This window comes from Anser brachyrhynchus, assembly GCF_964034855.1.
Source record: "Anser brachyrhynchus genome assembly, chromosome: 2".
Taxonomy (NCBI): Eukaryota; Metazoa; Chordata; class Aves; order Anseriformes; family Anatidae; genus Anser; species Anser brachyrhynchus.
The window spans coordinates 34,364,376-34,434,821 of record NC_137695.1 but is presented as its reverse complement, the minus strand read 5'-3'; the positions used below and the strand labels follow the sequence as shown (position 1 = coordinate 34,434,821).

At 41.4% G+C, this 70,446-nt stretch overlaps 4 protein-coding genes across 6 annotated transcripts; 2 read left to right on the top strand and 2 right to left on the bottom strand.

The window, feature by feature from the left end:
* Positions 1 to 11,966: 11,966 nt before the first annotated feature.
* Positions 11,967 to 23,575, bottom strand: LOC308190874 (uncharacterized protein). The gene is made up of 6 exons (XM_080582668.1): positions 23,437 to 23,575; positions 22,443 to 22,513; positions 19,902 to 19,937; positions 18,733 to 18,876; positions 17,952 to 18,035; positions 11,967 to 17,359 (listed from the first exon to the last, which is right to left on the bottom strand). The coding sequence occupies exons 2-6, from the start codon at positions 22,479 to 22,481 to the stop codon at positions 17,339 to 17,341; spliced, it is 324 nt and encodes a 107-aa protein (XP_080438794.1). The 5' UTR covers positions 22,482 to 22,513; positions 23,437 to 23,575; the 3' UTR covers positions 11,967 to 17,338.
* On the top strand, positions 23,522 to 28,290 carry TOMM7 (translocase of outer mitochondrial membrane 7). Its single transcript, XM_080582669.1, has 3 exons — positions 23,522 to 23,703; positions 26,844 to 26,892; positions 28,069 to 28,290. The coding sequence occupies exons 1-3, from the start codon at positions 23,601 to 23,603 to the stop codon at positions 28,082 to 28,084; spliced, it is 168 nt and encodes a 55-aa protein (XP_080438795.1). The 5' UTR covers positions 23,522 to 23,600; the 3' UTR covers positions 28,085 to 28,290.
* Positions 28,291 to 28,437: 147 nt separating this feature from the next.
* Positions 28,438 to 41,471, bottom strand: IL6 (interleukin 6; the record flags this gene model as incomplete). Its single annotated transcript, XM_080582666.1, has 4 exons — positions 28,438 to 38,413; positions 40,685 to 40,831; positions 41,006 to 41,119; positions 41,220 to 41,471. The coding sequence occupies 4 exons, from the start codon at positions 41,469 to 41,471 to the stop codon at positions 38,222 to 38,224; spliced, it is 705 nt and encodes a 234-aa protein (XP_080438792.1). The 3' UTR covers positions 28,438 to 38,221.
* LOC308190873 (uncharacterized protein) lies at positions 41,333 to 65,520 on the top strand. Of its 3 annotated transcripts, none has more exons than XR_013947548.1 (6): positions 41,481 to 41,610; positions 43,988 to 44,294; positions 45,459 to 45,559; positions 46,155 to 46,286; positions 52,013 to 52,171; positions 52,259 to 65,520. XR_013947548.1 is itself a non-coding variant. In XM_080582667.1 (6 exons), the coding sequence occupies exons 1-4, from the start codon at positions 43,207 to 43,209 to the stop codon at positions 46,201 to 46,203; spliced, it is 498 nt and encodes a 165-aa protein (XP_080438793.1). In that variant the 5' UTR covers positions 43,109 to 43,206; the 3' UTR covers positions 46,204 to 46,286; positions 52,013 to 52,171; positions 52,259 to 65,520. The 3 variants fall into 3 exon arrangements, 1 of the variants encoding a protein (XP_080438793.1); XM_080582667.1 differs by lacking the exon at positions 41,481 to 41,610 and adding an exon at positions 43,109 to 43,247; XR_013947547.1 differs by lacking the exons at positions 41,481 to 41,610; positions 43,988 to 44,294 and adding an exon at positions 41,333 to 41,472.
* The last annotated feature ends 4,926 nt before the right edge of the window (positions 65,521 to 70,446 follow it).

The window sequence follows — 70,446 nt, the reverse complement described above, 5'->3', positions numbered from 1 at the left end:
AAATTCACTGCATTACTTTATATGTACGGAATACCTATTTTACACACAGCAAGGCTTCGTGTCAGACAAGAAGCTGGAAAGCACTGAATCTCAGGTGAACGTAAGCAGGTGAGTTGTAGACTGGTTGGTGGCAGAGGCAGATAACTCCTGTCACTAATGTACTACTACCTGGGCACCTTGCAATCCCAGACAGGAGCACAGACTGGGAGAAGAACTCACTGAGAGCAGCCCTGCGGTGAAGGACTTGGGGGTTCTGGTGGACGAAAGGCTCGACGTGAGCCAGCAATGCGTGCTTGCAGCCCAGAAGGCCGACTGCGTCCTGGGCCGCGTCAACAGAGGAGCGGCCAGCAGGGCGAGGGAGGGGATTGTGCCCCACTGGAGCTGTTAGAGCGAGTCCAGAGGAGGGCCACAGAGGGCTGGAGCACCTCTCCTGCGAAGACAGGTTGAGGGAACTGGGCTTGTTTAGCTTGGAGAGGAGAAGGCTCTGGGGAGACCTCATTGGCCTTCCAGTACCTAAAGGGGACAAATAAAAAGGATGGAGAAGGACTCTTTACTTGGGTAGATAATGACAGTACAAGAGGGGAATGGCCTTAAACTAAATGAGGAGAGATTCAGACTAGGCTTTAGGAGAAACTTATTCACTCAGAGGGTGGTGAAGCACTGGCACAGGTTGCCCAGAGAAGCTGTGGATGCCCCATCCCTGGAGGTGTTCAAGGCCAGGCTGGATGGTCCTCTGCTCCAGAGCAGTCTTCCTGTTGCTGATGATAAATCCATAAAAACGTTTCTTGTCTACCTCCCATTGCAGATTCAGCTTCATTTGGGATTTGGCTTTCCTAACCTTATCTGTGCATGCTTGGGTAGCGTCTCTGTAGAACTGTTTGGTCTGCTGCTTCTGCTGCTTGTACACTCATTTTTTATGTCTAAAGTGAATCATAATCTCCTGGTTGGTGCATGCAGGCCTCCTGCTGGCTTTGCCTGATTGCCTGTGTGCTGGGGTGGGCCATTTCTGAGCCTGGAGGAGGTGGCCCTTGAGCAGCATCTAGCTGTCCTGCGTCCCTTTTCTCTCCAGGGTGGTCTCCCATGGGCATCTCCCAAGCAGATTTCCCAGACAAGACAAGGTCTGTTCTCCTGGAGGTGTGGGGTTGTGATCCCACATTTTGTTCAAGGCTCCTTTCCCTTCCTCTTACAAACGTAGTCGCTGGTGCAGCACTGCAGAGAAACCTGCGTGAACGGAAGAGCTTTTAGAGATGGCAGCAGTGGGAGAGCTTAAGTTCTGGTAACACTGAAAGTTTTTGTCATTTTTTAAAAAATCTCAAATCTTGAACTCCTTAATTCAAACGAGCAAAACTCAATTTCTCCTCATGTAATCGGGTAGAAAATGAAATCTCAGATTCCTAACAGTTTACTTGACCAAACTAAAGATTTTAGTTTCTGCGGGGTAAAAGTTAGAGCTGATGCAGTGGCTGTGTAAGATTTGCTATTTCGGTGACAGTGGGTAAAAGGGAATGTTTAAAATAGGCCGTTATGTGGTTTCAAGTAGGAATACTGATGGATCAGTGGAAAAAAAAAAAAAGAAAAAAATTGAATTTGAATCTTCTCTTCACAAAATGTGGTAGGGAGTACAAAAGAAGGTAACGGCACCCCAAAATACAGCCCTTAGGGGACAATGAGGATACCTTAAAGCCTATTTGTGGGACAGTTCGGCGTGAGAGAGATCTTTGAAGGTAACACAAGAATTTAGTTACAGAAATGACATTTATTTCTACAGACTTTACAACTAGTTGCTTGCCTTTAGTTTGTGATAACTATTTTTCATGTTTTATGTTAACCTAGCTCTGTATGAAAGGGGACTTCAATACTCATGTTTTCTCACAGCCAGCTGCTGCCAGGTAATAAATATGCCTGCTAATGCAGTATGACTCTAGAAATCTTTGTGAAACAAGCCTTTACATTGCAGGGCGCTCGCTTCATTAACTTGATTTCGAAAATGAGGGCATGTTTAATTGCCTGTTACTCTAAATTTCATGGGACAATACTGAAATTTAATGGCGTGGAAAGACTTGTGGAAGTTAGACTGAGTCATGCAGCCCTTCTGACAAGCTACCTAGTTGTTATTGTCGTTGATGCAGACTAATACTAGCAGTCCTCTATCTATGGTTTCTCGGTCTGGGTTATGGTGCTGGATTTTTCTAGTGTGAGAGAGTAGACTTCTGAGGAAGTGAGAAGGAATGCCAGTGTTTACCTCTGCAATGCACAAGATAAATGAAGGAGCGTCTGGTTTTGGCACAAGAAGGCCTCAACATGGCTGGGATTTGCTGACATTTCTGCAATACTACTAGTGAACCAAAACAAAGAACAAAGATTCAGTGTTTTTTCTGAAAAGATGCTTCACTCAGGCTTGCAAAGTGAATATCATCTTTTATTCTTATCGAAGTAGGAACAGAACTGTGATTCTTTAAAAACATGCACATAAGAACATGCATACGCAGACATGTTATGCATGCACATGTACATATATACACACATATGTATGGTTTCCTTCAGCTTCCCGTCAGAGGCACCATCGAATGGATCCAGCACATTAAGAGAGGGATATCCTCTCCGACACCTGGAGAGTGCACATCCCATCTCTTTCTTGCTTTTTATCCTGTGCAACTGATACAATACTGCCTTGTTACTGCTCCCTATTGAACAGTCTGTGCATCTCCCTTCTTGCTGCACAGAGCCAAAATACTCTCAAATAAGCTTTTAAATCAAATGTTTTAGCATAGTTCTGAATAATGTCAGCAGCTGTCCTATTTTTACTAAAGTCCTTACTAGCAGGCAGAAGTCTAGGAAGAATAGACCTGATTTAGTAGTTCTGCTAGCTGGGAGGTAAAGATCTGCTTGGAATAATGAGGACAGGTACTGGGAGCTACAATTCTACTGAATCTGTTTGGATTATCCGAGTAATTGTGAAATAGCTGCATTTCTAAATGTCTAGAGCAGGGAAGGAGGAAAGAACTGGACCATGGGTCTCTTTACGTCATTCTTTCTTCTGCTGTTTTTTTTTTTTTCAGAATCCCACTTAAAAATACACAATAGTAGTTTTAGTTGCTTTGGGATTTAATGGTAGAACAGCAGCAAGGTTATTAAAGCATCTCTATCACTGAATGATAGCTATTCAGTTTTTGCTGAATCCTCTGACAAATCTGAGCCTTGTTTCTTAGCTATTCAGGCTGGGAAGGAGTGTCTCAACTGCCTTGCAGACCGCGTCACATTCATTACTTTAAATTTCTTCAATTACCCATGAAATATTGCTTTTTCCTGCTACTAGTGTAGGAAGCCTCACTGCAAAAGCATTGTCCCTGACACTGGCATGAACCTGAACATGTTTCAGGCATTCACATCTTCCCCAGCTCAGTGAATGGGAGATTTTCACCACTTCTTCAGGCCTCCCAATGGATTTCAGACGTGTTACGATGCCAGCAGCTGGGTACTGAAGCACTTGTGTGGTGGCAAGTTCCCTGTGTGGCTGCAGGAGTGGGAGAAGCATTGAGCCCAAGCAGCGTTTCAGCTGCCAGTCTCCTGAGACACTGCGGTCCGGACTCTAAATGGATTAGTCCACTGCTTTGGAATCGTTCCCCAAAATCAAATGTGCATAGAGACAAATAACTCGAAGAATAAGTTACTGGGCAATGGAGTTGTCCCTGATCCCACACTGTATCAGCCACCTTATCCCCAAAGCCTGGCATGCGTGATACATACAGCAGCATGACACATGCACTATGTTCTCGGTGAGTGACAGAGTGTTTTTGTGCCTTAGGAGCAGCATTGGATTAAAAGCTCTGTGATGCCTATGAGCACAAAGAGTTTTGACGCATTCTGGTAACGGTGAGATGAGTAACTTCTCAAATATGCCAACAAAATTAGTTACTAGGTAGATCCAAGGCAGTTGATGCCATAATTTAATTTCAGGCAGAAAAGCAGCGCCTTAGGTGGAAGAATCTTTATTCTATTTTGAGATATTGAACAGCTTTAATATGCCTTGACATTCAGCACCACATTCATAATCCCTGTAATTACTCCTTCCTACTCTAATAAGAGCCAGCGCGGTACGGCACAAGTGCTGAGGGACGGTTTTGTTCCACGGCTGAAAGCAGGAACACGTTGTATAAAGCACGCTCTGTGCTCAACTGTGGGAAAAGAGGTGAATGGGAGAGCGAAACAGAAGCCTTCAGAGCAGCTCACAACGCCTGCTGCTCTTCCTCCCTGTCTGTCTCTGCAGGCAGTTCTGAGTGAGTGAAGAAGCCGGGCAAAATGAGAGAGACATAAAGGTGAGGGCTTGCCGGTGAGAGCTTTTGGAGGACAACTCTTCTCCCGTGACTCCCACGCAGCTCCAGGGGCAGGTAACATCCCAAGAGCCAGGGCTCGAGGTGTGTTTGCCCTTCCCGCCCCGCTGCCTGCAGCCTGGGCCTCGCTGCCTCCTTCCAGGAGAGGACCCTGAGCGCAGGCACGTGCCCCAGGAACAGGGCGTTACTTCTGAAACAACCTCACCTGGGAAACGAGGGGCCTTTGTGGGCAGCACTGGGGGCTGCCTCAGCTCTGTGTGTCTAAGCATTGATGGCTTTCTTGTCGTACTTTCCTGTTAAGAAGAACAGGACTGGTACCCGAAGACAACATGTCAGGAGCCTCTGGTCTGCTTCTGTCAGAGGGTTAAAGAAGAAGAGGAGAGAAAATGAGTGGGTGTGAAGGATTTTCTGCTTTCTTAAAGGAGGTGGCCACTAGACTGGCTGCTGCAATGCCCCTTAAGCCGTAAGGAATACCAGAATTAAGGGATCTTGGAGAATGTACTAGCCATCGGCTGGATGTCTGAGGGAGTTTTTGGAAGAGGCCCTGCAAAGACCACAGCCTGGTCAGACAAGAAGTGGAGCCAACAAAGATGGAGGGCTGGAAGCTGTGAAGACATGTCAAGATTTGCAGATATCAAGCAAAGAGGTGAACGAGGAGCTTGTGGTTCATGAGGTACACAGGAACAGCAGGGCTGCTGGGATGGAAAAGCAGAGCTGTCCAGTGTGGTAGTGGGGTAAGAGACCCATCCACCCGGAGCACGAGTGAGACACAGATCTGACTTTACAAAAGATCCCAATGTAAAAAAATGCCCACTGTCTCACTGGTTTGGTTTGGCCAGCATAATGAGACTTAGAAATTTTTTATTATATTTTTTTTTTTTCAGTCATGCAAGAAGTCTGCATAGCAAGACTGAGAGCACTCATGCAGCAGTTTGTGGAGCTTATTGCTATAGAAATAACTCACTGCAATAGCTGTTGTGCATGGAGCATGGGCATGGAGAGACCACAGTACTGATAAAAGGCACAGGGAAGGGTGGTGGAATGGTGGCAGATTAAGAAAAAATGGGAAACGGCTGTACGGCCTTTGGGCAAAACTCTCTCGGTTGGGGTAGTGTCACAGGTCTGCCTGTGGGGACACGTTTATAATCTTGGTGGAGGAATATTACCAGAAACTATCCTTAGGAGGGACTGAAATTTCTTGATTAGAAGAAAAATTATATCAATAATGTAGTTCCTTATCACTTCTGGAAGCTATAACCAACAGACTTATTAAACAAAATAAAGAATAGGGTATACTTTTTCAGACTTTGAGCATTTTTGTTGAATAGTGTAGGGATTAGATTCCTGAAACTGGGAAAAGTTAATTAGCCTCAACTGGGAATGGTGCTGGTGAGACCAAACCACTGGTATGTAAACCACTTTGTTCAGCTGGGGTTGTGGTACTTCTAGGCAATGTTTCATTGTACCACTGTACAGAGAAGTAGGAGATAGTTACAGATAAGAACCTGTTTTGGTTTTAGATAAAGAAGAAAAAATAGACCTGATTTGGAGGAGTTTTTATTTGCAAAGGGCAAATTTTGAGAAATGAAGGTGGCTGGACAGTGAAGCTTATTGGCGTGAGATAAGGTAAAACAAAGAAAGAAAGAAACAAAAACATTCAAATAAAATTTAGTCAAAGGACAGAATATCCAGCATTTGCTCCTTAGAAAGGGGAGAAATCTTGTATGGAAAGCTGGCATTGGAGATATAATTAATTCCCTTTAAAAGTTTAGTTGTGCACCTGTTAGGGACTGAATGGAGGGGAAGCAGAAGGAAGCATACAGGTTAGCAGGATCAGAAAGTCCTGGGGATGGACTGAATTACTATAAGACAAACTGGTTCAATGTTTGCAAAGGAAATTACAGTACATGTAAAGTTTCTTTAATTATAAAAAGAGAAAGGGAAAAAAGAGAAGAGCAGGGCAGGAGCAGGGGCTGAGACCATCAAACATAAGAAAATGTTTTGAAGAAGATTGACATTGCCACCACATGGTCGCTCAGTACAGGGACATAGCGACGCACGTTCAAAGGCTAAAGCAAACCCTGCGGTACGGTTATGTTCCTACAGCTAGTGTCACAACTGCTTCTCTGGATTAACAGTGAAAGGTCAGGCAGTCCCGGGCAGTGCGTGGCCTCAGCTGGGCACCGTTCCCTGCCACAGGGACCAGAGCCACATCCAAGGGTTAATCCAGCTGCCACGTTGTGCGATCTGCTTGTGGGGGACTCCTCAGGCCGAGAAGAACAGCAGCTCGCTCGGTGAGTCATGAGGTCAGTGGCTAATCTCCTTTAGGCTTTTAATTATCACAGCAGATTCAATTTCCCTGAGGCTTCAACCAAACATAACAGAAGCCTTTGCACTGTTGTGCTGTGCTGTGCAGGAGTGCTTGCATTAAAATCTGTTTGTTTTTTTTTTTTTTTCTTTTTCTTTTTCTTCAGCCTGCCTTGCCCAGGCACACAATGTGCAGTGAGGCAGGCTTGGGCTCAGCTGAAGCCACTGCCCAGGTCTCTCTAGCAGTTGGAGGGAAGATGCCTCATAAAAACCCAATTTGACTATATTTGTACAAATTTCTCAATACCTACACGCACAGTCAGCAAGTTATGAGCTAGCATAGACTCCCCTAGCCTTGCTGCTCCCCTCTTTTAACCTCTGCACCATTCTGACATACAAATCAAACATCAGATAAAACACTGAGCATCTATGAAAGCAGGCTTTCATAAGGAAAACAGAAGAAAGTCAAAACAGAGGTGCAAGGTGCTCAGCCAGACATCTTCCTATGGACTGACATGCAGGTAATGCCCTCAGAACCAGCAGGATGGAAAATACCGACTCTCCAACAGCAAACATGGAGCACTCGTGTCACTTTTCACCTGCCACTCTTCCTCTCAGCAGGGATGTGCAAATTCCCTCAGCTGAACTCATCCCAGTTTATAGTTATTGGGGAAATTTTCTTTTTCAGTAGAATTATATAGAAGGTGGTTGACTTACCTGAAAAAACCTGCATGGAAGTACATGAAATGAATGGTAGAAGGGAAATGCTGGTTAGCTACTTCATAAAACTGGTAAGTTGTACCTTTTTATAAGCTACTACATTGCACAAATGAGACGATAGTTTTGCTGTCATACCTGACCAGTGTTAATGACAGCAATTATAATGCTCGTGGAGAAGGAAGTCTGCAGAAATTGTATTTCGTGTATAGTGCTCAGCTGCCTGTCAGCCGAAAGGAAGGTCACCTAATTGAACGTAACACAGCCTGTCCTCTTCCTGGTGCCCATCAGCGGTTAATTATCGCGTGCGGATGCATGGCTGTACGTCACACGCTCTTGTGTTACAGGGCTGTCACGCTACCGACCGCAGCACTGCTGGCTCTGGGAGCTGCGTGTCCCGGTGCTGGCTGCACCACTGATCCCTTGCTGCTTTCAGCTTTACACAAATATAATCTTCGTTGCAAGAGCGGGATTAAAATGAGGCCAAGTATCCTACCAGAATCCGACAGGCAGCTCCATCCTTGCTAGCTCCAGGGCCTAACAATTTATATCCCTGGCACGAAAGGTGGTACAGCATGGCAGAGAGGTAGGCCTAATGCTGCTGACTGGCTGGCTGCAAAAGGGAGGCACTTCCCAGCAGGGGTCCCTTGACGTCTTCTGGTCTGCTTCAGGTGATTCAGTATTGGGCAGCACACAAAAATGTGACATTTTGTGGTGACAGGAAGGCAGTTAATAGTCCAGTTTATTAGACCGTGTATGCTGTAGTCAGCGTGTTTAATCAGCTTTGTTCCCTACTAACAAGAATAAAAGCTGGCGAGTAAACAGAGACATTTTGTTGAAAAGGGTAGTAGAGACTTTACAGCATTTTGTTGCCGGAAGGCGAGAAAATGTCCAGCTGCCTTGAACTGGAGTAGAAAGCACAGCATTTACACATTTATCCACCTGTATCTGGAGAACAGGGAGTTAGCCAGCTGTTTTCACCAGCTTACACAAAGGACTCAAAAGCATGGATGGAAAAAGAAAGGACAATTAATGGTTTGCCCATCTACAGAAACCACATTCTCCTCACGATAGCCGCAGTCAGAAATGTTGGCTCCAGAAGGACAGCACAGAATTAAGCTGATTTCAACCTCACTGAACGTGCTGCAACATAACGAGATGCGGTTTTCCCCTCTTACCTTAGCTGAATCAGTGCAGCACTGTTCAGAAATAGATTTACTTTCTTCTGTCACTATTTACACTATTTAAGAGGAGGCTCTGGTATTCTTTAGCAATATTTCCGCTCACCTGAAAGGAAGGTGGATGTTCTGTCTTCCACCAGCAGACATCTTGACTTCTGCATTCAGTACGCGTGGCCTTGTGGATGCCCAGGAGAGCAGGCTGTCATCCTTCATCCTGAGTGTGTGCTCACTGCATCTCCCTTTGGAAAAGTTTACCTGTCCTGCTGTGGGTACGTTTTTATAAACATGCATCTCTTGCAGGCAGGTTATCAGTTAAAAATGGTGGCTTACAGATTTGTTTTTCCTAGGCCAGCACTAAGACACCTTCTGGAACAAGAGCCTCCAACATGTGAGCTCCGTGCCTTCTGCAGCAGCAAGGGGAGCGTGGATCCAATACTTTGCTCTGCTTGGTCCCACACTTCTGGAGGTGTGGATCCACTGCTGAGGCATCTCTGGAGCTCTCCTTTCTGTCATAAGGTACCTGCTCAAAAGGTATGTTACTGAGTTACACCCTCTAAGGCATAGGAGCACTCTAACTTGGCTGCTGTTGGCCTCCAGGTACATCTCCTCGCTCTGGCCCCCATAGGAAGCCACAAGCAGAAAAGCAGGTGCCTGCTGGGAGCCATTCTGGGGTGCTCTGCTCCAAAAGGCTGAGCTGAATGTCACTTCTCAGAAGAGTTTGCATTTCTGAAAGCACAGAAATCTATCCACGAGCTGGTATCTACTAAAACACCAGACGGTTCGGGGCAGCGTGCCCAGGAATGTTGGTATTTGTGCTGAAAATGTAAGTATTCATACATCCCACTACCTGCTTTTGTCTTTGTTTAGTTACGGCATGCATTTGTTTTGTCAGGCTGAAGCAAAAATACCATGTTGCCTTTTCCATTTTACTTGGGGATCAAAATGATATTTTGTAAGGCACGTATCTGCCTTGCACTTACGAAGACGAGCTCTTCCTGGGAGCTGCTCCTGTGTTCACGGTGGCAGCCTCCACGTAGCTGCTTCTAGACTTACTTGGAAACTGCAGTGACAGACAACAAAGAAATAAGGATGCTTTTTTTCGGTGCCCATATCTATGTTTCTGGGTAGGCAGCTGTAATTGCTCTCAGAGTCTTGCTTATAAAAGTCATATTTGAAGCACTTTGTGCAAGGCACGATTACCATTTGCAATGCCTGTGAAGGAGGGACGTGGAATATCCCCAGTGAGCAGGGAAAAACCAAAAGCACCACGTGGCAGTATTAACACCACCGAAAGCTTACACAGGAGTCACGGTGTTATGGTTTGAGGTCAAAGGAATTTATTTCTTCCTGTCGTACAATGGGCTGCACATTGGCAGATAATGTGGAGTCTTTTAGCTGTGTTTATCAAAATTTTTGCTTTCCCTCTGAGTTAATAGACCCTGGGTTGCCCTAAGGTGGGCGAGAACAAGCTGGCTGCGGTATAAACCTTCCTCGGGAAGAAGGAGCTGATTCCCCTAATTAAAGGTATTGTGTAGCTTCAGCGTCAAGACATTGAGTCAATAATTGCAGTTTCTTCTTACTGGCCTGGCCAGGAAAAAGTGCCTTGCTGCTGAGCAGTGCTGTTTTTCGTAATGCTTTGTACTTTGCTTGCTGGACCTAATTGTGACCTTGCGATCCAAGAAACACTTGTCGTCTGTACAGGGCTGGCTGGGAGCACAAACTTCTCTTCCACAGAAATGGCAGCATTTTGAAAGGCTTTGTTCCTAACTGGGACTTTCGCATGAAGAAATTATGTCAGAAACACTAGCGTGTTTCTTTCTCATCGTCCCTGCGTATGTTCCATATAAAATATGTAAAAGGAAAGAAAAATTATTGTAATTAACAACATTGCAATTAAGCCTGCTTAATTCTGAAACAAGCGTGACCTACAAAAAACAAGGAAAAGCATTGAGATTTCCCTGAAAAATGTTGAAATCATGGATTTGCCTGATGAAGGGATTGATTTTGAGAAAGGACATTTTTTGATGGAAAGTGGGTTCCTGAAATGTATTTCAATTAATGTCATTTGTATTACTCACTTCTCACTGCTGAACTGAACATCCTGGATTTTAACATACGGCAGCGTGCTGTGTATTCTAGTTCTTGCATTTAAAGTGACTGCAGCAGCGCTAAATGTGTTTGCTAGAGCAGACCCTTAGCAGAACCCAGATGTAGTTCATCTACTAAATGACTGTTCCAGAGGAGGTGACATTTCTCGTGCCACTTGTCTGTGGTACCTCCTGGCTGATCTTGCCAGCTCCCAAACAAGTTTGTGAGTGTAACTGAATTCTGGTCCTCGTGATCATAGATCTGACTGTGATGGCTTTTGTTGTTATCAGTGCTTCACATAAGCTTAAAACCAGGACTGTTAGAGGCCCATGAGCTTCCCTCAGATTTATCTCCTGTGGCTTGCGTGGCCAAACACGCAGGAGGCAGAGTGGCGCCTTCCCTCTATGGCTGGAGTAAAGCCCCAAACCCTTCCTCTTCCTCTTGGAGATTTGACAGTTTTAAGCTTCATTCGCAAGTGGAGCCTGGGTCAGCCACTCTTTGCATCACACCCTGATGCACGCAGGTTCATGGGGCTTTCCAGGATGATGTGGTTGTCAGCTCTTCTTTTTTTTTTTTTTTAATGTCAGCTTGTAAATAGAGTTGTTACACAACTGGATGAGGGCTTGTTTATATTCTGGCAGCTGCCCATGCACCTCCTCCCTCCAACCTATTGTTACTGCCATGTTGCGTGCTACAGATGCTCCAGTCTTGCAGAACTGAGACTGAGCACATGTGGCATGGCTGGATTGAGTTCCTGGTGCTTGGCTGCTTTCACAGCTTAATTAAACTTCAACAATTTAATTTTGGGGTTCTGTAATTTAATAGTGTTCGAATTAAGACTCTTCATCCTTGAAGATGACTTCTCCCCCCGCCCCCAACTTCTTACTGTTTATCAGCTGGCTGATGTGGTTCCTAGCTAACTAGGCTTTTTCCCCGTAGTGCTCACCTTTTGACTTGAGATAAAGTGTGTGCCAAATAGATACCAAGGCAGAAGCTTTGCAAGCCTTCTAACATCAATTGTAAGAGAACAAATACAGAGTGAAATTCTGTTCTCGATCTCTGTAAATCTTGAGGTACTCCAGAGAAGACAGTTTTGAGATTGCTCTAGATTTAGAATATTTTACTCGGGTAGAAAATCCAGTTTGTGATGGGAATTGTAAAGTATTTGAGTGTTGTGCTGGCTTAACACCAATGTGTAGCTAAGCACCACCACGCTGCTCTCTCACTCCCCTTCTTCAAAAGGACAGGGGAAGAAAAGACGATGGAAAATAAAAGCTCACAGGTTGAGATAAGGACAGCTTCCAATTACACCAATTACATCACAGGCAAAACAGACTCAGTATAAGGGTGATTAATATAATTTATTTCCTATTGATAACAGACTAGAGCAGCGCGAACTAAAAACAAACTAAAACCACCTTCCCCCCCCCCCCATCCACCCTACTCTATGTCCTCCCCCCGAAGCAATGCAGGGGAACGAAGAATGGGGGCTGCGGTCAGTCCCTGACTCTTCGTCTTCTCCACTCCCTCACGGTCACTCTCTGCTCCTGCTCCACGTGGGGTCCCTCCCAAGGGATGCTGTCCTTTCCGAACTCTTATCATGGGGTAGCTCCTGGACTCCTTGCAGAGGCCACCCCAGCAGCCCACACACTACCAAAACCTTGCCATGCAAACCCAGTGCAGGGCTTAGCCCCGGTCTCTGAAAGCCTTCACCTTTCTCAGGCCTCTGGTTAATATTGCCAGGCATCAATCTCCAAGTAGCCTCAATTCCTACTAGCATCTGCCCTCTTCTCCTTGACTTGCTGTGAGGCAGGCTGTTATGCTGTGATCATGTTACTGGCCTGGCAAAAATTGCAAGCGTAAGACTGTCGATAAGCATCTGGAAAGACCAGCTCATGGCTAGCCCTGGGGACAGCAGAAGCCAACTGGCTGGTGAGCTACCAGAAATCTTTCTGCTTTCTGCAGAAGCCCAATCTAAATTTCAAGTAATAAATAAATAATTGTGTCAGAGCAAACACGTAAGCTCTTTTTGTGATAACTAAGTTCAAATACAGATAGCTCCCAGGTAACATCTAATGTTTAGTCCTCTCAGAGGAAGACTTTTGCAGTACTTACTAGAAGGATGTCAAGGCTTACTGGCATTTCGGCGACCAGTTCAAGAGTAGAAACTACTAAGAAAAACAAACACAAAAAAAGTGGTGTGAACAACATTCAGACTCATTTCTGCACGTGGATATGTTTCTGGCTTGGAGCCAACTGGGGAAGAAAAGAAATTCCTATACATAGAATCCCAGAAGGTATAACAGGAGTTGCAGCAGACTGTTGGATGCTGAAGGATGTCAAGAATGAGCTTTGTGATTAGGAATTCCAGCTAATTTAAGCAGAGCCTGCTCACAGGTAGTAGACTCCACAAAGTTCTAAACAAGGAATAAATTGGTGATTCTCAGCTGCTTGTGACAGTGAGTATAAACATACGCATTTATCAAAAGAGGGAAGGACACTTGAGCACTCATTCAAGGGCAATGGCAACCCGACAGTAATAGGCTTTACTGTCAAGTGATGTGGAAGTATTTTTTCACTGTCGTTACTCCCATATTTGAAAGCACATTGCCAACGTAGCTGATTTTGATCAAATATGAGTGTATTAGCATTATGCTTGGTATACTTAAACTTATAATCTTTTTTGATCTTGTTTATCCAAACAATTTTTTGTTTATCCAAAACTAAGAGTACTTTGCCAATAAAATACCATTTTATTTTTGTCCATAAGCACTCAATAATGTTGTGTTCTTTTTTCATACAGAATATATCTATCCATGTTTTTCCATGGAGAGGAATATAGCAAAAACGTTTGGTCAATCTGCCTACAGCAATAGCCACTGCTCTATGACAGTTATTCAGCATTATCTGCAGCTCCCTTTGTAATCAAGATGGGCCTGCTCAGCAGAACAAACACAAGTGTACTTAACAATGACATTTTATGTTTCTGAGTTAGTAATATCTTAACTACTCTTAAATCATGAGCTTTTTGAACACTTTATATATTACAAATAAAAGGGACAGCTGAGTACAAACAAACTGGAAGATACACCACCGAAGACTCATTTAAGAAGTTAGATGGAAGCTACATGGAAGAGGAGCTGAAAACCTGTGAAGCTTACCAGTAGGAAAAACTTGCCATGCCCTCAAAAGCACAAGCGTATTTACCATTAATAACTATTAAGGGTTTTAACTGAAAGATGTAATCAGTCACACAAGTAACAATAACAAGGTAAAATTCTCCTTCAGCTTAGTGTATTGAACAGATAGAGCTGGTGCGGTGGAACTATCCTCTCATTTTTCTCTATCTTCAGGGCATTTTCAGCATTAATTTTCCTATATGCCTTATTTCACATAATTGCTTCAACAACACTTTTTTTTGTACATTATTTTTATGTTTATAGCTTACAAGCTGTCTGACAAAAAAACTTTAATTTCAGAGTACAGAATGGGTTTATCTCTGGTTGTAATCTGAAGGAAATTTTACCAAGAAGAGTTTCTGTTTTTCTTATGGAGCAAAAGGTAAACAAAGCCAACTACAAGCTGGGAAGACGGACTTAGATTTATCTGGGGACAGATGGATACTGTCCTTCCCATGAACCCACATCTTTGCTCTCCAACCGCTCATTGTGCTACTTCCTCCATTTTATTCCTCCATTCTGCACTGAAGATGAAGAGAATATTAGTGCTGTTGCAAGAGACTGAGAGGTGACATTAAGCAAAAGAGCTAAAGCCTTTGCACACTGAAATACAGTACATCTAAAAGATATTGGAAGACATTGGTACTACACTGGAATTAAGATTTAATTTTAGACTTAAACTATGGTATATTACATGTATCCTTGCCCAGATTATTGTATTTACCCTGAGACTATGAAACATTATTTTTTTTTGGAAATTTACAAGTACCAATTTAAAATTAGGGATGCGTTAAAGAATAAAGAAATCTGACAGTGGGAAACACATTTCTTAAAGCAACAGTTTTAGTTAATTGAACCATTAGCTTTCTTGCTTTTTCTTGAGCTAGCAGGTACTGGTTTGCTGCAAAATTAGTCTGTAAATAAACACCTACAACTAGCGGTCATTTTGAGAAGAGAAGTTTTCTTCTCAGATAGCTTGTAAGCCATAAACAGAAAAATCATTTACATATAGAAAAGTGTTGATGCTTACCTTGTGTAGAAGAGAAAATTAATTTCTTCCCTTTTGAATTGCATCTTCAGGCCTCTGTGAGCCTTGGAAAGTTATGAATATTTGGAGATGTCAACTCTTCATGAGGTACACAAAATACAGAGAGAAATTATCAACCTGAAATTCACTGCCTGAATGTACAGTAATAAGTTTTCGGATAATTGCCACATTGTACTTTAAATCACTGCCAGCCATTTCTGACTCCTATTTTAACAAGATTTGTCTGGAAATAAACCAAAAATGAGTAACACTGTAATGGGTTATGCAGTTTTTGAGTTCAAACTCTAAATGCCCACTCATTTACATTCTACCTTATGATTTTGAACGTGGTCCTTTTCATTGGAGTCATAAACCAATGACTAATTCACACCATCAACACGATGGCCACTGCAAACTGGCAATAAGAAAAATAAGAAAAATGCATTGTGCAATGTGCTCATTCATTCTACAAATGGAGTTTTTAATATGCAGCACCAAATGTTCTCTGGTATATCTTACACAAGTCTTAGGCATGGGAAGCTTCATAACAGTATGCCTCCAGTCTTTTCTAGAAACAGAACAATTTACGCTAAGGCTTACGCATAAAAAAATGCAGAGCATTTTAATACTTAAAAAATCTTTTACAATGGGTAATGACCTCATAAGACAGCATATAAAGAAAGTAGAATACATATATTTAATCAAATAAAAATAGCAACTATATTTAGCTATTCAACTTAGTGCCTTAATGAAGGAGAACACTTAATGATGAGTCACAAATCCCATGAATGTTACTGACCACAGGTACAGTAAACAGGATGGTTTTGGTGAGTTAATAGGAAGCCTAATGTTTTGCTCATAATTTGAAACCCTCATAATTAAAGATGAAAGGAACGGAGGAACAATTGGTTAGCATCTTAACCCTTTACCTGTATGCAAATTGACTTTTTAACCATACATTTCCTAGTACTCAGACTGGAATGGCTTTTAAGGTCTACATAGAAAGGCTTTTCATTCCTTGGAGAGAGTACAATCTAATTTAAAAAATGACAAATATACAAAAATATGCAGATTACTTGTTTTAATAACATACAGTTTTTAGTGCAGATCTTCAGCCATCTGATCTGACCTCTACCCAGCCTCTTGAGGAGAAAGAGCTTATACTCTGCCTATCAGGTTACCTGTCCATTTCATTACTGTAAGTTCCTCAGCAATTTGGGCTGCAAGCAGTCATTTCCATGTTTGTAACTGTTAGACATACCATAGTTTATTTATGCCAAAGATATACCTGAGCACTGGACTAGATCTCAGAAATCTGGATTTTGTTCTTGTCTCTGCAGGTCACCTAGACCGATAATTTGCAAAGCTACCTCTCTATTCGTCAGTTTTTTCATCTATAAAGCGGGGATAATGATATTCACTCATTTTTAAAAAATGTTTTAAGATATACGTGATTAATTATTAAGCAGCATGGATTCTCCCCTGTGAATAGAACACAGCTGCTAATAAACTGACTCATCCACTTTCATATTATCATCTTTATTTAAACATTCACTGTTCTTTCTGCAACACAGCAAAACATTCATTTTGTCAAACAGCAATTGTAAAGAAGCTTTTATCCAGTGGAAGAGTAATTAGAATAGTAGAGAAATTCCATCAGCTTTGAGCTCGAGGGACTATCTGTTATTTTAAGTTCAAGTAATTGAAGTAGCAAGAATAGTTTCCAATTCAAGCCTGCCCTCCCCTGGTGTTAATGAAACACTGCTAATAAATTTTAGATCAATGTTGTCTTAACGTAACAAAGAAGGGGAACTAAACTGAGAGAGAAGCTGATACAATGTATTAATTGAGACCTTTAGTCAGCTTCTCTTCTTTCTTTTTTTATAGTAGCTAAATAATTTGTAAATATCTTTTTGAAGTCCCCTCTAGGCTCACTGGCTGATTCCTGTCCTTCACATTTTCAAAAGTCCGCCAACACAACATTCATACCAGAGTTGTCAGAACTAATATTCACATGGGAAGTAACATTCTGCACATGCCTTTAAAGGGATTATTAGAAAAACTACAGAAAAATATTTTGCTACGATACAGTTAACAATTCTAATATACTGAGCTATATGTATCAGTCAAGTACTAGCATCCCAGGAGACCAGTATCAGTCTAGTCTAGTACCCTGTCACTAAAAGCAGTCCTTCCTCCCAATGTCTGAAAAGAAAGAAAAACTTTTAGTACTGTGTTTATTTCAGAGAGAACTTTCCATCACAAATCTCACAGGCAATTAACTCATTGCTTGACTCAGGAGGACTGTATTTAAAGCACAAAGGTAATTGGAGAAAAACAAACAAAAACTATCTCAGTTATACTTACAGCGATTCATCTACTATGACTTCAACCCCAAGGTGACATTTGTGTCTGGAATACAAAACCTGTGCCACTGTGCGTTGGAAGATGAGGTGCCTCTGGTTCATTTATCTTGTCATCTTCACACTTCATTACACTTAACAGCATTTAATCTCTTGTGGCTGCTACCTAAACCCAAAATGGAGTAGTACAATGCAGTTTCTTTAGATGTACACTTAATGTACACTTGAAAAAAAGAATGAAAGTATTATAGAAATGTAATTTTATTTGGGCCTTTCAAATGTTTGAAAATCAGGGTCAGATTGTGTCAGGTATGTCTAACAGACTTTATAATGCAGAACATAAGGAACTCTCAAGAGTTCCTTGAATATCCTCTGCATATGATAAAATTCTTGCTGAAATGTCTGTCATTCAAAATAAAAACTTTAGGAGTTCATATAACATTTTATAGGAAACAGTGAAAGGCGACAGTGAAAGACACTTACAGATACATGACTTAGGCTGTCAATACAGACAGAAGATGCTGGACAATAGTTTAAAATCAGTAAAATCTAAAAACATCCATCTGGGTTAAATATGGCATATAATCATGCTAAAATAGACTTTTTTTTTTTTTTTTAAGTATTAAAGTCAAAAGGGACAGCTCTTTAAGAGATTAAGTTTTAATGGTGAAAACCTCATTAACCATGAGGTGCTCTTCACTTAATCCTGACAGCAATAATATGACTTGAAAAGGAAGAAAAGAACTTTCCAGGATCACCTTTGGGTATGTATGAGAGGCCTTAATTACTCCTTTACTGGTTCTAATCTTCCCTGTGCTGAAGATCTCAATTTGGAGTGAAATCTGAACTATCAAAACATGAAAAATACAGTCAGACATAAATGCTGATACTTTTGTTAATACTGGTTCAAATTCAAGTTCTGAAACTTGATGTTCCTTCTGGAACATCACCATTCCAGAAGGAAGCTCATGCAGTGGATTCCAATGAAGCTTGGCAAGAAGAGATGTGAACTGCTCTTCACATCACAATTAGGCCATGCTGAATATGGAATGTGCCAAAAAGTTTTTCCCTAAGTTTCTGAAGTGAATTTACCCAGAGTGAACAATCAAGGCAGATAAACTGAATGCAGATATTAATTTCCTAATTTGTTCAACATTTAGATATGCTGGGAGAGAATTAGTACATACTTGACACATTTTCTTTGTTGACTGGGTAATCTTATTCAAACTCTAGAAACACACAGGTTTTTACCATACCTATTATGCTCTGAATTCTTCTGCAATTGCATCCTCTCATTGCATTACATGAGTTGTTAGAAACTATTATAATGACAACACTAAAACCTAGAATATCTTTGAACTAAGAATTAAAGCTATGCTTATAAAATTCAAATTTATTTATGTTTATATTTTCATTTTAACAAACATTGTTCTTGTTTTGTATCAAAGGAAAAAGGATACATACAGGTATAAACAGTAACTGGAAAATACTGTTTTTTTTTTAACAATGACTCAAATTAGAAAAACAAAACAAACTCACATTCTGGCAGAAAATCCACACAGAACTGTTCCAAATCCATCTGGAATGTTTCAACTCCAAGGTGCTTCTTTTTGCTTTACTATTTGTTTTCTCTTTGCTTATAAAAGGGAGATAATTGTTGTTATATACATTTCTTTGTAGAATCTAAACGAAAAAGCACCACTCTAAATCAGTGAAGTTAATGCTGTGCATTGATTGGTTATGATTTTCAAATATTTCATTGTCAGAAAAAGTTATTTCAGCAGCATATTTGCTCTTTTGTAGGTGGTTGTTAAGGACATACAATTACGACAACTCTCTGAAGAAAGGAAGTTATACATGAATTTTAATTAAAATTTTGTTTTTCAAATGCTCAAATTCCACATTCTGTACCAAAGAGAAATATTTCATTTTCATATGCAATGCTGTCAACTGATAGCAAAGACTTACATTCTCAGTTGTTTTGGTGTTACCTAACATTAATACAATGTACTCAGATACTAAGATCAGAATTGGTATAAAAACAAGTATAATAAGAGCAAAGACTGTTTTGGAAATCCAAATATAACCACTGTTTTCCTCATCATGTTTCATAGCAAAAACCTGCCTAAACCAAGCATCTTTTAAATCCTGTAAAATCTTTAGGGGCATGTGCTGTTACAATAACATATTCTTCAGCATCAAAAATCTAGTTGTAATTTGTGGACAAGTGAAAATTATACATTCCAGTATCTTTAGATGAAAACCTTTCTGAAATTGAGATCTTTACTGCTCTTTTTTTTTTTTTTAAAAAAAAAAGTTAAAGAAAAAAGCTTTATTAAAAAACCAAGAACGAGTGAACATAGATATTAGTTTTGGCCTCAGAAAATCCTTTCATCCATCAGACTTCTGCATATCACTGTAAGTATGCAAACACTCAGATGATTGTTTTCATCCCTGGCCAAGTACTACAATCATAAAAACATCCATACAACTCCTACATTTTTAGGATAACTCCTTATAGTAAAAAGTAGCAGTATCTTTAATGTAACCACTGATTTTCATTATTAAATGAAGATAGGGAGAATGGGAAGGTCAGGTTCAAATGAAAGTACTGTGGAGCACATAATATTCAATTTTTAAGCACAACAGTACTTTTTCTCAAGGAACTCTGAAAACATTTGATGAGGTTTTGTTGAATGCTGTCTCACCTCAGACTGCTGTTTCTCCGTCACTGGCCTCAGGAGCTGTAATGAAAAATAACGTAATTATTGCTTTGCACCCAACTCCGTCTTTTTTTTTTTTTAACAAATCAATAGTACATTAATTATATTAAATATATTTAAAAAATACACTTTCCCTTTTGTTTCTACCACTGTAGATTCACTTAAAGTGATCACCCTTTACTAATTTTCTAGATATGCGTCTGACAATATATATATATATTTTTAGAAATATCCAATATTACACAGTGTCTAGAGTACAGCCAATGAGTATCACACAGAAATTCATATGAAAGAGACTGTAATCTGGACAGAAAAATGTTGTGTGTCATTGCTCTGCATTCCAAGTACGTTTTGAAAACATGCTAAATGCAAAAACCCAAATACATTAAACCCCAAGTAATCTTGCTCTTACAACAATCAAGAGAAAAAGAGACATTTTAGAGTTCTGACATTTTCCAAATGGCATAATCACACAGCCTTAGGGTGTTTTTTCATTTGTTTATTTTTGTGTGTGTGTTTTTTTATTTTTATTTTTATTTTGACTGTAGTGCTTTCCATTCCTATTTGTTTCTGTGAAATGTGATCTCCACAAACTGACAAGCAGCATTTCCAAGAGCAGTGGTACTGCAGAGTAGCTGGGATTTATTAAACTAAATGAATGGGAATACTAAAATGGAACGGAAAAAAAAGACTATCATTACTAGGGCACTATAGAAAGTTTAATCATAATAATTAAGTAAAACATAAAGCCTAGGAATTATATACTACCCTTTTTCACTGACATCATAAAGATGCACCCCGGACTGGAAATCTGTTAAATATGTCTTATGTTCTTTTATTGTTTGTTTATAATGATTTACAGTATAAAATATCTACCATAGTATCTTCAAAATATAAGTTACTCCTAAACAGAACCAAACTTTAACTTTGTTTTCCAGCAGATTAATTTAATCCAGTTTCTTCACAGTAAATGGAAGAGGAAATCTCAAAAGGAAGAGTGGTAATTGCATAATGGAGGTACACAGGGATTTCCCTTGTAGAGCTTACAGTAATTTGTCTCAAGACCTTAACAGGTTACTTCATTTTGTCTCATTCTCCAGCCTGCTGTATTGCATACACTATTGCATGGGTTTGTGCTGTATTGAGATAAAACTTCAGAGGTCTGGAATTCTCTGACCTGAAATGTACCCCTTGTACCAGGCAACAAAAATGGCTAAAGCCATCAGAGTGCCATTATTTCCCTGAACCAGAGACTGAAGCTTAAATGATTCAGACTTGTCCACAAGAATCTCTGTTGTCTCTCTCACCTATTAAAAATGGAAGCATGTGGTCAGTTCACAGTGGTATTTCTTTGCTATGAAAACACAGCACGTACAGAATTACTGCTAATCAAATTAAAACACACAAACAAAAAAACCAGTACGGATTCGCGTTCTTGTGCTAGTTAAAAACCCTGCAACTTTATTTCAGATTTTACAGTTGTTGCTGGTCACATGAACTACATGACAAAAGAAATTCAAAGGGTTTTTCTGTAATGAAAAGCTTTCAATACAGATAGTATTACTACTTTTGTCACTCAACAATTATGGCTGTTGTTTCTCTGATTTCCTGGGCACACCATTTCAAGTGCTTTTGTCTTGATTATCAGACAAAAGAAAATAAATAATTCAAGTAAAACCAATACCCTTCACAGAAGCATTACCACAACCCCAACAACACCCCAAACTCCCTCAGCCTGTCCTCAGAGGAGAGGTGCTCCAGCCCTCTGATCATCTTTGTATGAGGATGTTAGATATGTTAAAAGTAATTGTTGGATATGTTGGACATCTTAGAAGTAATTCGTTGACAGGGCTGCATGCAGAATTACTTAAAATGAATCCCTTCTGTTCATTCCCTTGGAAGCCCAAAAATCTATCATTACATGCTACTGAGCAGGCACAGGTGAATGGAAATGACACCAAAAGGAGAAATTATGTGTTATTCTGTGTGAATAACTTAATATGCTGAGTCCTGTGTGCAGTTTTGCAAAACTGCGTGCAGTTTTGGGCACCACAATGTAAGAAGGACATAAAACTATTAGAGAGCTTCCAAAGAAGGGCTACAAACATGGTGAGGGGTCTAGAGGGTGAGACGTATGAGCAGCAGCTGACGTCACTGGGTTTGTTCAGCCCAGAGAAAAAGAGATTGAGGGGAGGCCTCATGGCGGCCTGCAGCTTCAGGGATAAGCTATTTGGCTGATAAAGAAGCCACTCATGAACTGAGCTTTACCTACTACATCATTAGATACATCAGCCACATGACTAGAATTACTGGTGTCACCCATCACGTGTTTAATGCATATGAAAGCACAGCACACATGCATGGGTTTTCATGAGGACAGGCTGTTTGTGCATTCTATACCATGACGGATAGCATGTTTGTCACCACATCACCACAATACTCCCATATAACCCACATCTTGACTTTGAGTAGACATTTGGAAAAGCAAACTGTGGATCACTCATGCAGCTTGCTACCTGTCCATACCTGGGAAACAAGGAGCGAGCTACAAATTCGTATCTTCATTGTCTCTGAAGGGCAGAATATGCATCCATGCACTAGAAGAAAAAATGTGGAAAAGCTATTTGTGTAAATGACATTTGTTATAGTCCTGGAATTTTTCTTTGCATATAAAAGCACTGTCCTTTACTTGTTCCTAATGTGACAAGTAGGCTACAGAGCTAGAAGTTATTGCCTAGGTAAACTAATACTGTAAACCATGATTATAAACAAAACTGAATGGACTCCTGGTCTACCACAAGCAGCAATTTCTTTGGTGAATTTTTTTTCCCCCCAAGTTTCTATATGCAATTAAATCCCCTCCAAACTACGGCAGGAGTTTGACCCAGTTAGCAGACGATACAGACTGCCAGTGTTAATACTGCTGCCACTTCAGTGATATTAGGAACACGCAGGCCTGGATGTGGCATTACAGCAACATGCAGCAGACTACCTGGGCAGGAATGAAAACAGTACGGCCGTGACAAAACTTGCTGGCACCGACATCAGGCGGTAAGATGTCCCATAAGCGGTGGTGTCACACTGACAGCAGCTTGGGGGTTAAGGCACTGCAAAGAAGTCTCGCAGAGACCAGATGCACTCATTTAGAAGTTCAAAAAGTGCCTTAATGCTTACCCAGGCTCTGAGTGCGCAGGGAGAACAAGCCATAAGCTGTGTATTGGCGCTTTTTAAGAATTAGGTCTGAAACCGCAACACTTCCCCCCGATTACTCTCGCCCAACTTGCCGCTCCCAGCACCCACGTCTCACGGGATCACGCCGTCGGTTACCGCAGCCGGGAGGAGCAGCTCCCGCTTCTCTCCGAGCCGCTCGTCTCGGCACTCCGCCTTCACCTTTCCCTTACCAGAAGCCCCTTCCCAGCCCCCACAGGAGCGGCGCGCGAGGCCTGAGCACAAACCTGAGAGCTGCGGGAATTAATTAATTAAATAAATAAATAAATAAATAAATAAACAAACGACCTACAGCTTTCCTCACCCCCTTGTCGACCAGATGGACCCCCCAGGGCAGGCCGGGGCGGGCTGAGCCTCCCCCTTCCCGGCCTCCCCGTCGGAGACCCGCCCCGTCGGCGCCGAGTGACGATCGCGGCCCGGCTCCTCCTCCTCCTCCCTCTTCCCCCCGCCGCCGGCATGCCGAAGCTGAGCAAGGAGGCCAAGCAGCGGCTGCAGCAGCTCTTCAAGGGCGGCCAGTTCGCCATCCGCTGGGGCTTCATCCCCGTCGTGCTCTACCTAGGTCAGTGGCGGCGGGGGCGACGGCCTCCCGCGGGCCTCCGCCGCCCGGCGACCGAGCGGGGCCTCCCTTGGGCGGCCCCCGCCTCGGGGCTCGGGGGGTGCGGGCAGGGGGCTCGGGGCCCCCCTGGCTGAGGCAGGGTGTGCGGCCGGGCGGAGGTGGCGGCCTCCCCGGGCCGCTTGGCTCAGCCCCCGAGCGGCGGCCGGGCTTCGGGGTGCGTTTGCGCAGGGCCCGGCAGCCGGCCCCGCGGTGGTGCCGCTGGGTCGGGGCGGTGTGCCGCCGATGGGGGCGGCTGAAGGGCAGGGCCTGCTTAACAGTGTGTGTGCGATGGGCCTGGCGCCTCTGTTCGCTGCTCTCATGCCAAAGGGTCCCGGGGAAGCCACCAGGCACGGCTCGCGTGGCGGCCTCCTGCCCGAAATCTGTCGGGCCTTCTGGGAGAGGCAGCCGAAACTGGCAGACATCTTCACCTTGAGCGCTAACACGGCAGCGAGCGGGGGCTCTAAGTGCTTGCAGACAGAGCCGAATGGGTCTTTTAATTGAGGGGAATTAATATTACATATAAACATATATAAAATATAAACCCAACTTAAAGGGCTGAGGCACTTAGTACGTAATCACTTACACACGTGCATTAGTGGCTAGAAGTGAAAGGGGTCACTTCGAACACGACGGGTAAAACCATATGACAGCATCAGATTAAAGTTTAATTACATTTTCATTCTTAGTTTATCGATTATTTCAGAATTGGTTATTTTGGGGTGGGATTTCAGCAGTGCTTCGCGACCTACTTTTGTTCCTGCTGAGGTTTTCTGTTGGTTTCACTTTTACGCCAGTATCTGAGAAAATCACTCTTTGCTCTGAGGAACGCATATAACTCGAAGCACTTTATTTAAAGCCACCTTACTGTGTTTGCAGCTGTACCGATACCATAGAGTGGAAGCTATGGAAGGGACCTTAAAGATCACCTAGTTCCAACCCCTGCCATGGGCAGGGCTGTCGGGGTGCTTGGTATATTTCTGTTACGTAACCCTAAGAAACAAAATTGTAGAAGTTTAATTTCTTACCTCCAAGCGATAAGTACGCTGTTCCACATCTATGTTGTCTTCTTCCAAGTTTGCCTGCTGTAATTAATAAAAGGATATAAAGTGTAAGCAGGTGCCACCCTTGTCTGCCACAGACATTTTTAGGTGGCAGCCACTCAAATTCTGTCGAATTGGAAGAACCTCTTTTGTATAGCAGTTACACAGGCAAGGGGCTACACAGTGCTTGGTGCCACTGATTCAAGGTAAACTTTGGTATTGACCCATGTATATGAAACGCGTGCTAAACCAAACATAGGCAATGAAATTTTCAGCTATTTGTTTTAATTTTCTCTGGAAGACCTAGGTCAGGATGGGATGTTAGAATAGGTACAAGGGATTCTGATATGTGCAATTCCAGGTCATTGGTCAGGTTACTTTTTTGTTGTTTGTTTGTTTTTTAATGTTTGTTTTGAAGCGTCTGCCCCTCTTAGGTGAATTAGACCAGTACGGTTTTGTTGAATTGGCTTGCTTATTTAAAAGTACTAGGGGAAAAAAAAAAACAAAACAAACAAAAAGAAAAAACCAGAAACATTAGCTAAATCTGTTTCACACACATAGTTTGACTGCTAATATGATTTCATGAATTTTAAATCACTTCTGCTGCAAAGTATGGCAGTGAAAGAAAATAGGTCAGAATGTTTAATAGCCTCAACTCAGACAAGGTTATCTTCAAAGGGCTGACCCAGTGTCCATGAAGTTAATCTAAGTTTTTCCATTAACCTTCATGGCCTGTGTTTCAGGAAAGTTGTCATTGATTTTATAGTCTGTAAATATGTTTTTTCCATATAACGTCAATTTCTATACAGTAAACATAGTAAGCATGTTGTTGAACAACGCGTGTCTTTCCTGATCCTGTTTCAGGACTTAATTTACAGTCCAGGAGTTAAAGCTATTTAGTAAACTGAACCTTGAATTGCTTCTCTAGTGTACACTTGCTTTAGTGAATCAGTATTTGAGTCATTAGCTGGGGATGAACTCTCTGTAAATAACCATGCCCTTCCCCCAAAATGGTTTTAAGTTTAATTGGTTTAAGATTTAGCATTCTCTAATCCTCATTTAAATGAACTGTTATTGCAATATTGCTGTAAGTTCAGGTGCTGTCACAGGACATCGCCTCAAGCCCTTATACCAGTTACAGGTGTCACTGTTGATGCTGTCTGACCAGGTTGCTTTCATAACAACACTTAAAATCTGCATGTGTGGGTTGTTACGGTCATGTTACCACCCAGCCACTCACTCACTCACCCCAGGTGGGGTGCGGGAGAGAATCAGAAAGGTAAAAGTGTGAGAACTCATGGGTTAAGGTAGAAGCAAACCAAGGAATCCATTTGCTGCTTCCCATCGGCAGGCAGGCATTCAGCTGCTCCCAGGAAAGCAGGGCCCATCACACGTAATGGTTTCTTGGGAAGACAAACGCCATCACTCTGAACATCCCCCCCTTCCTCCTCCTTTCCCCCAGCTGTTATTGCTGAGCCATGTGGTGTGGGATGTCCCTCTGGCCAGCCTGGGCCAGCTGTCCTGGCTGTGTCCCATCGCAGCTCCTGCTGCACGCCCAGCCTGCTCGCTGGCAGGGCCCTGTGAGAAGTTAAACAGTCCTTGGCTCTGCGCGAGCACTGCTCTGCAGCAACTAACACATTGGTGTTATCACCGCTAGTTTCATCAGAAATCCAAAACACAGCATCATACAAGCCTCTATGAAAAAAAAAAAACACCTCCATCCCAGCCAAAGCCATGACAGGGTATATATGTATGCATGCACATGTGCCTTGATATTTGGGGTAAATCATTTCCACCATCTCACATAGCTAGCTGACCCTGAATTTTAAGTCAGATAGAGATACAGGTAATAATAAAGAAAATACACACAAGCATATTTATTTTGACTGTTTTGTAATCCTGATAATGTTTAGTTTCTGTTGAGGTGAGTCTGTGTCTTCATGAATCACAGCTCCCTGTTCTTTTTATTGCAATTTAGTGGGCTGGAATGATTTGATGCTATTTTAGCTGTGTAAAAGTCTGCACGTACATATGTACGTTTATCTAATGTGTGTTTCACTTCAGGTTTTAAGAGGGGTGCGGATCCGGGAATGCCCGAGCCGACAATCTGGAGGTATGTGTCAGGTCCAAATGTACATGCAAAACCAGTGTAGATGGTCACGGTTTTAATTGTCATCTCTGTCTGTTCATGCTGGACAGTAAGAGCTGTGAAAGTTGCTTTCATCCATAGTTTTTAATTATTTTGGGTGATAACAGAGCTGGTCACAGTTCTTATTTCCTTAAAAATCCAAACTAGAAAAGACAGCAAACCAAATTCTTACGAGGGCCTTTGTATTTTGCTCTTAATCTTATGCGGATTTTAATATATGGGACTTCCTGTACTTTTTGAGTGGGAGCTGCCCTTCTTAGCTGTTCTAAGGGTGGTTTATGCCATTTCTTTCTGCACCTAGGAATAACTATTTAGCTTTCTAACAGGAGTTTAAAATAAAACCCAGTCTCCTTCCCCCTTTGCAAGTAGGGTGGTAAAACTGTGTAAAAGCTGCATTAAATGAAGGGATATATCCTTTAATATTAATCACTGTAATGAATCAAAGTTCATATGCTCTTGTTGCCTGTTTGTTGTGGGGCTATTTGTTACTGCTGCAACATCCTGGCATTAATAACGCTTGAATTCTTGTGATATTTGAATTTTATTGGAGGGTTTCCATAGCTCAGACTTCTAAAATTGAAGTTATGAAGGAAGCATGACTCTTACTGTTCTTGAAATGGCTTTGTTTACTGTACGGAACCAGAGATACTGCTAAAACAAATAATTGATTGGAGTGTATTGTTTGCAAGGTCATATATTAACTGTAGAAATCCCATTTTTAGGGATGTTACAGTTTCAGTAAAATACCCTGTTGTCTTAAGAACTAAGTTGCTGAAGTAATTTTTTTTTTCTTTTTCTGGCAGTATTTCTGTTTAGTTTCACTAGCATCTTGAGACTTTTTTTTGGTTTATTGCATATGTCTGCACAACATAAAGTTAGTATTTAGTACAACAGGATATACAGATACTAGAAGCATGTGTTTGGTTTTACTCCAAAGCTTACAGATGCTCATTTTTCTGGGCACATGTTCATGCTCCATAGGCTTAAATCTGATTTTAAAAGTAGCTTTATTTCAGTGTTTTTTAGGGGTAGCATTTATTCTGTACTTTTATAGGGCTGTTTCTTCTGGCTTGTGTTTTTGAAAAATCCACTTAAAAACAAGCACATACTGCAAATCTGACCTTCATTTCCCCCTTTCAGTCTGCTATGGGGATGAAAGATGTGGCTGTCCTGCTCTAGAACCAGACGATGGACAGAGAAAGGGTCTGAAGATGTGTATGTTCCAGAGGATGAGGCGGACACTTACACCAGCTGGCTCAGTCAGCTTGCTAATGACATAGGTTGTACATACAACAAAATGGAATTTATATGGACCTAACTTATTTGCATCACAGTGTAATTAAATAAACACATTTGAATGCATATGCGTTGTTTTCAAGTCTTTATATTACATATAATATAGTATTTTTTTTATTATAGGAATGATAACCGGATTTTTTTTTCTAAATTTGTTGACGTTCAACCCCCACAGGTCGTCATAACAAGGTTAAATTTCAGGTAACTATTCCTCTTCACAATAACCAGAAAACTGAGCTGATGTTATAAACATTTTGATATTTTTCAAAGATTTCTGCCTGAATGTTGGTAAGCCTCTGCAGCTGGTTGCTCTGTGCAGGCCTGGTTTTTGTTTTCTTTTTCTCTTGGACTTGTTCAGCTCTGGATATCTTAAGGATTGAGAGATGTGTATGTTTTTTCCCAGCATAGTCAAATAGTTTAAAAAAAAAAAAAGGAAAACAAAACAAAACAACAACAAAAAAAAAACCCTAGATGCACACTTTTCTTCTGATTTTACCTTGAAATACTATTTAAATTTTCCATAATTTGGGGGTGGGGTTGGGAGTACGTGACAAAATTGCTGTGTATGTGTGTATGCTTGTGTACAGTAGAAATTATTGACCTACAGCTGAAGGAAGAAGACTATTATATTACAGTATATGTTTTTATTTTGTTCCAAAGTCTTGTTCTTTGGAATGTGGTTGTTTTGTCTTCATTTGGCATTCTTCATTTCAATAATGAAACTAGAGCACAGCAATGGCAACTGCTTGGTTTTTGTTAAAATAGAAGCTGAATTGGGTAGATTACTCTCTTTCCCCTCTAGAAGTATACAGGCTAGTTTGTATTTGTGCAGTGATACTTTAAAAAACAAACAAAAAATTTCTTTGCTCGCTGTTAACATTGCAATAAAGGTATTCCAGATTGATTTTTTTTTTTTAACCCTGTAGATTTTCAGGCAGTTTTTACATTTAATTAAATAATTCAGGAATAGGAGATTTCTCATTTTCTCCTCTGCTATCAGAATTCGTAGTGAAATGTTGCTGTGCAAAGTATGTTCAGAGCATCAAAGGTAGCAGTGCAAAGTAACTTGGATTTCTCAAAATCAACCTTTGCATTTCATGATACCCAAAATGCAACTGTGGACCAAAACACCTGCAAAAGTGTATTTCATATACTCTTGTGTGTCAGATTTGGGGATGTGGTTTGTGGGTCTTAACCACCGCATGGTCGCTCTGGCAGCTTTCCAGGAATAATAGTATTTGGCAAGAAGTGCCAAATGGGGAAGTGTTCTTGTCTCTTTCGCTAAAAGTATATAAATAAGCATGGATATTTCAAGAACAGGCCGGATTCTGTGACCTCAGTATCATCAAAATTTCCCTTATAAGTAATTAGTTCATTTTTTTTTTTTAAGACTTGGAATTATTGGGTAAGTATTGCTTAGGCAACTGTTATTCTGAGAATTTCGCTTTAAGCACATTGGATAACAAATTTTAGTGATTCACTGCTATAGATAAATGACTGCAATTTTTCTTTAAAAAAAAATCAAACGTGGTTCAGGAAAGTCATTAACATACAACCTTTGGCCTTTGAATTTCAGGAATAAATTGTCCTTCGTAGTATGTTCAAGTCAAGTTAAATTGAATGCTGATATATAGTACAAATTTGTTCGATTAATGCAGTCAGTGTTTCTCTCTAAATAAAAAGTAATTGGAACTCCTTAAAAACTCATTTTTATCTTGAAAAGAATTGAATAGCCATTAACCATAGGTCTTGGTAACTAATTATAAAGTAACAAAAACAGGATCAGAGAAGTTTTTCTCTCAAAGCCTTAAAAATGAAGGGAGTCTTTGGTAGCAATACGTTGAATTTATTTGATAGTTACTGTCATTTTCACAAAATTCAGACGTGCTTGTAGGAACAGATCCTTGTTCTTTGAAGTTGTATTTTGAACAGATTACTATAAAGAATCTTAATTCTCTTAAAATAACGTCAGCAAATACACCAGTTTTGTCAAGGGTGTTTGTGTGTTGCTAGGAGGAAGAGGGCAGGCCTCTGGATTAAAGTGGAAGGACTCAAATACATTTCCTGTTTGTCAGACTCCCCAAAAGTTTTTGTTTTACCGTGGGATGGGAGACACTTAGAAACAAACAGGGGCTTTCCCACTCAGCAGATTTCTGTCACGTGAATTAGTGGCTTCTGTAGCCCAGTATGGATTCTTTTCAGAAATGGGATTTGTGATGCGGTCCTTTGAGACCATGCATGAACTCTGAATGAAGTCAGAGCATGTAGTTTTCTGAAAATCAGACTGTGACTTCCACAGCTTAACTAAAGTTTATGCTTTCCCCATGCTCTGAGAAGTGTGAAGTAAAATCATTTGTGCTTTCCTGTGTGCCGTGCAGAATGTACCTGCTCTGAGGTATCTTTATCAGCTCTTACCTGGACGTAGGAATGGCACAGCCGCATGCCTCGTGCCTGTGAAGTGGACGTGGAGCATGCCTGTGGTTGCCGTAGTCTTAGTGTAGTGCCCCACGTGGGAAGCTGTTGCTGGGGTGTGTTGTGCAAATAATTGTGCAAGAGGCTGAGGGGAACGTTTCCACCTGGACTGGTGTTAGGAAGATCAGAGGTTGCCATGGACTGTAGTTCGCTATGCTGCGTACCAAATCTTTGGGATTTTTTTTTTTGCCAAATCTCAAGGATTTTAGTGTGAGAAGAATGGCCTGTTGTCCATCTCAAGTGACCTGCAGTACCATGTCCACGGTCCTTTGACATGAGGAAGTCAACATTTCTGCTTGTCAGAAGGTCCTGGTCCGCCTCCTTCTGCAAGAGCGGCACCAGCCAATGGCCTGATGGGTGTCTGAGGAGAATATCTGTGAAGGAGGAATTGTCCTTAAGCCAGGACTGAAGAAATGGGCAGGCTCCGTCTCTGAATAACTGTCCTCGGGCATGGCCATTGCAAATGTAAAGGGGGATAAAGATATTAGATTTAAAAAAAAAAAAAGTCAGGGTCTGGAAAAATAAAGATGAGATTGATCAAGAGGGTAAAGGAGTGTGAAATGCAGACAAGGTTTTTAGAAGTGAAAATCACGTAAACTGAGAAAAAGACAGGTGTGTACATAACCAAGGAGAAGCAGAGCCCTGTCATACTGGGGGAGTCTTGTGAGTTTGGTGGGTTTCTTGGTCTAGTGTGGATGCGGGATCTCCTGGTAGCAGGGTGTGAAAAGACGTTTTGTGCCTTGTAGTGTAGCCACTGAACAGGGGAGAGTAAACAAAATGTTTGGTTTACAGATCTGTTCATAGTAAGTTAATCTACAAAGGAACCTACCTTTTTGCTCCAAAAGCTTTTCAAGGACTGGTCAGTTGAGGTAACAACGAAGCTGATAGGAAATGTGGAACAAGTATGTAGTTCTACAAGTTGCTGGTGTAGACACAGCCAGCGTAAGGTTGTTGTACTGTATCTCATCGCAGTTACAAAACGAAGAGTACATGCTTAGTTTCCATAAGTCATCAGCAAAAGTCAAAGTAACTTAAACCTATAGTTTTCAAACATGTAAACACTGCAAACCAAAGCAATTATCATGATTTTGTAGCAACAGTCCCACATGTTGGCAACGTGTAAAATGTGCTGCTTTTCTGTGTACAGATGTCTCAGAATGGCTGTAGATGACAAAGTGCTTCTTAAGTTTTGTTTTTATTGCATCATGTTGTCAATGAAACAGCGTTCTAACATGCTTTTAACAGGAAAAAAAATGCTAAAACAAGCTAAATACCCTGGATATTTTTGGAAATATCTCCTTATATACTTGAAATTTAAATTATGATGGTACTTATGATGAATTTTGGAAATAAAAGCTCATTACATCTGTTCTCACCACAGGAGTAAACCACATCCTGGTTTAATGTCATATGACTAATTTACTTTTTAAAACTGATTAGTTAATTGCAATTTCTAAATATTTTTCCATGATGGTGTGCAACGCAGTAACTGTTTGTGGGTTACATTCATTGTTTCTTGGTTATGCTTCTATTAATTCAGGATTAGGGAATGGGTAAGGCAGAGGAGATGCACATCGGCCAAGTGGAAAAGAGAATTTACTCTTATATTTTCTTGTGATTAAGAAATAAAATTTCTATCAACAATAACTTAAGAAGTTCAAGCAACTGCAAAGCAATGAGCAGTTACTGGCTTGGGAACTGAGATAAACCTGGATTTCCAGTTATATCCTAATGCTGTTTCTCAGGATCTGTCTTATTCTTATAGAAACCCCCCAAATGGTGTAATTCATGACACTGCAACTGGAAAACAGGCTTTTTTCAGCACGACTGGAAGATTGCCCGTACATCTGCCTTCATCTTAAATGGTCTCCCTTCTAACAAATTCCATTTTCTCTTATAGCCCAGTCCCAGGTCACTGAGCCGTATGATTAGTAAGGGTTATAGGTCTTGGAATTTGAGGAACAGCTTTGAACTTCATTGTATTTGTTAACATTGCTAATGTGGGGTCTACAGGTGTAGTCAAGATGTGGTCCCTTTTTTTTAATCTCTACACAAATTATTAGGAACAGTGGAAAAAGAGAGGAAGACTATTGCTATGTACTAGTGATGACAGTAGGCAGTTTTTCTTTTTTAAGATGAAGATTGGACTTTGAACTTTCCGTAGGTGATTTTACGTCTGTGTGTGTGCATGCAACAGCAGGGATTCTCTCAGGTAATAAAACTGTTAATATAATTTGCAAATACATCATATTTTCCTTCTTTATATGCTGCAGAATGTAGAATTTTATCCATTTATATATAAATTCAAAGAGATGAACAGCTAATCACTAACACATTTGCTCTTATTGAAACTAGTCAAAATTTAGCTGAAACAATGAAATGTTGTCCATATTGTGTTAGGGAAGCACTGTCTGGTAGAAATAAATATGGTAGGGCAAATCAAATCTCAGTTTTCTGAATTTGAAGATTAATGCTTTATTTATTTATTTTGCATATAGATTATCTCTTGAAAGACTGATTCTTCTTAGATTCTGGTCATTCAATAGGAATTCAGACTGCAAAATTTCTGTACTGTGTTATCCTATGACCCCCAAAGTATGCCTTGAAAGTATACTGAGATTAGGGTAAATATGATGAAATTACAGAATTGAGTTAATTTGGTTAAGAGCTTGGGGAGGAAATGGTATTTCGGTGTTGGAGCCTGCAGAGGCTGCGTTTTCTGGGGGTGACAGGGTTAGTTTTATTTTTCATCTTTTCAGGAAGGAAGTATTTCATTGAGAGATCTGAAATTGTTATCTAACCATTCAACTCAAGAAGTAAGGGTTTAAAGAAAGTTTATCACCAAATACCATAAGGTTTATACTAATATGTATATTTATCAGCACTTCTAGAACTTCAGGGTCTGACTGTGATGTATACTATTGTATACTTATCTTCACATTATTTTATTGTTTAAATTAAATTACTAGTTACCAGTAACAGTGGGAAACTCTGGGGGAAGTTTCAAAAGCTAGCTAAGTCGATCTGATGGCTCATTACTGCTGAAAAGTGATACTGTTCCATTTAATCTGCTAGTGGTGTATACTCCTCCACCTCTAACCTTAGCATCTGTGCTAACCTCACTAGCCACCAGCCGTTAATAAAGTCAGTGAAGGTGCTAGAAATGGAGACAGTCTTTTTCAAGAATCTGTTCTTTCGGCCAAAATTTAGAGTTTACATCAGTGCATTGGCTTACTTGGCAGGCAATGGTACTGCTGTGTATCCTCACCGATTGCAATTAACTACTTTTTTAAGATAGTCACCATTCAAATATTTCAGGATTTTGAAAACCAGACAGTTGTAACACTATTGAAATGAATGTAATGCAGCAAATGAAATGACTGCAAAGTTCAAACATCCTACTGTGCTTCTGCTAAATCTACAAAATTTATTCCAGAAGTTCTATAGTCTGCCTCATTTTTTTTTCTTTGTGCTTCGAGATGTTTTCATAAAGGAAATTAATATCTTGTATACATGAAAACCTGTTTCTCACAGCTTTACAGAAGATGTGAAGGCAAGCTCTGAAGTGAGGATTTTGCCTTAGTAAATTGTCTTGGAAGGAGTTCACGTGTTTACATGAATTAACTAATCCACTGTGAAGTGGATCATGCCTGATATATGTTTTTTTTAAGTTTATTTCACATCAGGCTTCTATTAAGAAAACATGTTTTAAAAGGTAGGAAAATGAGACCATCATTGTCAAAAAATTAAGTAATTCTGCATTACAGATTACTTACCTTCGTATAAGGTTTTTTCGAATGATTTTTTTCTCTCTTACCTAGCATTTTAGTGTCACGACCACAGCACCAAGACAAATGTTATTACTTATCTTCCTCTGATACTGTCTGTTAATACCACAGGCTTTTTCTTGCATACTACGGAGTGCATGCATTCCTTTTAATGTAACTTTCTCTACCCTCTTCCTGCATTAGGAGAACTAATTTGGGGTAAAGGGAATTTGTAATCTGTTGAGTATATTCCAAAATCTCTGGGTGATGTTAATGAGTAGAGCTGCGAGACAAACTTGGAGGCAGACTAGCTGGCTTCACAGTCCGTGGGGAGAACCTAGTCCTGTACATCATCAGCCATAAGGCTTGTTTGCTGGGTAGTTTCCTAGTTCTTACAGCTAAGTATTAGGAGGTCTTTTTTTGCCTTGCTCAGTATCGGTGAATTAGCTGTCAGTTATGAGGTGCTCTCTTTTAAGAGCCACTTTCAATAACTTGCCAGCAGTCCTAGCAAACTGGGGAGGTCCCAGTTGTCTGGAGGTTAGCGAATGGGACTCAATCTGCAATAAGGGCAGGAAAGAGGATCCTGGAAACTACAGGCCTTTCAGTCCAGCCTCACTACCAGAGAAGGTTATGGTGCAGATCATCTTGAGTGCCATCACACGGGTCATATAGGACAACCGAGGAGTGACTGAGGGAATTGGGGTTGTTTAGTTTGGAGAAGAGGAGGCTGAGGGGAGACCTCATTGCTCTCTGCAACAGAAGGGAGGTTGCAGCAAGAAGGGTGTATTCTTTTCTCAGGTGACAAATGATTAGGACACAAGAAAATGGTCTCAAGTTGCACCAGGAGAGGTTTAGTTTGGATGTTAGAAATAGTTTCTTCACAGAAAGGGCAGCAGAGCGTCGTAGCAGGCTGCCCAGGGAAGTGGAGTCCCTGGAGACTCCAGGGATGTTTAATAGACGTGTGTGTGGATGTGACACTACGGGACACAATTTAGTGGTAGGACTTGGTAGGTCAGGTTGATTGTTGGACTTGATGATCTTGAAGGTCTTTTCCAACCTAGATGACTCTATGATTTCATTGTTGCTAAAAGTATCACAGTTATTTTGGGGGATCAATTTGTAAAAATTTAGACTCATCATTTCTACTCTTATCTGTTTTTATGTGTTTGCACTGATCTACCAACTAATACATGTTCGTGTGTGTTTGTTGCTCATTGTAAAATGCTTTCTGTACAGCAAATTGGGGAAAAAAAGGAAGATAAGTTAGAGAGGCTCCTTAACATGCTCAGCAGTGTTTAGTTGTCTGACAAGCTGCTGCGTGGAAGTAGCCTGAGAACTGCAGGTGGCTGTGGGGGAGCTGCAGATAAAATGGTGGCACCTCTGCAAAAGCACCAGCAGCATCTCCTAGCAAGCAGTGATATTTGCTCACCTTGTACATCCTGAAATGTAGTAACGTTTACATCTTTGCTACAGTGACGGACGACATGGGGTGGCCACCAGCTGAAGGGTGCTGGTAGGAAGTGCAGATGCTCGTCAGTCTGTTGCACAAGATTTCAGTACCCTGCAGTTGAGCTGCCTCCTGGAATTCCAGGAGGAAATCCATTCTGAGAGTGAGTTTACTTGAGGTATACATAGTAACTAATAATGATCTTATAACGATTCTTAACCGTCACCCAGTACTAGGAGAGAGATGAGACCAGTTTTCTTTTTCTCTTCCTTCCCTTTTCCTTTTCCCCTCTGCTCTCATATAGTAAGACAGTCCTTGAAGGGTTCAACTTGGGATTCCCATTGAGGTCTCTTTGAAGATTCTTGGTGGTAAACCTTTCATACATGACCTCACTCAGAGAACTTCCTTTTTTTAAGGACACTTACTGAAGAATTCTTACTGTTGGTCTAGTTTCATCTAGACCAACAGATGCAAATTACATTCTTTCCTTCTCAAAGCCACATGTATACAAGACAGCAGCCCAGCAGCTTTAAGACGGATTGTTGCATTTTACTCAGAAAAGGGCAAAGCGATTTAGGTAAACTTTGTGGCTCTCCCCTAGCTGTCATGGTAAGCACCAGAAAGCTCTCTAGCCAAGCATTCACTAAGAAAATCTCTGCAAAGGTAGGCTTTGAAAAGGGCAAACCAGATTTTTTTTGACTGTGTGCCAGGACAGCTAAAGTACTGTCTTCTGTGTTGCGAGGAAACCCCGCTTGCCACAGACATCTTGAAAATGACCACTTTGAGGTCTCTTCATTCTTTCCTGAGGTGTTGCACAATTTGAGCCATATGGTTTTACCATATTGGGCAAAGCAATTGTACTTTGCTTTGTGTTGAGCCTCTGAGATGCAGGCTCTGAGCTGACTGCTCATTGTTTTGGCATCCCCAGTGGTGGAATGCGTGCGTGGAGGATCAGATCTCTCAGAGGAAGAGGAGAATTTACTGACATCCTTATCCACATTCCAGGGCATGCCTTTCATCTCCTCATCTGCACCATTGTGCTTCTCAAGAGAGAGGGTCATTAATGTTCTTCCATTCACACTGTAGGGACAAAACTCAAGGGACTCCGTCCTTTATGTGTGCTATGAGCTAAATTCCTATGCGTTTGGGTGTATGAGGTATGTCCGCATGAAAGAGATGAAACAGGTAAGGAATACTTCAGTGGTTGGTACTCAGTCTAAGGATTTTTTTTCTCTGCAGTGCTCAACGATTTGCATTCATGTTACAGTGACCGCTCTATGCTAGTGGAATATAAATGACAAAAGACAAATGGATTAGATCACCAAGAGTCATTAACATCTCAGCAATAATATGTTGATTTCTCCCACCTGGGGAAAGATCCTAAGATTTTTTCTTCTACATCCTGGGGGAAAGGGAGAGATGTTTGGTCAAACTTGGAAAATTCCCTTGAATGACAGCAGTAAGTATAATCAGAGGATAATCAGGTTATATCAAACCTGTTAATTCAGTATCTGACCACTTTATTTGTTTCAAACAGATTGCTGACTTGTAAGCGTCTACTTACAATTTTATAGTGTTCCCTATTAAATATAGGGGTATCATTATCCATTTGTTTCTTGAGCAATAATGCTTTATCATGTTCAGTACTGAAGTACTTACAGTACATACTGATGTAAATACAGTACGTACAGTGAAGTACATACAGTACATCTATTTACTTTATATCCCATTTTAAGATTTTTATATTGATTAGGCTGTATATGTATGTATATATGTACTATGTAGATATCTGATGTAATTATAGTGATAAAAATTAAATTATTGAAAATAGTTATTTTGATAATTACCGGCATTAAAAAATAGATATGTTAGAGTCCCTCAGTCTTAATTAAAATCCAAACAGGTTATACAGGTTTTTTTTTCAATCAGCTTTTATTTGTTTACAAAATATAAATAGGTCATAAATGCAATCTCACAAATATTTTAAAAGCGTAAGTTGTACAACAATCTAGCTTCTGAAAAATTCTTTTGGTATCAAATACATATTAAATAAGTTGATATTCTGAATAGTACCATTAGAAATGAAATAAAATAGGTCCTTTCTTTAAATTATTTCTAAATATTGAAAATATAAATAGAAATCATTAGAAATGAATAAATATTTTAAATACAATAAATAGGTTCCTAGAAGGAAATGAGGATATATAAAAATGCAAACCATTGTTACTATTTCTGGTTCTTAAAACAGAACAACACTGTCATCTGCCACATGACAGATTTGTAACAAAGGATTGTGCCCGAATTAAAACATTCAGACACTGAAACTCCTGGTGTTTTTCAAATAGCGAACAGCCCTCACGGTTTTCTCCATAAATGAAGTAAAGTCTCGGAGGATGAGGTGTGTGGTGATTTTCTCTATCCAGGTCTTATCCGACTTCAGCTTTGTGAGGAGGGATTTCTGGGTAGCTGAATCTGGGATGACCACTTCATCAGGATTTATCACCTGTGAAAAACAGAATATTGAGGTGTCCTTGTTAAAATGGTTTAAACAATCTTGCCAGAAGTGATTGGTTTATACATAAGAATATGTTTCAACCATCTGCATATCCACCCATTCTGTGCAGCTGCTGGCAGACCTCCCTGCAACCTGTGTATCTACAGCTCCACTTCTGCGGTGGGATTTGAGGTATGTTTGCATCTGCTGCTGTGTCTCCAGAAGAATCAAAGGTTCTTGTCTAATCTATAGCATTTGTTCTGGTTTGCATATTCCAGTTGAATGCGCTGCACTGAACAGATCAATACACCTTTGCCTGGTGTCCGCTCACCATGTGGTTAGCTGGGAAGATGCTGAACATGATATGTCCTAATCCATACTGGCTGCTGTATCCTGAATCATAAGTTAATTAGATGACATTCAAGTGCTCTCACATTTGGTAGTAGATTAACGGTTTTCAAAAGACGCCAAACTTGTCTAGCTGCTTAATTCCTACTTTCCAGGCATTGAGGTGCATGGAAGATTAAGCATTACCACTTTCACTGGTGTGTGGGATCCTAAGGACAAGACGAGTAGAGAAGTTTCATATCTAATTCTAACAGTCAGTGCTGGAAACTGGATACCCGAATGGTTTCGAAGAGCTTGTCCCATGGTGTGGCTGGATGACTTTTTAAAATGGGACTTACCCAAATCATGGAGCAGTTTCAGTTCAGTTTCTAGAAGTCTAATAATAAAGTATCTTCTTCATCCTGTTTTTAAGATCTGTCCTACCCTTTAACAAGTGACAAAAGCACATGCACCTCCTTCTGGAACTTTTTTTTTCTGTGTGTGAAATTAAAGTAATGAACATTTTTTCCATCTAGACTACTTGGAGGTGGATTCTGATCATGTTTAGTTACTGGTATATCAGACACCTTTCTGCATGTTTTTTTTTTAAAAAATTGGATATCCAGACAGGTATCTTGCTAATGGATCGACTTGACCACAAATAACAGATACTTTCCACCTGCTCTCCTTGCCTTAAACAGCAGAGAGACTTCCCATAAAGAAAAGTTTCCACCCTGCAGATCAGGGCTCCTGATTTTCTCAAAATCTCAACAGTTCCTACATATGTGGGGTTTGATTTGACCATCATGTTTAATTGTGCCTGTTCTAACTACCTCTACCTGTATAATTTTCAGAAAAGGCTAGTCTCACCCAGCTATAAAACTTTCTACAAAGTAATGTATTGAGTTTGAAGTCAGTAGTCAGCTGCTGTCTTATGACAGGACTATTATTCTTAGCAAGTACAGTGTGAAAAAAGCAGTTCAGCTTCCTTTCACTTAAAGAATGATGAACATAAATAAATATGTTAAGAAAAGTATTAGAAACAAACAATGGCCTTTTCAATGCTGAAAAGCTCCTTGAAGGAAATAATGCCGAGACTTCCGCAGTTCTTAATTCTGGAATCCTTACTCACCTGGGTGGTTCTTACTCATACAAAGTTTCACTGGTGACAAAGGAAGCATTCATCTTAAGGTTTATTAACATGAGTAAGAACTGCAGGAATGAAGTGAATTTAAAGTGTGATCTTTCAAAGCACTCCAAAACACACAAAACAGCTGTCAGAAATGAATAGCCTTTAGTTTACCAAATCAAAAGATAATTAGTTGTCTGTAAAGAATATATATATATATTTTTTCCTCATGATGATTGTGAGCGAAATCAAGCTTTTCAATAGGCAGCACCTTTAATTTAGTTGGGTCATTAAGTTTTGTTCTGAATTTACCTGTTTTCTTTGATTTTAAGCTAGTGATATTTGAATACACCACACAGCTCACCTGAAAAGTTTGTTTTGGAGAGTTTCAAAGATTCATAATATTGTAAAACTGTATTTACTATTATTCATGTGGGTTTTAAGATAAGTTATCGTATTTCTTGGTAGCTTGCAACATTAGGAGGTTAGGACTGAACTGCAATTAGGAAAGAATTTCCTGAGAAATCTCAGCCAGGCAGCATTAGCATATTTGTTCTTAAACAGAAAGCTGCCTGTAATTGTCGGTTTGGAAATCAAAAATGAAAATAGAAAGTGGGAAGAAGAGTAGTTTCTTTAACAAAACAAACAAAACCTGTAAATTAGTCATAAGGGTAAGTATCCAAGCATAAGGAAGTGTTGTCACCTGTTCTTGCTGAGAGAAGTAAGAGCGGGAAATCCTCAGCTTCACACAGCTTACTATTTCTCTGACTACACCTCAGTTCTAAGTCACAACGATGGTCTGAGTAAATTTAAAAACGACTCACCATCTGCCTTATCGTCGTTGCCAGATGCTTTGTGCTATAGCACAGCGACTCAACTTTTTGCTTTTCACTAGTAAAAGTTTCCTGTACGTATTCAAGGTAGGTCTGAAAGGTGAAAAGCCCACTGGAGAGTTTCTTCAAGCATTTCTCCTGGAAAGAGAAAGGTGAGAAGGTCAGCTCTAACTCGGACCTGGCTTCGGCGGAGCGCTGTCTGTAGGGGCAGGTGGGCAGGAGGGAGTGGGCACAAGTCTTGGGCTCAGCTGCTTTTGGGGCAGGCCCAAAACTGCTGCCGGGGTTCGGGCGAGAAAGAGAGCGGTTCCTTGCCTCGTCGAAGCCAGCCAGGAGACACCCGTCTTCCTCCGTCACCTTGGGGAGGTTGAGGTTGTTCTGGACCAGCATCTCCATGCTGTTCTCGCAGACGGTGAACTTCTCGCACATCTGAGGAGAGACACCCACACCTCACGTCGCACCTCGGCGGCGGGCAGCAGCCCCCCGGGGGGGGGGGGGCGACCACCCCCCCTCGCGGCCCCGTACCCACCTCCTCCTGCAGCCGGGCCGCCCGGGCGTGCAGCAGCCAGGCCAGGGCCTCGCAGTCGGGCAGCGCCGCCCGCCTCGCCCCGGCCTCCTCCGGCTCGGCCTCCCCGGAGGAGTCGGAGACCGCGGCCAGGGACAGCGGCGCGGCGGCGGCGGGCGGCGGCAGCAGCGGCAGCAGCAGCAGCAGGGCGGCGGCGGAGCGGAGGGAGGGCGGCCCCCGGCGCCTCGCCGCCCGGCAGCCGTCGGGAAAGCTCATGGTGAGGCTCTTCTTCTTCGGCTCCGGCCCGTCTTCGGAGGAGGAGGAGAGGCTGGCGGGTTGAGTGAGCTCCGGGCATCCCTGAACGTGTATTTATCGAGGGGGCTTCGAGATTATTCACGGCCCGGGAAAATCCGGGGTGAGAGAACACGGGGGTGTGCGCTGTGGCGTGCGCCGGGCTTGACACAGCGCTCGCCCCGTCTGAGCGCGGCGGGATTGTGAAACGGGGCCGTGGGGGGCGAGCCGAGAGGAGCCGGGCAGAAAACATGAAGTCATTTTCCCAACCGGTAACTCCTTGAGGGCCGGGCTCCCGCCGCAGCCGCCGCAGCCGCCGGCTCACCTGGCCCCGCCGGGCCGGGACAGGGGCTGCAGCCGGGGCCGGAGCCCCCCGGAGCCCCCCGGAGCCCCCCGGGGCCGGGCGGGGTCCCCGCGTCCCCCTCGCTGTCAGCCCCGAGCCGGCCGGCTGCCAAAAGTCAGCCTGCACGCAGGCACGGACGCCCGTCGGGTGTCCAGCATCAGAGCCGCAGCCTTCTAGTGGTTTGTGATTTACACCCGCGCTTCCCGTGCTCTTGCTGTGTACAAATACGGGACTAAACGCACTTGGTTAGGTGCACACGCCCAAGCTGTACGTGGTCACAGGCACGGGAGGACGCGCATCCCATCGCCCGTGTATTTCCCATGCACAGCTGGTGGAAGGTCAGCTCCTGCAGCCAGCACAGGGCAAGGACCGCAGGAAATGCCACGCAGTTACCTGTTATCTGCAGCCTTATCCTTCCACCTGCCTGGGAGGGGCGGTGGGAATTTTAACATTTTGCAGGGAGAGCCTTCACCCGGGGCACGTGAGTCCGTCCAGCTCCATCGCGTGGGGCACGGGCTGAGACCGACTGCTCCAGGCATGCTGTAGGCTAACTGCTGGCATGTCTCGAATGATTTTGGCAAAACGGGCTTGTTTTTGTGAAATCTGTACCTCTATCTCGGGTGGACAGAAGCAGAGAAAGACCCGATTCTGGTTCTGGAGTGAGGAGGACGTAACATGGGGCATAGGAGAAAGGATGACACAGTGACTGTACTTAGGTGTCGTCATGTGGACTCTCCTTTTTAACAAAAGCAGACACTGCCAGAACATATATATATATATATGTATATATATTATTTTTTTTTTCAGAACAACCTCGATAGACAACCTCAAGAAAGAATGTGAATACTTTTTTTTTTGTTTGTTTGTTTTTTTGAGTGGAAAGGCAGCTGTAGTAATTTTGCCCGGGGGAGATGACAGTGCTGAAATGCAAGTATAACAGAGTGATCTTCAGTAGCAGCAATCAGTCCGTGCCTGGTGCTCAGCAGAGAGGAGCCATAGCAATAATAGGATAATATTAGAATAACAGAAATAATAATAGGATAAAATAATAAGACCTGCAACTAACAGTCTGTGTGACTTGAATCAAGGATTTGTTTGCAAGGCGCCCAAGGCCAGAAACAAGCAGACCAGATCAGCCCAGTGCTCCGGACAAGCCTGGTGTTTGCCTTCTTGTTCATCAGGGGCAGATACAGCAGGGATGGAGACTCCTTTCCATTCGTGATAGCACATCGACGCACATCCAGGAGAAGTATTTCCTTCCAGTTCCGGACAGCTCATGACCTGTTCCCTGCAGACAGATCAATTTTCCTTTTGTTGCCCTTTACCTAGCTGAACTGAAAATGCCGACTATTCCTAAAATCACCTGAACTTGATGGAATGCTACATTTGCTCAATATTGTATTTTCAGCAGGCATTCTGTAAGTTAGTCTTGTTTGTAGTTCTGTAATTTTTAATTTTGTGATTTTATTTGATGTTGTCCTTTTTTCCTTGTATCATGTCCATTCCCTAGCAGTGTCCAAAAGGCCTTTTTGTGCTGTTCACTGTTATATGGGTTTACTCTTGCCAATGCATCTAGTTATATCTTCAGAGTGAAATACAAGCAAATTCCAATTGTTGTTTATCATCTTAAAGCTTCTAAGCTTTCTGTCTTTATTGCCTCTTACTGATTTTTGTTTTGTTTTGTTTTGTTTTGTCTTTGTATTTGAGTGTCACTGTGACTTTTCAGAAGTACAGAGTATCCTTACATGCTCCCATGGAAGTTGTTAATTAATGCCTTACAAACTCAGTACTTGACAATCCTGCAGAAAGCATAGCATTCAAGAGAAGGAGGAACTTAAATTTACACAATGCCATTAAAATGCTTCTGCTACTAGACGCTGTAGCAGAAAACAGATGGCTGTATCCCGATGTGCAAAACCTTCTTAAAGTGGGTTATCAGAAACTGTCGGCGTTTATCCAACTTTTTCTTTTGTCTGGGTGATGGGCATTACTATTGTAAATTTCTGTGGGAGCAAAGAGGCCAATCATGAATGCTGTAAAAAAAAAAAAATTATCCTCTCAGACTTTACACGTGAAAATTACTCCTACAGTCAAGGGTGAATTTATAGCCAGGGAAACAATCCGGGATAATGCCATTTGTTGAACTCTCTTTTTCTAGCATTAATATGCCAACTCAGAGACTTGATGCAGAGAATTGCTCTGGGTGCAAGCAAGCCCACGCGATTTTTGCCCCTGATAACCTGGGAGATTTGCAAACAGGAGGCTGTTTTCCAGTGAGATGGGTGTCACCATCAGGAGAAATGCTCCTGCCAGTGAAGAACTCAACAGACTGCAGAGCTGTCATCGTCAGAGCTTGTTACCCCTCCTCTGTTGGCCATGAGACACGTCTGCACAGAGCCCCACCACAGGCTGAGGCAAAATGCAGTGCTACTGCCAGCAGCAGGAGACCTTGCTTGCTCAGTGCTGTGAGTCAAGTGGATATGTGGCCTTTCTGCATGGAAAAATTAAATCTTTGAATAAAGTAATAAAGTAAGAAAATTACTAGGGTTGTGGCATGGTCCACTCCAGTTTATTTGTGTTAGGTTTGACATTTTTTTCTTCTTTTTAATAATCTCTAATATTCTACAGTCAAAATGCAAACCACTAATGCTTATTCAGAGGTCATTTCTTTACACTATACTGTTTGCAATAAGAGAGGGAATACAACTAAAACCACAATGCTCTGCTCTAAAAGTGTTGGTTCATGTATGGAAGAAAGTGTCAACTGCTGGTAGACCTTTTAAGTGGAATCATAACAATGACTAAACAAATTACTTCTAGATTTTGTGAGTGAGGTGTAAAGCCGATGTCCAGTTTCCCTGGCATGCTTTCAGAGGGTACCCTCAAAACTATTAACGAGGGATCTTGAGTTCCTATAGCTCTGTAAGAGATGGGTTTTCTGTTGTCCATCAACATACGAACACCTCACCCATTTTTTCGCTCCTTTCTTGTTAAGTATTTTTGTATTGAGCATTTGCTGAAATTAAAGGGTCGGTAAGTTCTTCCATGTCTCTTCTCCACAGTTTCTGTGATACATTAGTGATATCATCTTCAAGAGCCTACATCAAAAATCTGAGGCTTCAGAAAAGAGATTTTTTTTGCCCCGTGTTTACAAATAAAAAGTCACTACCGGCTTCACCAAGAGGTTGAATAGGAGAAAATGAAACCAGACTGCCCCGTGCTCTACTTCAAAAGAACAGGTTGAGCAGGACATTAATATCCTGCGTTCATGTTTCTCTTAACTAAACATTACTCTGAGAATCTACACATGACACCAAAGAGCACTGGCACACAGGAACAACCTTTGCTTTTGCTGCATTGAAATTTTCTTTGGTTCTCTGTTGGTTGTTTGCCAGCAGGGAACCACAGAGATGTTGGGGATTTTTTTGTGAAAAGCTCTGGGGATTGCTCATTTTTCTTCCCTAAAGGCAGGCTTGCATCATTTTTAAACAAGACTAGGATATGTAGTAATAGACTCAAATTTTCTCCTTGAGCATATCATATGCAAATACCATGAATTTCCATGCCTTAGGCTAAATTAGAGGTTTAGAGGAAAAATTCTTAGCTTTAATTTATGTTCTAATTTTCAGCTTTATCTGCTCAGTCTTGAGAAGAGAAATCGTGCCACGGTCTTCTCTAGTCAACCTCCAGGCTGGCTGGTATGTGGTCCCAAGCTAAAGAGGCCCTTGAGGTAACTGTTCTTGGGGAATATCCAAATATCACAGGTCACTTTAAATACACATCCCTGCCAAATCATAATGATTGCAGGCAGATACCCATTTGTACACCTTTATGATTCAAAGCGGTTTTAAGCAGCCATTTTAACTCTGGAATGGGATTAAGGTAGCATTTGTCAGTGACCCTAGGCTTACTCCACTAGTACTTTGCTGCTGTGGCTGCACTGATAAATGGCATCAGTAAGTGATTCCATAAACCTTTCTCCTGGGAGGAAGGTAGCTCTCGCTTTGCCTCCGTCGTGGTGCTGCACACCTTTTCATATGGCTGCATGAGGCACCAGAACAGAGAACTGGTCAAGTTACAAATTCTCCCATATTTTGTCTTTCACAAGCTCAGTACCTGCACACTAACTGTATTTGGCTTCTTCGTGACCATTGCCCACTATTGTGAATATGTTGTTTTGATAAAGATCCCGTATTTATTATGAGTTTTGTGTTTTAAATTATTATTGATGGACTGTGCTTCAATAGAAAGTCTCTGTCTGCTTTTGAAAGTAAATTGACTGTAAATTCTGCTTGTGTTTAAAGAACTTCTTGTTTCCTTTTGAGCTCTCTTCTAAGTATGAAAGATGAAAATTCGAAGACGTTGTATGACTAAAGAGAAGAGGAAGGTTTTTCAGTCATCAGGGAAGATGATGAAGCTGAAAAGAGAACACAGTGAGCAGTCTGAGTATATCAAAGGTACTGAATGTTGTAACTATTTGTTATTTTTGCTGTTTATCATTTTTAACATAGTATGTTAGATATAGATTGTGTTTTACAAAACATTCAAAAGGTAAGTTCTTCCGCACAGCTTGCTCAATGCGAAAGGAAAACAAAGGGGTGTCAATGTTTACCTATAAAACAATCACACTTGTGAGTGCGTGCCAAGTCTAGTTCAGTTCCGTAAGCATAGGATCTCTTTCAGTCTTTCATAAAAATTTGATATGTTGCTTAATGAGACCCTTGTAGATCTAAGTATTTACCTACATTCAAGTCTATTTTTTTTGTGACAATGATCTCCTTATCAGACTGTTCTCTCACCCAGTCTGACCTCTAGCCATGCATCTTCATTCTGTTTTTCCTCATGACTGTTTTTCTGCAATGTTGTAAATTACCTAACCCAAGTCGTTCAATGATCCTCTTGTGTTTTTCTCCTGGATAGCAGTAGGTTCTTTTTCAACTGACAACTGAAGTTGAATAGTGGTTATTTCTATAATTGTATGCAAAATTATTCAGGAGATACTACTTCTCAGGCTTGAGAGAGCTTTACTTCTACATCAGAGCTAGAATATGGAAAGATGTCTGAAGTGGAAGTAGGTGTCATTTTTATATCTCATCTGAGTGTAATGAGTCATACAGACTGTCCACCTAGAGGGCTATTTTTTAATTATGCTACAAAGTGGTAGTAATGCTTTACTGGACCGCTGATAAATGTATCATAACTCCACTGCCAGAATTAGGTGCAAGAATTTAGTGCATTCCCTTTGGGAGATAACATTTCAATAGTAAGTTATATGTATTGGAAATTTTTCTTAGAAGATGAATAACTAGAAAAACAAGACACACTGTGCACCTGCTACAACAGATGTGCAGTTATACAAAGGCTTTTGGAGCTCAAGGATCCTGTAGTGACATAAGGGAACTGCTGAGGAGTTTGCCACTATGGTCATATATTTGGCCTTACAGTCTTGTCAAGAAACCTTAACATCATTGCTCAGATACTGCCTTAAGTAACTTCTGTCTTTCTGTGAAAGTTTTAAGAAAGCCCTTTATTGTTCTACTGAACAATACTGAATTTGCTAAAGGGGACCTACTTACTATAGTGGGAGCCCTTTGTAATTGCACGTCAAAACACTATAACAGCAAGGATTAATAGGTTGTGCTGGATCTGTAATCTTCACTCTTCCCATACTGCTATTATTGAAGCAAAGTATCCTGGGGGGCCAAGCTGGCTATAAAGACTTTGATCCAATCATCAGAGGGTTCGAGTGGTCTAGGTCCAACTAGATTTTTCCACCATGTGGCCAATTAGATGACCAAGTGGTTTTAGTTTAGATGGCTTAATTGGAATATGGGAGATGTTGAATCACATCTCTTTCCTATCCAAAGGGATTGGGAACTCAGATTTGCTACTTTACAGGAAAGTTCCCCAACTCCTAAAAGTAATCCTGGCCAAGATATTTTCCATTCTGTCCTCTTAAAGTGAACTATTTTTCATCAGATATAAGAGGTCAGGAATCAATGTGCTGCCTTGGTGGGCTGGCCTGTATTTCAGGCGATGTTTGCCACAGTATATAACACAAGAAATGTGGCCCTTGGGCAGAAATAGAAAGTGATTCCCAAGAAATCTTGTGACCTCAGAGTTGTTGAGTAAGCCTGGGCAGGGTTGAGGACCCACGGTATCATCTCTGCTTCCTCCATAGGTTGCGTTTTGGGAGGAAGAACTGGTCTATACACCCAAACCCAGGATAAGTTGAGTGTTGGCTGCCTGGGAGAGAGATCTGCTTTCCTGAGAGGAAAAAGCTCCTCTCCCTGTTGTTTCTTTTGGGCTGGTGCAAGAGCTTCTCATGGTTTTTTGACCGTCTCTCACTTAGCCCCTTGCAGGGGAACACCACGGCTCTGTCTGCCCCAGTCAGGTGCTGCTTGGTGTAAAGTCCCCTGGTATCACTCGTCCTGAATGCAGCGATTCCCCTGCTGGTTTTAAAAATACATGTGAAACCAAAAGGAAAAAAAAAAAAAAGCACTAAAAAAAACAGAAGCAGTCTAGATGAACCACTGGAGTCTGAAAAACCCTAACTCTCCCCTATGCCTGAAATGGTGTATGACAGTGGCAATTTTGGTGTGGAGAGGGAACGCAGTGGGTATCTCCCTAGTTGTCTTTGTACCTTAGCTCTGCAGCATCACGTCACTCCTGTGGCTCTCATCTTCATTGTTATTTATAAAGGCTCAGGTCTTGGGGTTTCTATGGTCTACATTTTTCTGATGCTGCTTGCCTGGACTTGTCAGGATGAAGTGCTTAGGCTTTTAAAACATGTCTGAAAATGAAGTGTATTCTCTTTATTCCCCATAAATACAACAAACATTAGCAAACAGGAACAAAGAGCAAGGACTTAGTTCAAAATTACAGGTGCTTTTAAAAAATTGGTAAAATAAACTTCTGTGTTGCATTTCATGGTATATTTATTATGTGTTTATAGCAGTCTAAGCAAAATTTCTGGTGCAAGCTTCCATATTTAACAAATATTATAAAATTGCTACCTTTTAACATTTAATTTTCAGCTAATTTTCTTTTAAAGGAATTTTAAATAGTCATATAGAAGATACTCCTTGGTGAGTGTTGCACTTCTCAGCTATGTGCTATCCATGTTTCCCAGTCAGCCCAGGTGCCACATACCCGTCCAGTGAAATCTGCTGGTTTCTGCCTGACACTTTGCATGTAGTTCCATAGCTGTTGTAAGTTAATATCAGCATGGGAAAGCCGCTACCCAAAGGAGTGGCACTGCCAGGCCACAGTGTGACTTCTGCCACAAGCCATTTTTTCTCACCACCTCCCATGTGTGTTGGTATTAACATTTGAGCAGCAGGGGGGAGGATCTGGTTGGAAACCGGCCTGGCAAAGGAATGTAATAAAAACAGGTTTCAGTGGGATCTGTTCTATGATCTGACTCTCTGCATGGCTGCCCAAACACTTGTGTCAGTGTGGTGATGCCCGATTCCTAGGACTGCAAAAATAAATAAATAAAAATAAAAACTGCAAGTAAAAAATCCTGTCTTCATGACAAACATGAAGAACATTTTACCTCATCCCAAAATAGCATTTAGTTCTCACTTCTCCAAAGTAGCACATACTCTTGAAACCAGATTAAAAAATATAGAAGGTTTTAAGAAATTGAAGTGTTCAATACTTTTCATAACAAAAAAAATCTCATAGCTAAATTCAATCTCAATTCATGAGGACTTTTGACTCCTTGTGCTTTCAGCTTTCACATTATATTTTGGACATATTTGTTATTTCCTAAATGGTCTTTTTAGCCAGACCTATCCACTGCTCACAGAAAGCCACTGCACGTGTTTTATGCTGTCATAACTCCACTGGTTTTGAAAGGACTCCTCTTGCCTGATGCCCATGAAAGAGAAAAGAAAGTCAGGCTCAAGATTTTTGCAGTCTTAGACAATTGTCAGTGTGTGTTTTGCCATCTGAATAGGTAAGCCCACACCTGAAATTTTTTTTATACTAAGCAATTTGAATAGGTTGCAAGATCCTTTGGACTACAAATTTCATGAGATCCTAACTTCTAGAAATCACAGCTTTTGAAATGGGCTTTGGTGTGTGGGCAGATGGCATAGCTACAACCTTCACTGCTCTTTGGTCTACCAAGATCCTCTGCAGAACCAAAAGTCTGCCAAAAGTCAGCAGAACAAAGTTATTTTCTGGCTTCTTACAATGATAAGAAATGTAGTAGGAGGAGAGTCCTTTAACTTCCCTAGAATTCCTTTTTGTTTCATGTTTCATAGTTTTCTTATGATGTATATATTGAGCAAATTTTGTGTATTGTTTTAGAGAAGCAGCCACAGGGGCTAAGGAAAATAACTGCTTATCAAAAGTGAAAAATCAATGTCACACAGAAGGAAAGTTGCTTTTAAAATTTTCTCAGTGAAAAAGTAAAAAAAAAAAAAAAGTAAAATTACTGTAAAAGGGTGGATTTTGTTTACACTGAACTTAACGTCAACATTCCTATTGATTTCATTATGAACCTGGCACTGTCTTGTATGTAAAAGGAAAGACAGATGAATGGAAAATGCGGAAAATGAATTCTACCTTCCCTGCTACCTTCTGTACAATTTGTTCACTCTCGCTTTAGCCTTAGTCCGTCTCATCATGATTTGAGAAAACTTTTCTTAAAGTAGTACCGTTAGATCAAAGGCTAGCAAGGTAAGAAACATATATAACTTGTTGAGCTTTTGCAAGGAAGAAAACCAGTCAGATGGTATAAGAAAAGGAGAAAATACCGGTCCCAAACATTAGATGACATCTGCTTAAAATCCCTTGTTTGCCATTGACAATCCCTTGTTTGCCATTGACACTCAGTTCATTGCCAGGGGACGAAGTCACTCTGCCTGTTCTGCCAGTTCCTCCTTTGAATTAGCCCCTTAAGCACTAATAATCTTGACAAGCCTGGAGTAACAAGAAGAGAGTAACTGTGAAACATCACAAATTATACAATGGGAACACGCCTCTAAATCCTTCTAAATTGCCATTCTCAAGTAAGGAAGAAAAAGGTCACATGAAAAGAATCCTTATGTTACACTACAGTAAATCAAGGCTACTGCGCAGCCTTGCAGAAGAAATGAAATACCAGTGAAAATTTTGCATCACCCTTATTTTCTTCTTTTTTGGGGATCTGGAATAACTTTAGTAAATCAGAAGTAATTTACACAAAATAGAAAATATTATTTTTTCGCTCTAAATGCTCTAAAAAAAAACAGGGATGGCTCCTGGTGTTTCTAGATTGCAGGAAATCTGTGATAGTTACCCAGATTTCTCAGTTTGCTCAGAAATTGAATTAGAAATGAATGTCTAGAATGTTTTTCTGCTAAAACTGGGCACATTTGAAGAGATGTCAGATTAGAATCTTACCGTATATCACCTGACATGTAAACGATCATTACAGGGAAACATCAGCTCATGGTGTCCCTTGCCCTGGAGCCTGGTAGCAGTGTTGGTGATGTTACACCTCAAACAGACGTGCCCTGGGGCCAGGGACTGCCATTGTTAGGGCGCAGTCACCACGATATACTTCCACAAAGTAGATAACTGACAAGCCACAATGACTGTCTTTCTGAACCACAGCTTCATCATCTTGAGTATTGTCCTCAGTGGCATAGATCTTTTCTTCCTGATGCAGAAAAGAAGACTAATTTCTTCATTTCCACTATCTGTATCTATACCATAGGCACTAAATATATTATACTATAGTATAATATCAGCTACACCATATGTCAGCTATACTGGAAGTGACAAAAGCACTCCTTGGGAGGAGGGGGGGAACTGGAGCTGGTTGGCCATCTTGGGGCATTCCCATCACTCTGGGGTTCAAGCTCCATCCAGATAATCCACAGCAAAGCTGCCAAAAACTGAACAGGTTGTTTTCCAGACCCAGAGCAGGGAGGAATCTGATTCTGTCTCTGCTGTGGTACTGACTAACTATAATCACACTCCATTTTCTAGTGGAGAAACTCTTGTACAGGGATGCATCTCTAACAGAAATTTTAGTCTTGGCTCTGAAGGGAGCCACACAATGGTCTTGGGCACTTCACATGGTCTGGAGTTATTCTTAAATATTATTCACCACAGGGTCACTTTTTGAATGCTGTCTTGAGATGTGATTCTCTTCACGTTTCCATTTCTCTGGCTTCTTTCACAGTATTGTCTTAGATGTGGAAGATCTTCAAATAGTAGGTGCCTGGACCATGTTTCTGAATAGTCTTGCTGTCACTGGTGGTAACGCTATGCCTACACAGCAGTGAAGCATATGAAGATGTCCACAGGACCAGGGTTCTGCTATAACAAATTTCTTTTTAAGGTATATTGTCTGAAACCTTTACTTTCAATGCACATTTCTCAGCATACGCTGAGCTGGCAGATGTATATACTTCTTTTTTTTTTTCAGGCAGAATTTTATGCAACATAGGAGGAATATGTTAAATGTTTCCTGGAAATGAATGAAATCCTTCCAAGAGTGTAAGCACCAGGAGAAAAAGACATGCGATACCCTGACATAAAAGATCATGCTTAGGCAAAGAAAACAGTTGGTTTTAGGTAAGTAATGTAGTATTATCCTATTACAAATAACCAGTCACATTCTCATGGTTTGTGTCATTTCTCTCTGCTGATTTCTAACTTTCCAGTCTTGTGCATTTTATTCATTACAGTTAGTTTACAGTGTTGAAAAATATCTCTTTTTTCTTTAACAACTAATACCATGTAGGTACCATTTCTCCTAATTAACAGTAGTGCCCACACAATTTGACTTTTAAGCTTGGTGGTCTTATCCTTGGGCTGCAACAGAAGGTTAGGATTACTGTTGTTGGCAGTTTTCTCGTGTCTTTTTTTTTTTTCTTTTTTTTTACATGATTGTTTAGTAAGGGATTGAGCAGATGAAAGAATTGGGTTTGCTTCAAATTACTGGGGTGAAATTTCAGAATTTCCACTTGACATGATAGGACATTTATCGTATGTTTTGAGCAGAGGTTCAGGGATTTTATTCATAATAATGTTTGAACTTACGGAATGAAACTGATTCAATATGGAGTATCAAGTTAAAAATGGCTTTAGAATCTATTTCTATGCATAGATTCTCAAAGATTATAGGAGAACAGATTTTGTCATACCAGCACCTCTTGTACCAAGGGATTTTTGCCACTGAGTTCAAAAAGATTGGGAAGAGGCCAACAAAGTCCATCTTGTTGATTTTCCCCACATTGCGAAACCATTTTAGCTACGGGTGCTCTAATAGCAGTGCTGGTAACTGTTTTGCTGGGAATGCTGATTGGAAAAGATAATACAGCTGGCATAAACATAAATCTCTCAACAAAGAGATTTGGAAGGGAATAGAAATCTTGCCTATTGGTAGCTAACTCCTCATCCGTGATTCCACCTCTGCTCCTCACTGTCTTCCCAGCCAGTAATTCCAGAACTGAGCTATGCCCAACAAAACCAGACAAACTTAAAGTGCTGGTGTGGGGGAGTTGGTACCCCTGGGCAGGCTGAGAGCTGGAGTAAGGGTGTGTGGGCATGTGCAACTTCTGCCAATGCTACTGCGGCATGGGGCAGAGCTATAGCCTCCAGCACACAAAGAGAGGAGTTCATCTGCTGACAGACTCACAGCCACCTCTTTCTGTGCTAGGGAGTCCCAGCCCCACTGGTAGCATGCAAACAGCACTTTTCTCAGTTTCTCATCCAGCATGCAAATGTTGGACAGGGCATGGGTAATTCTGGGTGCTCCGATGTGATTTGCAGAGAGGATGTCAATGGAAGTTAGCTGTGAACATACTGCTGACTATTGCTCAGGTAGGCTCTTTTTGCACACTTTTAGGATGATTATGCACGCAGGACATTTTGGATCACAGGTTTGTCATAATTTTTCTACTTTGAATTCAAGATACAGTGAATCTGGCATTTATTTATTTATTTATTTATTTTCTAGAAAACTCCTGGATTATTGTGCAGCAAGTGTGCCTATGAATTTTGAAGGGATTGGTATGTGGCAGCATAGCCCTGTTAATAAGTATTCTTCATTTACTTCGTGGGTGTGGACAGAGCTGACTAAAAGGGAGAGAGCACTGCTGAGTGTTAATAAGTTCATGGAGAGGAAGGAATTAACGAGTTATGTGCTGTGATGGCAGCGAAGGCATTGGATGGAAATAACTCTGGAAGGGAAGGACCCTTGTATATAAGTGGATGTGCTGCTGATATGATCTCAGCATGGTCTGGTGAGGTATATCCAACAGAAAAGAGCAAAGCATAGTGCCCTTATTCGCAGATGTTTGTGAGATTTCATTTAAATTTTGCTCATGCTTAAGGAAAGATAGGCTGGTGCCCATGAGGGTGCCCAGAGCTGCCTGAAGTGGTCAGAGGGATGGAGAGTTTTGAGCTGGAGAGGAGCTGGGAAGTGGATGCTGTGTTTAGGCTGGCAAAACAAAGCCACAGAAGGGATGAAGACTGCTGCCTATCTGCCTATCAGCAGTGCAAATATCAGATGGGATAGCAATGAACACATGGCAGTAAGCTAACTGTGAACAGAAATGTGAGTTTCAAACAAGAAAGTGCTTCCTAACCATGAGACAAATTTCCTAAGCAGAAAAACGCTTTTTGCAGTGAGGTTGGTCAGATGCTGGAAGAGGTGCCCAGATTGCCATCAAATCGACAGCACTGGAGAAGCACAAAGCTTGAGTGGATGAGACTCTGAGCAACTTGGCCCAGGTTTGAACTGGCTGGTTAAGCAGGGGGTGGCCCAGATGACCTCCAGAGGTGCCTTCCACCCCGAAGACCCCATGTCCCATTAAAATGAGGACATTCCCAGACACCCTTCACAGCATGTTAATGACAGGCAGAAACAAAGAAAGGAAAACCTCTCAAAACCCAAACTGCTGTTAAGGCAGAACTTTATGACACGTTTATTGTGCATGTTGGTGGTAGGCAGGAAAGAGACCTGGGGACAAGGCTGTTTTTACCTGGTTTTGTGCCTTACAGGGAAGACACACAAAGACAAGGCAGAAAATGTTTAGCCATCTCTTTTTATATTTGGGTCTCAGTTTAGTAGCAGAAATGATGCTTTCCCTGCATTTTTTGAAACAGAGGAACCTAGCAAATTACTTATTGATTGTCTTTATCACTTTTTTCCTCAATTTATTTTTCACAAGATTCAGTATTTTTTTGCAGGAGAACTGAGAATGACCAAAATAATGAACAAAAGGAAGTGCTGAGGGTTGGAAAAAATCTATCATTTTTCAATGAAGAGGACTATAGATGAGGTAGAATGGGGATAGAGAAAAGAGTGGGGGGAAAAGGTGGGGAGGAAGGAAAAAGTCAAAAGAGTATTCAAGAGGAGATGAAGAAAAAGGAGGCATGGGGAAGTAGAGTTTTGCTAGAAAGATCCACAAATTCCATTTATTTTTCAGTTTCAGTGTCAAAGTCTCTTCTTAGCAATTTAAAAGGCGAAATGAAATGGGGAAGCGAAGTGGACCTGACTTTCACTTTTGAATCATGGAATGACAGAGCTTGTAAAAGATGGGGCACTTGCCTGGGCAGAGTCAGCAAGAACAATTTGTAACTCCTCACCCAGTGAGACTGCTGTTCAGCTGGGAGGACCATCTCTCCGGGGGAGAGGCACTTGATCCTTCAGGTCCATTAATTCCTGAGAGTAGCAAGAAAGATCCCTTAATCATTTGCAACTCAGTTTTCTTTCAGTGTCGTTCCACTGAAATAAAGACAGACAATTTGGCTCCTGCTCCAGTAGACCTCCTGTTGACACAGAAATACATTTGAAGTCCAGGCTTATGTTTTACTGAGCTTCAATTTGATGTGCAGGAAAGCATCATTTTTAAAACAGTATTTTTCTGCACAGCCATATTTTTCACAGCACGGCCATGGGCAAGGACACACGTCTGAAAACTGAAACAAAAACCTCCGCCAGAAAAAAAAAATCTTTGAACCTTTCGGAAATGCCCTGTGTTCGTAGCCCACAGGCAGACAGTAGTGTATGGGCTGGCATCTCTCCAGCGGTGGCTCAAAACCCCAGTGCAATTACTAATACCCTGAAGAAAGACGTCATTCTGGGGAAGGCATCAGGCACTTCTGGTTGAACTGCTTGACACAGCAACGGAGAAGTATGCTAGCTTGGCAGCCGAACGTTGCAAAAGGGGCCAAGCGAAAAACCAAGTGTCTGTGCTAGTACAGAAGAGCAATTCTTTGATGCTTTCTTCCACCCCTCCTCACACACTTGTTTCCTACTTCCACTATGGCCAGCACAGTGTAGCAACAGACTCAAGCAGCAGCAAATGTCTCTGGTAATGTCTTTACCTTGCACACATTTTCTGTCAGGTTATGCTGTCTTTCTTTCGCCGTTTAATGGGGTTGATACTCCTCTGAACAGCTTAAAATTTGCTTTGCATCCTCTCCTGAACGTATTCTCTTAAATACATCCTTGCTACTTCCCCTTCCAATATCTCCTTTCAGCTTTCAGAAGCTTTCAGCTTTTCAGTTGCCAGTGGTCTCGGGTCTATATCCTCCTTTGCATCCCGAAGACCTTTCTTCCCTATCTGATCCATCTTTCCTAGGTGGACTGGCTGTCCTTCACTCCCAGCCCGCTGGGCTCAACTCTGCTATTGTCTTTCAAAGCATTGTGCCACCTCAGGTGAGTAAGGATCATGGCTGGGGCACTCTCCTCCTTGGAGAGGAAGAGAGCAGGGTGTGTGGGCAGAACTCTGTGTGTGTGATGGCAGCCTGGGAATCAGGTTGGAATTGACCCCACATGGCCAGGGGCTGCTTTCTTCCAATCACTATATCAGGAGTTGCCATTAGCAGCATCACCAGACTCACGTGGGCTGCATGGTGGAGGGCTCTCAGGGACCTCAAGCACATCTACCATGCTGAGCTGATTACTGCGGGTGGCAATTGTGTTCCCGATGTGCATTCACTGTTGAGAGAAGCCAACATTGCTTCAAGAGAAGAAGAGATTTGCCACATGTTCAGAGTTGTGTTTTCTACACACGTACTTTGGTAAGAACAGTGCATTAGTGGCTGGTGTGCATGGCCCTGTTTTCCTCAGGAAACTAATTTCTAGATGTACTTGCTTTCACAAGTGCTTTGGGTTGGTACCAGATGATAGTTTGGCCACAGATTGAAAGGACCTGACGGCTATGATTTTGTTGTCTTTGTTGCCCAGTTGCACCCCAAAGGAAGCAGTGAAATAAATGATCACCCATGAGATCGTGCCAAAGCGTGGGATCAGAGTTTAAGACTGACTGTAAAATTTTGGGACAGATTCAGGAGCAAATCAAGCTCCAGCCAGTTCATATAGCTGCATGATCTGAATTGGGTTTGGCAGTGAGGGCAGGATATTTAGAAATTACACATTTATGTCTATGCATGAAATCATGTATAAGAACATGTATAGTGAGATGGTTTATTAACATGAATATGGGCTTCAGTGCCTGCAAATGGTTTTAGCCATGTGTGACTCACTAGCAAAAATCAGAATCATTCAGGTTGGAAAAGACCTCCGAGATCACCTGGTCCAACCATCACCCTACCACCAATGTCACCCACTAAACCATGTCCCTAAGCACCACGTCCAACCTTTCCTTCAACACCCCCAGGGTCGGTGACTCCACCACCTCCCTGGGCAACCCGTTCCAATGCCTGACTGCTCCTTCTGAGAAGAAATGTCTCCTCATTTCCAACCTGAACCTCCCCTGGCGCAACTCGAGGCCATTCCCTCTAGTCCTATCACTAGTTACCTGTGAGAAGAGGCCCAGCTCCCCACACCTTCCTTTCAGGCAGTTGTAGAGAGCAATAAGGTCTCCCCTGAGCCTCCTCTTCTCCAGACTAAACAACCCCAGTTCCCTGAGCCGCTCCTCACAGGACTTGTGTTCCAGGCCCTTCACGAGCTTTGTAGCCCTGCTCTGGACATGCTCCAGGGCTTCAGTGTCCTTCTTGTACTGAAGGTCCCAAAGATGTAGCATTAGATGTTTGGAGAAGGTCCTGGCACCTAAATTAGAGCAAACAAATCCTGGCTAAACTGCCTACAAAATGGTAAAGCCTGGACAAGAAGTAACTGAGCCAGTCTTCAGCACTGAGAGGTAACCTGACTTGTTTGGCTCCTACATGAGGAGAGAAGTCTCATAGCCTAGGCCCACCAGTGGAAGGCACAGTCCATGTCTGCAGCCCAGCACTGGGACATGCCCTTCTCAGGCGACTCAGCAAAGACCAAGTCACCTCACGTAACATGCCAGATCCATCTCTTTTGTTGTCTCATGCTTTCATTGGAGAAGTCAAAGTTGCCATCAGTGCTGTTGGAGAAACACCAGCACTCCATAGTAGGTTGGTCCTTTCTTCCTACTTTGACCAGTTTTCGGAAGGACTGGCAGTGATGATGGGCACAACATGGTCTCCCTGCACAAGAAGGCAGGGGATGATGTGGAGCTGGAAACACTGGGAGCACCTGGCTGCACAAAGTCCTTTCAAGGAGAGTCTGGTCTGAGGTGACACAGTGAACAAGGTCTTTACCAGAATGTGCTGGTAAGGGGGAACATGGTGACCAGTCCAGGAGGCACTGCGAAGTGTGGAAGTTCAAATGGGTGTTGCAGCCTCTGGGTCAGATTTTGCTGGGCTGTTTTCTGGATAATAGGTGTTATAACGGATGCACCAGTAGCTTCAGTGTAATTATCTGGGTTGTAAGCATAGACTCCTTAAGCTCAAGGTCAGGGAAGCCCGTGCTTCAGTTAGCCTATATTTAAGAACACGGTTAAATGCACATAAAAGTTAAACTGTATAACTAAGATCCATTGTAACTGAATCCATCAAATGTTTTCTTGATCCTGCTTAGTCCAGTTACCATTTCATTTATTACTTCATGAAGTCATTCTCTCCAGACTAAGCTAGAATTATAGCCCTGTAATTTAGGGACCAGCTTTTACACCTGAATGCCTAAAAATATCAAAATGGTGATTATAAAGCCAAGTTATATGGTTTGAATTTGCACCTCCACTACAGACAATGAAGAAACAAAAAAAAAAAGAGAAAAAAACTATTAGGAGAGATGTTTGCCTTCCAGCTGGTCTACATTCTTATAAAAGCAATAATTTGCGTCAAAGTAATCTAAACAGAGCAATCAGCAAAGGAAATTAAAACTGTCATTCTTTGACATAGAATACCACTTGATGAGAATGCAGAACAGCTGTAAGCTAAATCAGCCACCTAATATTTCATTTTCATGCTGTCCTTTTATGTCCTCACAATAGTGTTACTAGCCTATGGCTTTTCTCCGGCAATTACATGGTTAACACTGGTAACTTGTGTTCTGCGGTAGTTGTGTATATTTATATGTAATATATGTATATATATATATTTTCATATTCTCTTGAAAAGCAAACAGGATAAGCTGTAACTGGTAACTGCTTTTGGAATGCGTATTACTTTCCAAGTCTTCTGAGAAAAGAAAACACAACTTCAGGCCTCAGTCCTAGAAAAGCAAAAAGAACCCAAAAAATAAACTCATTTGCATTTTACATGAGTATTTTTAGACAACACGTTTTGCTTATTATTCTTACCATTTTATTTTAAAATGTAAGGTGATGCAGACTTTAAAAAGGAAATTAAAAAAAAAGGAGAGAAAATCCTCCAAACAATTCAACCAACACGTGTATTCATTTTGGCCTGGCTGTTTACATAATTCTAGAAAAGAATAACTTGGCATGTGAAGAAGCTAAAGTATTCCCATTTTAATACTTTTTAGCCATCCTTTTTAGCTTTGATTTCAGGCAAGTTTACAAAACTTGTTGCTAAAACACTTTTCTCCATGTCTCACTCTGCAAAAACAACCCACTTCATGCTCTGACTTGAATGGATCTTACTTTGACTAACATTTTCATTAAATTCTCCTTTGGACTTTACACAGAAGCCAAAGTGCAAGTCAACCAAGGAAATGTTCTCTTTACTACTGCTCCATAATGGAAAGAAAAATACCCTCCCCACCCCTTGTGACAAAATGGCAGTGAAAGTGCAGTCTGCTGGACCAGCCAGGGTGCTGCCAAAAGGGAGGATGCTTCCCAGAGACGGGAAGAGCAAGAAGGTCCTCACCTCTGTTCTCCCCACTCCATTCGGGCTTCCTCAGACAAACCTTGCCAACTTTCTGCCCTGCTTGTTGGTCCCTGAAAAAAATGAGCTAAATCAGCTAAGCCCATTTTGTTCTCTGCTGTGGGTGGGTTTGTAGTATGAATTCTATCAGGAGGATACAATACCAATATTTTCACATGCACACACCATTTAGCAAAAAGAAATTCTAGAGAGCAAGAGGCTAAATGCATATTAAATATTAAATATTTTTTTTCTTTCTACACTTGATTTGCTGAGTTTGAGCCTCTGGGGAATAGTTAGCTGTTTTTCTAAGTCTATCATCACAAGGGATGACAATTTCATTATTATTATTATTACCGTTATTACTGTTAACATCAAAAGTCCACCTGAAGAACTCTGAGGATATTATGGCTCTAATAGTGGCATCAATAACACTTAATAAAGTACTGGGAGGTCATGAGGTTCTAAAGTGAGTGAGACTGAAAAGAAATGCTTGCCCTCAGCTTGCTTGTAGTCATTCTTCCTGAAGATAAATTGCCTAAAAAGAAAAATAGAGATTTGCTAATTTTTTTCAGTATAAAATGTGTGGGGAAAATTACTGGTACAGTATAGTTAAATACCCTATCAAGCAAGCGTAAGGACTTCAAGCCACCCTTCAACTGCAGAAATATCTTGGCTGGTGTTAGTCCAGTATAGCTGGGTTTTTGGTCAATACAATTTTAAATGTTTCTTTTCTCTTTCTGCCACTCATGGTGCTAATACACAGTAAGGATTAATGAGAATTATGTAATCTTCAAGAATTGAAAATGCCTCAAGGAAAGTATAATTCTGTTTCTTGGCTACATTCAGCCTTCTGTTGTGTGAGGGAGCCTAGGATTCTCCATTCTGGTAACATTACTGCTGTGTTCAGGTATTAGTAAATGAGAAGGGAGAGATTTTCAGAGGCATAAATAACAGTGGTAGATCCATTTCCCATGGGAGTTAAAACTACTCTTACCTTCTCGTTTAAATAGCAAGCAGTTTAAAAGAAATCCATCTCCAAAACCAAATTTTTCCTATTTCAGATTTTAGAGATTTTATAGAGATGTCTCATGCTTTAGTTTTCCTAAATAAAAATCTTTTAATAGTTAGAAACACAATTTTAGCTGCCTTTCTACAATGTATAACATTTTCTTAACTGCTGCTAATATCTTCATCTTAAGCACAGGTCTTGGTAAGTTCAGCTCCCTGTCATTCTGCTAAAGCCCTGCACCCTCTGAGAGGGTTTGTCAGTCTTTTCTTCCAGCCTGGCACATTCTTCAGAGTGCCACAAGCAGAAAGTGCTCTTGACTGAGACACAGAGTGATTCCCCAATACTGGTCACCAAAAGCTCAAAGGTGAAAGCAGATGCAAATAAATCTAACGTTAACATTCCTAGAGAATGGTATTCTCACATGTTTATCACAGCCCTCAGGTACCCTGCACTATCTGAGTGCCAATAATTGAAATTAAGTCATCAAATAGTTATTAAAAAAATGTAGAGCTACCATGCAAGAGAGGGTGGAGAGGCAAACTTCTTAGTACATGTATGACTTGAGCTGCTTGTCAGGGGCTCTTGCAGCTTTATTATTATTATTATTATTATTACTTTTTCCCCAGGTAGGTTGTACTTAAGTAATTAAAAATCTAGTGGTTACCCAGAAGATTGCCAAAGGAGACTCCAAGCAGAATGCATTCTCCAGAGCAGTAGTATGTACATGTACTCTCCATAGCTAAGCTTGGATATCCTCCAGAAATTCAAAGTGATGCACATGAAGATTTTTAGGCAGAGAGGCCTTTCTGTCATTCACATTAGAGTAGAGGAAATGTTTCGCCATCAATGTCATGTTCTTCACTCCCTTAACATGGCTGCTGACGTGCTCCTTACAGCAGCGTGCTTCTTCTAACAGTTCTTAATTATGCTAGGGGAGGGAGGGGGACAGTTGGTGTTGTTCATGAGCAGCCACTTGCATCAGTGAGCCTGTGGTGATATACTGCCTTGAGTGACAGAGAGGAACTACACAGGGGTATGAATTTCCAAATTTTTAAACTACCTAGCTAACAAAACTCTCTGTAGAGTTGATCAGTTTTTTTTTTTAATGTATTCTTGGTATTTCCTTGCAGTTCATTGAGGTTTTGGGGAGCAAAGTTGAACCTTTGGACCAAAGCAAAGGAATGACAATGTGACTGAGTGAGTAAACTGGTGAATAGTCTTGTAAGCCTTTTCTCAGATTGAGCTTTGATGTGCATTTAACAGAAAGCTCCCCAACAATTGTGGTGAAACACAGATTTCAGCTGCAACAGTTTCCAGATCTGGTTTGTGCTTGTGCTGCTGATGGAGATGAGGCAAAAGAGGGAAACAAGATGAACAGGTATGGGGTTAAGCAGTGCAGGGCTGGAGGGATTGTTATTTTTTTTATTTTTGATTTTTTTGGTGTAGACCTTCCTTAACACCTGGTAAGCTACAGCCTCTGTTTTAGCTAGTGCTGTAGGGAGGGCTACTTTTCAGAGGGGACTCCGAAGAGAAGATACAGGCATTTTTGAGCCAGCTATCCCCAGGAGACACACCAGTCAGGTCATGGTGGTCCTTGGGTGACCTCTGGCAGCCTGGCTTAGAAACTGGACAGAAACCAGGTCCTGAGCCTGGAGCCTGACATCTGCGAGGATGCAGTCACGCCTGAGGATTGCATAGCTGAATTTAACTCACTCCTATAATTCCAGTGGTAAGGACTGGTGAGAAGTCTCTGCTCCTGACGCTTCCCACAGACTGTTTCTTGGCTGATCCTCTGGCAGTGGCCCAAAACCAACAGTGTATTCTAACACGTCACCAGGGTTTGTCAGCAGAAATTTAGGGAAAAAAAAATAACCACCAGTGTTGATCATTTTAATCTTTCAGAAGATTTCAGAGTGCTGAGCAATGAGGCTTAAAGAGTTAGACAAGGAGCAATAAGGAAAGAGTGATTATTAACCACGTCTGATGAGAATAACATTGCAGATCCTGTTCCGAGTTTCATGGATTTGTAGTAAGTCCCTGGCCTCATGGTTTTGCATATCGTACTATTTCAAAATTCATGAGACCATTATTTTTTCTTCACTAAGCCCTATTTTTCATGGTGTCTACCACACAAACCACCCAGAAGCAGCTCATAATTTCCCAGGTCTCTGTGGTGACTAGGTCATGTAACCACACCCGCCTTCACTGCTACCCTCTGTCACTTTTCCTGTCTCTGCATTTGGCTTCTGCCTTTTTGCTGTATCTCAGATCATAAAATCTGTGGGGGAAAGTCAACTTCCATGTGAGTGATACACTGCTCTTTGCCATGAGATTTACTTCTGGATGGGGTCTGCACACTATCCTTTAACGTTAGGGAAAAGAAAAGCACTATATAGGTCTATCTGAAGGGTTTAGGGACTATTAACACTTCCTAAAAGGTGAGCAGTACAGCCTGAAAGTCTGAAAATCTCCTTTATCTGCTCAGACAGCACTACAAACTGTTTCAGAGTGGCTGGACCGTGGGGAGCAAGGACCTGGAAAGCAAAGAAGTCTCCCGTGTGTAGAGCCTGTACTGAGACCTTTATGCAATAAAGCAGGAGACTAAGCAAAAACCTATGCAGAGACCTAGCAGTAGTGCTGTAAGGGTGTATAATTCATATTCTGAGTTAAAACTGTGTAAGTAACCTTAAGTAACCTGGTTAAGAGCCATTAACAAAGTTGCTTTGAGAGTTACCATACATGGGTCTACAGCGTTGCCTAAGTAAACCAGACAGGAAAGAGCAATTGGACTCAGTCCTACCCTCTCAATGTCTTTCTTGGGGATGAGACTTATTCCTATCTTCTTTTGACTCCATGAGGTGAAAGGCCAAGTTGTGTGCCCATCTTGGAGACATACTTCCTTGCTCCAGTGCCCTTGTGGTGGTTCTCAGAAAAGCCAACGCGTGATTTACTAGAAGGCATACTCTCTTTTCAGAGGGATCTTCCCCTAAAAACACCACAGAGGGTAGGGCTGTGGCGAGACAAGGTTTTCTTCCTCACATTTATTTTTCCTGTGGAAAAACAGAGGATCCAGGTTTGTGCTGTTCTGGATTTATACGAGTGTGTATGCCCAAGGGCTCCTCTGTTGTTGACCATCCTGTTTTGCTGGGACCACACCACAGGAGATGCTGTAGAAGATCAGTGCCAAAAAACACCTCACAAAAAGGGAAATAATGTCATCCAGTACTTTTATTTGTACAGTGCAGTCTGAATCCATGCTGACTACACAACACAGCGCGAGCTCTCTCTTTACCTGTGTAAGCCACTGCCTTGTTCCCAGGTGCACGTGTTATTAAATGAAGACCAAAGGGTTGGGCGAAGGGTGAGGGCAGCAGCCCAAGTTCCAACTTTCCCTGACTCACTGCTGCATCCCGGCCACGTTCTCATGTGGCTTCCAAGCAAGCAACTTTTTCTGCTGACTCACGGTCTTACAAAGTGTTTTCACCTCATGATTAATCCTTTATTTATTTATTTATTTATTTATTTATTTATTAATCCAGAAAAGAAATGGCAAACTCGCTTCTGATTTCTGCTCTCCTCTGCCCTGGGAAAAGTTGCTGGGTCATAGAAAATGTGGATTCTGCTCTGATTTATATCACTTCCTGCTTTTTCTTAATTTCCTTTCATACCCAGTGTTATCTCTGGGATATGGGAACCTCCACAGCTGCCTTGGGGAACCTCCAGCTGTCTCACTTACTCTCTGTCCTGTTAACCACCCGTTACCCTGCCAGAGGACAGCTGTCAGTGCCTTTCGGGGATTTCATTCAGCACAAACTGCTGCAGTAAAAAGGCGCTTGTAATATTCCTGCTGCCTTTCCTGCTCTTACTGTAAGTTGCAACAGCTTGGACAGCCTGTTTCCACACACAGTCACATGTTAAATCCCTCTTGACATCAGCGGATAAGCTTCCCAGAGCCTGCAGCCCGGCCCCAGCAGAGCTGGTGCAGGAACCCAGGACCTGAGCTGGGTTTTCTTGCCCCAGTATTAGGGAACTCCTGGGATTTGTAGCACTTCTGGGGCAACCCCACTTCATCTGCAGAATGAAGCCTCTGAGATTTGCAGCTTGCTGCAGAGGCACCGTGCAAGAGGAATGTATTTTTGGCAGCATCAAACAGTATGCACTGAGGTAGGTTTGCATCAAAAACAAACCTTGAGGCTCAAATCCCACATATAATAATCCAGGTGCCCACATTGGGCAGTGATTTATTTTTCTATTTATCGTGTTTTTCAAAGAGAAAAGTTGTTTTTACATCCAAAATTCTGTGGAAAGCCTCTCCAACTAAACCCATGAGATTCCCCACAATAAGATAATATAACTAATGCCACAGCACATCAGCTGTCAGCCACCTGAAGGTGCCACAGGTTGGCCAAGTGTTTAAGTCCAGAAGTCTGTGTATATGGAAGGTGTTGTCACTTTTTACATTGGAGGGGGAAGGAAAAGTTACTTTCGGTTTTCAGCATGTGACTACACCTTGATTAAAAGTTAAAAAAAAAAAAAAGCAAAACAATACGAGTACAAAACCACACTGCTATTGAAAAACAGGAGTTCGTATACATGCTGAGGAGCCATCACAGTTTAACTGTACTTGAAACACAATCCCTAATTTCCTCTGTACAAAGCCGGTGTCACAACTGCCTTTTGTCGTCTTTACTTCACCCCCCTCCTCCCTGCTCTCTGCCCAGCTGGCCAGACCTGACACAGCCCACAGCTGTCACAACGCTTATGCAAACAGAATATTCAGAAGAATGGGTGTCTTGATGTGAGCCCAGTCTACTGAACGTTACGTTGAGAGTAAAGCTGGCTGTCAGGAAGGTGGGGGGAATGTGAATGGAATTTGGCAATTGTTGTTGTGTAATTTCCAAATACCCTAAACATGGACAGAAGAAGAAACTGACTTGATTTTTGGATATTTTTTTTTCCTTCAGTTTAGATCACCCTTGCCAAACATTTGACGTCAGAAGCAATAACTTCAAAGCAGTGCACTAAGGTGAGGTGTCATTGGAAGAGGCGTGTGGGACAAGCAGAAGTTCCCTGGGCAGTGTGGCATTGCAGCAAGACGCGTGTTCACTCCTTGTGGAGCCGTGCACAAAGCACTGCTGTTTTCACATCCTGTTACATTTCAGGAAGCCTCTCTCAGTCTCCCTGAAAGAGAATGAAGTGGTTTCATTCTCATTGCTTTGCAGATGCCAACAGTTTGCTTGGTTTCAATGGAAAAAGGGAAGAGCAAGCACCATCCGTTGACCAGAAATCAGATGTACCTGCTGAGAGAGAAAAGAAGCTGCAAGTCTTGCTGGCTGAAATAAGTTTACCTTATTTCCTGGGAAGCCTGTGAGGAGAAAAAAAGGAATGTTAACCCCCTTATCTCTTCCCAATTTCCGAAGCCCTATTATCTGATTTTCACAGTCTCAGGATGACTCAGTCATCTGAAGCTTAGTTTTCAGTGCCTCTTGAGAGCCATGGTCAGTATAGCATAAGTGTGCTAAAGGAGAAATGCAAGAGGAAATGGTTGTGATTTCTCGAGAGCGAGAGCTGGAGCTGTTGTTCAAAGCTTTCCAAGATTGTGCAGGGTCCTCTCCTGCTTCCTTTTTCTATGAAAGAAACTGTGATGAGCTGTGCTGAATCCTGAGCATGAAGAAGAGGTGATCCCTGGCTGACTCAGTGGCTGCTAGCAGTAGCAATATCACTGTAATTAATCAAACAGGCAGTCCCCAGTAGATTAGCTACAGTCATTCTCTTTGTTGTGCAGGCAGGGAATTCAAGGTGCAGGGAAGCTGCTTTGTCCAAAGACATAAGGAATGAATGTCAAAGCCCCCATGAAAATCCTTGAGGCCAAATGTTATTTTCAAAAGTACACATTACAAGTTATTTACATCTTAGAAATTATTTATCTGATGTTTCACGCTCATCTTTACTGATTTTTCAAGCCACGTGACAATTTAAATTTTGATGTCTAATGTTAGAATTAAAGGTAAGAGAACACGAGGCCTGGAAGTTAATCATAAAGTGCAATGAACCTGAAACGAAGGGTAACTTGCTGCCTGTTTTCTACAAATGGTGTTTCAATGACTAGAGTTTCTTAAAGAAATAACCATACTCTGATGTTTCATCTGCTGGATGAATAAGTAGATTTTGCCCTGGTAGCACAGACTAAGAGAGACACCAGCTCGCTCTAATCAGAGGAAAATCAGAGCACATTGCCACTACATATCAGATTTTTCTCAGCATCACCAAAAGCTGGACTCATTACAACTGTCTTGTTACAAAACCACTCTTCTTAATATTCACTCTATTACAATTGAGTGACAGGTGTTTGGAGTTTAAACACATATTCATTTGGACTGTAATAAGCCTTTTGTCACAGAACTAAATTGTTATGCTCCATTCTTCCAACTCCAGAATTTGCTACAAGCCACACTTCCTGCCTACAGCTTTTAAAAGATACCGAGCTTTGTGAATTTTCTCTGTTAGCATAGACTCTATCTCAAACAAATGGAATTTTAATATTTATTGTTTACAGGTCTTGTGGGCTAGAGCAGAAGTGGAGATGGCACTCTCTGAAAGATGTTATAGGAGTTACAGTTGGAAGATATTTAGGCTATACTGCAGCCTGCAAGTACCATATATATTTGTCCCTACAGCTGTGTTTTCAGAAGTCTGTCAGCACAGCTCTGATCTTTTCTTTAAAAAAAAGTAATAATATTTTGCAGCAATTTAACAGACACCAACTGAAACTGGACAGGACTCTAAAACAGTTTTTTGTTTTTTTTTTAAAGAAGGTGCAATGTGGCTATTTCCTATGAGTGTGGCTGATGGCTTCATCCCAATACCACTTCTCCCTGCACATTAGGTAACCACGGCTTTTGAGACTGGTTTTGGGGCTTTGGGACTTTCAAAAGGAAAGTTGTCCTGTTTCTTCATATTTTTCCATGCAGCCAGGAGTGCCACGTGTTTACACTGGCTGATCTCATGTCACACTGCTGGTCTTTGCTGCTGAATTCTTAACGTTTCGGTCTTTGCTGCTGAATTCTTAACACTTCTGCCCTAGTGGGAAACTCTCATTGAGAAAAACCAGGCTTCTCTGTCATGTCCAACAGCAAGGGTTAACTGAAAAATAATTTCAGAAAGGCATGTTCTGGATTGAGAATGATGGGATCATGCTGGTTCCCTAGCACTGTGTGGTGGTGTTAAACTCCCCCAGTTCTCATGTTGGCTTGGCCACACTCAGCCAGGGTTTTGATAGCTCTGCGGGCACCACCAGCAAAAATTTCTGAGGAAAAGTGGCCTGGCTTGCTGCCACCTCTTCGTCTGTTGAAGTTGTTTCTGAATTTCCTTAGAGTCAGTGAGATCACAGCCTCTAAACACTCCAGCTTCCCAGCAGTATGCTGGAGGAAAGGACGCGGTCACTAATTATTTTATAATGTTTGGCTTAATATCTGTTGAAATTAAAAACAAATTCCATCTATCATCACCCCTCTGAAATAGGATGACCTTTTTCTTCAGCGCTCCAGAAGCTGGGTATGCTTGTCACAGCTCCCTGTTTGACATCTGTGTTTGTTTTTTGGTAGCGATGGGGACTGCGTGTTGGTGTCCTTACAAGTATCCTGTACATATATCTCAGGTATTGCTCTTGCTTTTTACCGTTCTGACTCTGAAATAATAGTGCAAAATTTAGTGCACAAGATATGGTAACTCTCCCCTGGGATCTAGGTTTTGTGTAAGATTTATTATGCCAAAGAATATAACTGGCATAACGGACTTCAGTTTTGAAAACCTCACAGTGTCTCTTCCAGTGAATCCTACCCCTCAGAAATCATGTTTTCAGTGGCTCACTAAATTACCGTGGAGTCACCCTCTTAGGAAAGACTTTCTCATTCCATTCTTCTGGAAAAGGAGCCTTCAAATGCTCTTCTGGAAATGGTAACCCAGCAGAAGCAGATGTTACTGGTTCTCTGGACTCTCCCTAACAAGCAAGTCTTTTCACTCCTCAATGTGTTACAGTTTTTCTCTAGATTAAATTACACTCAGCTACTTCTGCTCAGTGTAACAGATGTTGAGACACCTGGCTGGCTGGTTTTGGCACCCAGCAAGCAGGTGAGTATGGCTGTATGCTGATAGGAAGCAAGTTGCTCCATCAGACACAGTGGACAAGTTGTGCACTGAGTCAGCACGTGGCCTAGAAGGACTTGTGAGCATTAGTAGAGTCCTCTTCTCACAAAAAGAGTAAAGTATCCGTTACAGAGACAAGAAAATGCTGTCTAACAATGCTTGCTGGGTACCTTAGTCCCTGCTTGTGTGCACTGTCTTTATTCTAAACTGTTTTATTTATTCTAAACTTTTTTTATTTTTTTCTCTTTTTCTTTTCTTTTCTTTTTCTTTTTCTTTTCTTTTTCTTTTTCTTTTCTTTTCTTTTCTTTTTCTTTTCTTTTCTTTTTCTTTTCTTTTTCTTTTTCTTTTCTTTTTCTTTTTCTTTTTCTTTTCTTTTTCTTTTCTTTTTCTTTTTCTTTTTCTTTTTCTTTTTCTTTTTCTTTTTCTTTTTCTTTTTCTTTTTCTTTTTCTTTTCTTTTTCTTTTTCTTTTTCTTTTTCTTTTTCTTTTTCTTTTCTTTTCTTTCTTTTTCTTTTTCTTTTTCTTTTTCTTTTTCTTTTTCTTTTTCTTTTCTTTTTCTTTTCTTTTTCTTTTTCTTTTTCTTTTTCTTTTTCTTTTTCTTTTTCTTTTTCTTTTTCTTTTCTTTTTCTTTTTCTTTTTCTTTTTCTTTTCTTTTTCTTTTTCTTTTCCTTTTCCTTTTCCTTTTCCTTTTCCTTTTCCTTTTCCTTTTCCTTTTCCTTTTCCTTTTCCTTTTCCTTTTCCTTTTCCTTTTCCTTTTCCTTTTCCTTTTCCTTTTCCTTTTCCTTTTCCGTTTCCTTTTCCGTTTCCTTTTCCTTTTTCCTTTTCCTTTTCCTTTTCCTTTTCCTTTTCCTTTTCCTTTTCCTTTTCCTTTTCCTTTTTCCTTTTCCTTTTTCCTTTTCCTTTTCCTTTTCCTTTTCACTTTTCCTTTTCCTTTTCCTTTTCCTTTTCCTTTTCCTTTTCCTTTTCCTTTTCCTTTTTCCTTTTCCTTTTCCTTTTCCTTTTCCTTTTCTTGCATACCACAATCAAATTGTAGCAAATAGTCTCTCTTTGACTGCCAAAAGTTTATGGGGGTAGTGAATGCTGTGATCTTTCTCTCTGCTTGTAGCCTTCCCCTAGGATTCATCACCCTGGGCTGTGCTGGCAACAGGGGCAATGTGGGTGTGAATGCTCTGGTGCTTTTTTGCTGGCTCATCACAGTATTTTGGCTTCTGATGAATGATACAGTTTTATTCTGACACTTATTTATTTATTTATTTATTTAGTATTCTCTCTTCTAGTACTCTAAATATTGATGTAACTGTGACATAACATTGTGTGCTCAACTATCTGTCGCTCTTCCATGAT

What these genes read in the sequence shown, in the direction of transcription:
- LOC308190874 (XM_080582668.1), bottom strand. Translation starts at nt 22,481, where the DNA reads ATGAAGATACGAATTTGTAGCTCGCTCCTTGTTTCCCAG. An exon ending in GCTCGCTCCTTGTTTCCCAG is followed by an intron (nt 19,938 to 22,442) that starts GTATGGACAGGT and finishes TTTTCATTACAG; the next exon opens with CTCCTGAGGCCAGTGACGGA. An exon ending in CGGAGAAACAGCAGTCTGAG is followed by an intron (nt 18,877 to 19,901) that starts GTGAGACAGCAT and finishes TTTTTCGTTTAG; the next exon opens with ATTCTACAAAGAAATGTATA.
- TOMM7 (XM_080582669.1), top strand. Translation starts at nt 23,601, where the DNA reads ATGCCGAAGCTGAGCAAGGAGGCCAAGCAGCGGCTGCAGCAGCTCTTC. An exon ending in CCCCGTCGTGCTCTACCTAG is followed by an intron (nt 23,704 to 26,843) that starts GTCAGTGGCGGC and finishes GTTTCACTTCAG; the next exon opens with GTTTTAAGAGGGGTGCGGAT.
- LOC308190873 (XM_080582667.1), top strand. Translation starts at nt 43,207, where the DNA reads ATGCTACATTTGCTCAATATTGTATTTTCAGCAGGCATTCT. An exon ending in GTATTTTCAGCAGGCATTCT is followed by an intron (nt 43,248 to 43,987) that starts GTAAGTTAGTCT and finishes CTCTTTTTCTAG; the next exon opens with CATTAATATGCCAACTCAGA. An exon ending in GACCTTGCTTGCTCAGTGCT is followed by an intron (nt 44,295 to 45,458) that starts GTGAGTCAAGTG and finishes TCTAATTTTCAG; the next exon opens with CTTTATCTGCTCAGTCTTGA.